Source organism: Triticum aestivum, chromosome 7A (genome assembly GCF_018294505.1).
Source record: "Triticum aestivum cultivar Chinese Spring chromosome 7A, IWGSC CS RefSeq v2.1, whole genome shotgun sequence".
Taxonomy (NCBI): Eukaryota; Viridiplantae; Streptophyta; class Magnoliopsida; order Poales; family Poaceae; genus Triticum; species Triticum aestivum.
The window spans coordinates 275262278-275334129 of record NC_057812.1 but is presented as its reverse complement, the minus strand read 5'-3'; the positions used below and the strand labels follow the sequence as shown (position 1 = coordinate 275334129).

The 71852-nt window shown below is 47.0% G+C and overlaps 2 protein-coding genes and 1 pseudogene across 2 annotated transcripts; all 3 read left to right on the top strand.

Moving 5' to 3' along the window:
* Positions 1 to 22541: 22541 nt before the first annotated feature.
* Positions 22542 to 27135, top strand: LOC123152227 (deoxyribodipyrimidine photo-lyase-like; annotated as a pseudogene).
* A 3758-nt stretch (positions 27136 to 30893) lies between these two features.
* Positions 30894 to 43025, top strand: LOC123152225 (PTI1-like tyrosine-protein kinase 3). The gene is made up of 9 exons (XM_044571827.1): positions 30894 to 31188; positions 31275 to 31405; positions 40286 to 40521; positions 40623 to 40749; positions 40890 to 41163; positions 41416 to 41548; positions 41992 to 42078; positions 42523 to 42711; positions 42814 to 43025. The coding sequence occupies exons 2-8, from the start codon at positions 31318 to 31320 to the stop codon at positions 42661 to 42663; spliced, it is 1086 nt and encodes a 361-aa protein (XP_044427762.1). The 5' UTR covers positions 30894 to 31188; positions 31275 to 31317; the 3' UTR covers positions 42664 to 42711; positions 42814 to 43025.
* Positions 43026 to 48278: 5253 nt separating this feature from the next.
* On the top strand, positions 48279 to 51790 carry LOC123152220 (biotin synthase, mitochondrial). The gene is made up of 6 exons (XM_044571824.1): positions 48279 to 48633; positions 50172 to 50351; positions 50450 to 50556; positions 50712 to 50917; positions 51029 to 51168; positions 51347 to 51790. The coding sequence occupies exons 1-6, from the start codon at positions 48430 to 48432 to the stop codon at positions 51650 to 51652; spliced, it is 1143 nt and encodes a 380-aa protein (XP_044427759.1). The 5' UTR covers positions 48279 to 48429; the 3' UTR covers positions 51653 to 51790.
* Positions 51791 to 71852: the final 20062 nt, after the last annotated feature.

The window sequence follows — 71852 nt, the reverse complement described above, 5'->3', positions numbered from 1 at the left end:
AGTCATACTCATCTCCAAAAGCTACTTCCAGCTCGATCTTACCAACTGGGTATGCCGACTTACCAGGCACCACACCATGAAAAATAGTGTTGGATTGTTTAAGATTTTTATCCGTCAATCCCATCCAGCGAAACGTCTCATAGTAAAGAATGTTGATGATGCTGCCTCCATCCATGAGTACCTTAGTAAATTTGTATCCACCAACCTGAGATGCCACTACTAACGCCAAGTGACCCAGATTATCAACTCGGGGCGGGTGGTCCTATCTACTCCATACAATGGGCTGCTCCGACCAACGTAAGTAACGTGGAACTGCTGGCTCAACAGCATTAACGGCCCTCTTGTGGAGCTTCTGGACTCTCTTACATAAACTGGTAGTAAAGACATGATATTGTCCGCTACTCAACTGCTTCGGGTTGCTCTGATAGCCGGATTGTTGCTGCTATTGATTCCCTTGGCCGTGTTGCTGATTATATCCCCCCTGGTGACCAGGATGACCATGAAAACCTCCTTCGCTTGAACAGGCACCCGGGCCCTGAAAGCCGCCTGAACCACCACCCGGACCGTGACCCCCATCAAACGCGTTTGAATTTTTAAATGCCTTCATGATCGTACAATCCTTCCACAAGTGGGTAGCTGGATTCTCCCTGGTGCCGTGTTTGGGACAAGGTTCATTCAACAGCTGTTCAAGGGTGGGGCCTGACCCGCCCGATCGAGGGGGCTGTCTGCCCTTGCGCCGTTGATTACCACCCTGTGCATTAGTATTAGTAACAAACTCATCAGCCTTACGCTTATTACCTCCTTGATTTGCCGGGTTATGCTGGTGACCCTTGCCATTGTCGTTCTTCTTTCCCTTTGTTGCCTTTTCTTCATCAGACACCGGGTCTTTGGTGGTATCAGAATCGGCACACTTGACAAGAGCCGCCATCAACGTTCCCATGTCATTACAGTCTCGTTTAAGCCGCCCCAACTTCTGCTTCAGAGGTTCAAAACGGCAATTCTTCTCCAACATCAAAACTGTTGAGTCGGCATCCATCTTATCAGATGAATGTATTATTTCCTTGACCCGGCGCACCCAATGGGTTGTAGATTCTCCATCCTCTTGCTTGCAATTGGTCAGATCCACAATCGACATTGGCTGCTTACACGTGTCTTTAAAGTTCTGGATGAACCGTGCCTTCAACTCTGCCCATGAGCCGATGGAATTGGGTGGTAATCCTTTCAACCAGGTCTGAGCCGTTCCATCCAACATCATGGTAAAATATTTGGCCATTGTAGCATCACTAACCTCCAACAGCTCCATAGCCATCTCATAACTCTCAATCCAAGCCCCTGCTGTAAGTCAGCCGTGTAGTTAGGCACCTTACGAGGTCCCTTGAAATCCTTGGGAAACCGATCATTGCGTATGGCTGGGACCAGGCAAGGTACGCCTCCGGTTCTTGTAACCACTCCTGCCTCAACCGAGGTTGCTGGATAAGCCGGAAAGGCTTGGTGAGTCGCCTGCTCTGCTGCTATCTGAGCCGCCCGTTCCGCCTCTTGACGAATCCTCTCCTGATCCGCCAAGTTAAGAGCTCCAGCCCGCACTGGCTCATACCTATATGGCCGATTGTGACGTTGAGCATTACTTGACATTTCTGCAGATTCCATGTGCCTACTATCACTCGGGCTCCGGCTTGGGCGAGGAGTTGAGTGAATCCTATCTCGACTGTAGGAGTATGCATCCTGCTGGGCCAGAGCTGTCTGAAGTAGTTCTCTTACCCTTCGGGTTTCAATTGCTGCTGGCGAGTCGCCTTCCATCGGGAGAGCTGCCAATCGAGCCGACGCCGCAATGAGGTTCTCCATGGGGTTGGAAAAGTGACCCGGGGGTGTTGATATATAACGAGGAGGAGCTGTATTCATGCGCGGCGGCTCCATGGTGCGTGGCTGAACTGGTGCACCGGGCGTCTCGACACGGTTTGCCTCCGGCGGGTTGCCCCCTCCAACTCCGGGTGTATGGAACAGATTCCTCGGATCCAGTGTTAGAGCCAGACGCGACTGAGTTTTCTGACGCCTCCTCCTCATGACTTCGTTTGATGCATTAAGATCCACGGAGAGCCGGAAGGTTTCTGCTTGAAGCTGCTGAGCACGAGCATCCAAAGCTGCTCGTTCTGCTGCCATCCGGGTTTCCTCCGCGGCCAAATTTTCCTTAGCTTGCACCATCTCCTCCCGCACGCGTGCCACTTCCGTGTCATGATGGGCTTTATCCGCCGGCTCTACCGCAGCGGTTAATAGAGTCGTCAGTTTATCCATGAGGTCCATGAGAACCTGAGTCGGGGGGCGCGCGGGGTCTCCTGACCCGGCAGCTGCCGACCCGGTAGCTGCTGCTGTCGCTGCGGTGGAGTTCTTCTCGGGCTGCGTCCCTGCCATGAAGACTCCGGCCCAATTTGGCGGCTCAAGGGGGTCCGGAATACTACTGCCATCGGAACAGCCCCCAAGCAAGCCGTCTTGCAGTTGGTACAATGAGTCCGTCTCCCCTGTTGATGATGCCGTATCAGAACAGATGGCCGTCTCCCCGCCTTCCATTGATCCTTCGGAGTATTCACCGCCATGGATGCAGCCTACGAAGGCATGCTTCACGACAGATTGAACACGGGTGGACCCGGCGCGCTGAGCCGTTTCGATGAGGTCGGTGTGGACATCCGGCTCAGGCTCTGACCCGTCGATCTGGCCAATGAAGACGTGAATTCCGCCGAAGGGGACCCGGTACCCGTACTCGATTGAGCCGGCCTCGGGGCCCCAGCCTTCGTCGTTGATGTAGATCTTGCCGCGATGACTCTTGGTCATCCGGCCCACAGCGTATCCCTTGAGCCCTTCGAAGTTGCCCTTCAAGAACTCAAACCCACCGTGCGCTGGCCCCACGGTGGGCGCCAACTGTCGTGGAGTTGACACGGCAGATGTCCTAGAGCAAGGACTTAGTCGTAGGGCCATCGCACTAGGAAGCTTAAAGGGGTTAATCGGGACAAAGGACACGAGAGAGTTTTATACTAGTTCGGCCCCTTACGATGAAGGTAAAAGCCTACGTCTAGTTGGGATTGGTATTTCTGAGGTTTAGACTTCCAAGAGGCTCAATTCGCCGGCTTGGTTATCGACTTGGTTGTTTCTTGCCCTAAACCGCCATCGGGTCGTCCCCTTATATACACGGGTTGACGCCAGGTGGCCTACAGAGTCCCGGCCGGCTCATAATCGTGTCCGGATCGGTGACTTTCTTTACATGTCTTTCTGTACAAGTATTTCCTTACATGTGGCGGTTTACAATATTGGGCCTCAAACTGGCCCCAGGCCTTTGGGCCTTCTATGAGACTTAATAAATTACAAACTTGGATGTTTACTGAACTTCTTGTGTAACCCGCCATTGAAGCTGACCCGGCCCCTCCTGGGCGGGTCTCAACTGGTAGTAATATCTCCAACAGATGAGTTTCTTAGTGATGAGGGGATCAAGCATCAATATTCCGTACCTTAAACCCCTCAACAAAATGGTGTAGCGGAAAGGAAGAATCAGACGTTGATGGATGCGGCAAGAACCATGATGGCGGAGTTCAAGTATCCATACAACTTTTGGGCCGAAGCCATCAACACCGCGTGTCATGCATCCAATTGGCTCTATCTTCGCAAAGGCTTGAACAAGACTCCATATGAGATACTCACCGGTAACAAGCCCAACCTCAAGTACTTTCGGGTGTTCGGGTGTAAGTGTTTCATTCTCAAGAAAGGTGCCCGTTTGTCTAAATTTGAGGCTAGAGCTCAAGAGGGCATATTTGTTGGTTATGCTACAAACTCTCATGCTTACCATGTCCTCGATAAGTCCACATGACTTATTGAGGAGACGTGTAACGTGGAGTTTGATGAGAATAACGGCTCCCAAGTGGAGCAAAGTGGCACTTGTGATGTAGGTGATGAAATTCCTCCCCAAGCCATAAGAAGAATGGGTGTTGGTTTTATCCTACCCATTGAGGAACCCCTTGTGGCCGAAGGAGAAGGACAATGTTCCACTCAAGTGGAACCATCACCAACCCAAGGCCCACACACTTCCTAAGAACAAAGTGAAGGCCCTCAACCTCATGAACAAGACCAAGGGCAAGATCAATGTCAAGATGGTGTTGAACCACCAAGTGATTCCCAAGGTCAAGTTCCCTCCTCCGAGCAAGTTCAAGATCAAAAGCAAGCTCAAGATCAAGAACAAGCTCAAGACGACGCTCAACATGATCAAGTAACCGCTCCTCAACTCACTCCTGAGGAGGAATTGGAGCGTCGTGCCGCCAAGATTGCATCCAAGCTCTCTACCAAGGGTCATCTCATGACAAATGTGCTTGGAAGCATAAGAAAGGGGGTAAGCACTCATAGACAATTTGCAAACTATTGTGAACATCACGCATTTTTCTCTTGTGTTGAACCCCAAAAGGTCTATGAGGCGCTCAAAGATCCGGATTGGCTTAATGCCATGCATGAAGAACTTAACAACTTCGAGCACAACAAGGTGTGCAGATTGGTGCCAAGGCCAACGGGGAATCATAATGTCATTGGAACCAAGTGAATATTCAAGAACAAGCAAGCTCCTCATGGGATTATTGTCCGCAACAAGGCTCGCTTGGTAGCACAAGGCTACTCCCAAGTCGAGGGTATCGACTACGGTGAAACCTTTGCTCCCGTTGCTCGTTTATTTTTTTGTTGATTGCTTATGCTTCTCATCATAACTTCAAGTTGCAACAAATGGATGTGAAGAGTGCTTTTCTTAATGGCCCTATTAATGAGTTGGTGTACGTCAAACAACCCCCCGGGTTCGAGGATCCCTATTTTCCCGATCATGTGTACCAACTTGATAAGGCACTGTATGGCCTTAAACAAGCCCCACGTGCGTGGTATGACCACCTTACCGAGTTGTTGCAACATCGTGGGTTTGAAATTGGGAAAATTGACCCCACTCTTTTTACTAAGAAGGTCAAAGGGGAGTTATTTGTGTGCCAACTATATGTTGATGATATTATCTTTGGTTCTCCTAAAAAAGCTTTCAATGAGGAATTTGCCGCTCTCATGGCCTCAAAGTTCAAGATGTCCAAGATGGGAGAGTTGAAGTTCTTTCTCGGGTTTGAAGTCAAGTAACAAAGAGAAGGGACCTTCATTAACCAAGCCAAATACACTCAAGACACGCTCAAGAGATTCAAGCTAAGTGATGTCAAGCCAGCTTCCACTCCAATGCCCGTCAAATGCCAACTTGACATAGATCCCAATGGTAAAGCAGTGGATCAAAAGGTATATCGCTCCATGATTGGCTCCTTGCTTTACCTTTGTGCATCTAGACTGGATATCATGTTGAGTGTGGGAATTTGTGCATGGTTTCAAGCCGCACCTAAGGAAAGCCACTTTGTGGCGGTCAAGCGAATTTTTTGATATTTCGCTCATACCCCAAACTTTGGCTTATGGTACCCAAGAGGAGCAAACTTCAACCTTGTAGGCTATTCGGACTCGATTGGGCGGGAGACAAAGTGGATAGGAAGTCAACTTCCATAGGATGCCAATTCTTTAGTTGCTCTTTGGTAAGTTGGTCCTCTAAGAAGCAAAGTTGTGTGTCTCTCTCGTCCACCGAAGCAGAGTATGTGGCCGCCGGTAGTTGTTGTGCACAACTTCTATGGATGAGGCAAACTTTAAAGGATTATGGTGTCATTTGTGACAAAGTGCCTCTTTGGTGTGACAATGAAAGTGCCATCAAGATTTCTCTCAACCCGGTGCAACACTTCAAGATGAAGCACATTGAGATTCGGTATCACTTCATCCGGGGATCACATTAGGCGAGGGGAGATCGAGCTCAACTATGTCAACACTCATGATAACCTTGCAGATATATTCACAAAGACCTTGGATGAAGCAAGATTTTGCGAGTTAAGGCATGAGCTAAATATCATTGATTCGAGCAATGTGGCCTGAACCCTTGCACACCCCACCATACTCAACTTGTTATCTTGTTTAGGTGTAGGCATGGGCATAGGGGGAGTGTTGTTCTCTCAATGAACTCTCCCTCCCCCCATTATGCATAAATTGATCAACTCTTGCACATTAGCCATTTTTGATGGTACTTGTGCTTCAAAGACAAGTTTTGGTCATGGGTCCAAGGATAATTCTTCGCGGTGCCATACCAATTAACTCAAACATAGGTGGCTCCAGCCACCGCCCTCTCTCTGGAGAGGTTGTGTCGCGTGTTTGGTCCTTGTTGTCTTTTGCCTTTCTTTCTTCGTGCTGAGCTTGTGTTTGAGTTGCCTCATGTGTTAGCTCTTTGGTGTGTCCGTTCTCGTGAAGGTTGCATTGCAAATGTTGTTTTCCTCTCTTGTTTGCAAAACTTCCATTTTCTTGGGTCTACGGTACTACCGTGGCTTGCCACGATACTACCGCAGGAGCTGAGCATGGTACTACCGCAACCAGCATGACAGTAATTTTTTACTGCCACTGGAAGAGCGGTACTACCGCCCCGTGTGCGGTACTTCCGCCCGGGCGGTACAACCGCGATGACCCGCGGTACTACTGTGCAGTCGTGAGCACGTGGGGTTAAGAGCGGGCAGGGGGAGTTCCAACTCCCCCATACCCATTCAACTCCTTTTCCCCGTGTCGTCTCTCTCTCTCTCCTACCTAAGAACCGCACCGAAGGACCTCGCCGGATCTCCATCTCTAGCCGCTCTCCTCGCATTCCGACCAGTGGGATCGTTCCCCACCTCGCCCTCTTTCCATGGAACAAGGTTTCTCCCCAAATCCCTCTCTCTTTGCCTCGTTGTTTTGTCTCTAGGTTTTCGGGGAGATGCGTGTTGTTCTTAAGATTTTAGGCCAAATCTTTGCAAGAGTAGGATGTAGGAGAGTAGTAGTGCAGTAGAGATGCTATTTGCTATGTTGCCACACAATTTTTTTATCAATCGTAGTACCGCTCCACTGTTGCGGCTGTGCCCATATCTAATTCACCACGGATCTGACCCCGAGCGGTACTACTGCACCTCCCGTGCGGTACTACCGCTCTGGCCGTTTTCACCTCATACGGTACTACCGCTCCTCGTGAGCGGTACTACCGCGCGAGGCGCGGAAGTAAAATTTTACTTCCGCTCCCATCCTGGCGCGGTACTACCGTGGCTGGAGCAGCAGTAAAATTTAAGTTCCGCGCAATGGTACGGTACTACCGTTGAAGTCGAACCTTCCCTGTGGCAACTACCCAATGTTATTTCTACTTGTTTCATTTGTTTTGTTGTGGTCTTTGCATTGATCCTTCTCGCTTCTCTTGCGTGCTCTTGTGTTGTGTGTCATAGGTGGTGGTTGCGGTTCCAATGTCCGTTGTTCGAATCCCGTCCGCAACACGGGCTCGAAGCGCCTGCGCAACCAAGATGAGGCTCTAGAGGGCTCCAATGCCCCCCCAACGCAGAACCAAGACCACCGCCACCAAGACCAGGGAGCCATCAATGGGCATGGATGAGATGCCACTAGCTGAGTTTGTCACTCGAAGGAAGATCAACCCCTATGTGAATCCCCGTGCAAACTTCAGAGGGAATGAGTTGCTCTAGACTAAGCAGTAGAATCTTATCTATCTGGATGTGATCAAGGCCAAGCAAAACATATCTACCTGGACATGCACTGGGTTGACATGAATCATATGAGGCAGGATAAGCACCGGGCATATTTTGGTGAGGCTTTGGACCTGGTGGAGCAGTTTGGCATTAAGGACTTGATCACTTTCCACTTGGACTTTGACCCTGAGATTGTGGCTCAGTTCTTTGCCTCGGTCCACTTCCATACTGATGAGGCACGGACCATGACGTGGATGACCAATGGACAATGTATGACCGCTAAGTGGAGGGAGTTCATGGATCTGCTACAGGTTCGTGATGAGGGGCTCAACTCGCCCATTCGTGTTCGCCCTCATGCCAACCCCGAGTCCTCTAACAAGAACAAGCTTCGGCAATACTATGTTGAGAAGCAGCTTCCCAGTGGCAAGAAGGCGTGGGTGCTGAACCCATTCCTTGACATCATGCATCGGATCTTCCGCAACTCCCTCTTTCCACGCATTGGTGACAAGGATAAGGTACATGCCTATCTCGTGGATATGGTGCTCATCTGTGAGGAGGCGCATCATGCTCAGACGCAACCACTTGATGTCTCACATATCATGTGGTGTGAGCTACGGTTTGCGGTGTTCAACCGTAAGGTACCCATCTATGGTCCTTACCTGTTTCACTTGATCTCGAAGACTTGGGAGAAGCCCTATCCCAATGATGAGTTTAATGCCCTCGACTGGATCCATCACGAGCCCATCAAGCTCCGCATCAAGCCTCAGTGGGATAACACCACTACCCGTGCTGAGGCAGAGGCTGCTCAGATGGACGTGGATGAGGATGAGATTGAGGAGGAGGAAGCGGATGAGGACAACTCTGCTGGGTATGCTCCTCCCACTACTGAGCCTTCATGGGCTAAGAAGCTGAAGGCCAAGATGAAGGCCTTGTTCTGTATGCAAGCCAAGGGGCAGTACATGACCCATGTTGCTTCCAAGGAGAGTCGCCGCCGTGACAAGAGGATCTTGAGGACGTTTGGCGAGGAGATATCCAGCGGGTCCGAGAAGCACATCACGCCAGAGGCAGAATAGATGGCGAAGCAGGGCTACCAGTGGACTGAGTCTGAGGAGGAGACCATCCCCGCTGCCGAGACCGACGAGGAGCGTGACGAGTGATTACTCCAGCTTGAGCTACCACCTGTGTCGTAGGGGTCCTCTTTGCCTTTTTGGTGTCTCGATGCCAAAGGGGGTGAGAATGTAGGATTTGCAAGTCTCATGTCGTGTCGTGTGTTGTCTCGCTCTGTCGCCTTGCTTTCGTTCTGTTGAACCTCGTTGCTTTGGTTTGCTCGTGAGTCGTATTTCCTCTTCATATGGTGTAAGACATATGCACTCTAGCGTATCTTATTGTCTTTCATGCTTAGTAGCCCGTGAGCTTATGCTATCTTGCTAGTTACTTTATGCTCATGTCTATTATCTTGCCTCCTTGCTTAATATTAGTTATTTTATTGCAAGATATGCCTCGTCTATAAAATATACGGGGAGTGTTGATCCTAGTATGTGTGTCGTGCAGTCCAAAGCACTTCTCTAGTGTGCACACATCTAGGGGGAGCCCGTCGATATTTTATAGATGTTGAGTTTGTCTATGCTTCATTTTATATCCCTATGTGCAAATCTCGTATTGTCATCAATCCACTAAAAGGGGGGAGATTGTAAGGGCATATTTACCCCTTAGTAGCTTTGGTGATTGATGATAATGTTTTTGCGGACTAATTGTGTGCATTGAGCATTTCAGATATATCATGCCTAAGCACAAGACGATTTGGTGCCCCTCGAAGATTATTGAAGACGGTGTTTCTCTACATTTTTCGGTGGATTTGAGTCGTAGGAAAGCCATACTATTAAGAGGGGGTCCGCGTTGGAAAGGTTTGGGTGGAATCATCACGTACACATTTGTTCCTTTCTGCACCACCTTTCCTTTGGCTCTTTGGAGCATCCTTCGTTTCTCCGTATCTCTGCAAAAGGAAGGACTCCTAGTGTTGCTGAACTCGGGCATGCGGTAGTACTGCTCCTCAGAGCGGTAGTACCGCAGGCCCCTGCGGTAGTACCAGCCATGGGCACGGTAGTACCGCAGGTGCTCACGATAGTACCGCTTCTTGGACGCGGTAGTACCGTGGCCTCAAGCCTGCACAACAGCACGAGCGGAAGTAGGGGCGGATGTAATTTTTTACATCCGTGCCCTATGCAGTAGTACCGCTCCTGGCTTGCAGTAGTACCGTGTCGGATTTTTGCATAGATCGAAACTCAGGAGAAGTTGCCACGGATGTATTTTTATATGTCTGTGCCTTCCCAGCCTAGACTAATCCTGCCTTGCGGTAGTACCGCAAGGGGGCATGGTAGTTCCGCGCCAACGGTTCTACCGCTCTCTGCCTTAATGCTTTAGGACTGGTTTTAGCCCCTGTCGTGCCAGCGGTAGTACCGAAGTGCTTCACGGTAGTACCGCGGGCCCTTGCGGTAGTACCGCTTGTCTAGTGCAGTAGTACCGCTCGTCGCATGCTGAGTTAGTGGATAACTGTTGGATTTGTTCTTTCACTATAAAAGGGGGGTCTTCTTCTCCGTGTTAACCATCTCTTCCACCCCCAAGCTCCCATTGTTGCTCTAAGCTTCATTTTCGCCCGATCTCTCTCCCTAGCCAATCAAACTTGTTGATTTTTTAGGGATTGGTTGAGGAGGCCACAATCTACACTTCCACCAAGAGAAAATTGATTCCCCCACTAATCCCTTGCGAATTTTGTTACTCTTGGGTGTTTGAGCATGTAGAAGACTATAGGATGCAACTCAATTGTATTCCATCGGAGTCAGTTACATTATATACAAGAGGTGTCTTGCGTGACAAGCCAACTAACTCTACAATATCTCTAGAGATCAATCTATACAAGGCTAGAGATAAGAGGAGAATCAGTCGGAAATAAATACAAGGATATCACGTTTCAACACCCCCCCGCAGTCGAAGCGTCGGCGTCGGCGTCGGCGTCGGCGATGCAAAGACTGGAACGGAACTCCTGGAATGCAGCGGTAGGCAATCCCTTGGTCATGATATCGGCAAACTGGTGGGTGGTCGGTACATGAAGTACACGGAGCTGACCCAACTGAACCTTCTCGCGGACAAAGTGAACATCAAGCTCGATGTGTTTAGTGCGCTTGTGCTGCACCGGATTAGCCGCGAGATTGGTGGCCGATACGTTATCACAGAAGACCACAGTAGCCTTCGGAAGAGAAATCCGAAGCTCACCAAGAAGATGATGAAGCCAACAAGTCTCCGCAACAACATTGGCGACAGCACGGTACTCGGCCTCAGCACTCGAACGGGAAACAGTGGGCTGCCGTTTAGAGGACCAAGAGACCAAGGAGTCACCGAAGAAGACACAATATCCAGACGTGGAGCGACGAGTGTCTGGACAGCCAGCCCAATCCGTGTCAGTATAAGCGAGGAGCTCAGTCGAGGCGGATGCACGGAGACGAAGACCGTAGGTCGGAGTGCCACGAATATACCGAAGAATGCGCTTGACCAAAGACCAGTGGACATCACGAGGCGAGTGCATATGCAAGCAAACTTGCTGGACTACGAACTGAATGTCTGGTCTGGTGAGCGTGAGGTACTGAAGGGCGCCCACAATACTGCGATAAAGAGCAGCGTCGGTGGCAGGTTGGCCGGCGGAGGCTGAGAGCTTCGGCTTGGCCTCAGCAGGTGTGGCGGCTGGTTTGCAGTCAGTCATGCCAGCACGGTCCAGAAGATCAAGAGCATACTGTCCCTGATGCAGAAAGAACACAGTGTCATCACGTCGCACATTAATGCCGAGGAAGAAGTGCAATGCACCGAGATCCTTCAGGCGAAACTCAGAACCGAGGCGACCAATGATGTCGCGAAGAAGATCCGTGCGGGAGGCAGTGATGACAATATCATCAACATAGAGCAGAAGTATAGCCACATGATCAGCCCGATGCAGCACGAACAGGGACGTGTCAGATGTAGTGCTGCGAAATCCAAGAAGACCAAGGAATCCGGCGATGCGCTGGTACCAAGCGCGCGGAGCCTGTTTGAGGCCATATAAGGACCGGGACAACAGACAAACATCATCCGGCCACTGAGGGTCAACGAACCCAGTCGGCTGCTGACAGAGGACTCGCTCCTGAAGATGGCCATACAGAAAAGCATTGTTGATGTCGAGCTGATGGACAGGCCAGTGACGAGAAGCAGCCAGCTGAAGCACCACACGAATCGTGGCGGGTTTGACGACCGGAGAAAAAGTCTCAGAGAAGTCAATGCCAGCACGTTGTGCAAATCCTCGGACAACCCAGCGAGCCTTGTACCGATCCAGTGAGCCATCCGGATGGAGTTTGTGACGAAAAACCCACTTGCCCGAGATGATGTTGGCTCCAGGAGGACGAGGAACAAGGGTCCAGGTCCGGTTGGCGACGAGAGCATCGTACTCAGCTCGCATAGCGGCGGTCCAATGCGGATCACTCAACGCAGAACGCACCGATCGCGGAACCGGAGAGAGGGTCGTGACGCTGAGGTTGTGGTAGCGCGGGTTCGGCTGGTGCACACCGGCCTTGGCACGCGTCACCATATGATGGTGAGGTGGCGGAGGAGGTGGGCGTGGACCGCGACGCCGAGGCACCACAGCGACCGGCTCAGATGACGAAGAAGAAGCCGGCGCTGTGACGGGTGTCAAGGGCCCGGCCGACGGGGCCGAGAGGGTCGGCTCCTCCAGAGCCGACAGGGAGCCGGAGTGCGCACGCTCGGTCGGCGATGTGGGCGTAGAGGAGCCCGAAGAGCCCGGCTCCGCCTGAGCCGACGAGGCCCCTGATGGTCCGGCTGGGGTGGCGCCCGACTCCACCAGAGTCGGGGGGCGACGACCCAACGAGGCCGGGGGGACGGGCTCCTCCAGAGCCAAGAGGCGGGGGCCCGGCGTGGCCGGGGAGGCCGACTCCTCCCGAGTCGGCAGAGGGAACGCCGAGGGCGGCGAGGCAGCACGCGACGAAGGCGCAGCCGCGCCCGAACGGCGAGGCGGTGGGAGCGCAAGGGCTCCACGAGGCCTGCGAGGAGAGGCGTCCAGAGGTGGCGAGGGACGCGATGCAGCCTGCTGAAACGGAAAAACAACCTCATCAAAATACACGTGCCGAGACACGATCACACGATGGGACTCCGGGTCGTAGCAACGGAAACCTTTGGTGTTTGGTTGGTAGCCAAGAAAAACACAAGCGATAGAGCGAGGCGCAAGCTTGTGCGGTGTCGTGGCGGTGATATTGGGATAACAAAGGCAACCGAAAACATGAAGATCATCGTATGACGGAGGTGACCCAAATAAGAGGTGATGAGGGGTGTAGTTCCACCGAGGTTTGCAAGGCCGGATGTTAAGGAGAAGGGTAGCTGTGGCGAGGGCATCGGGCCAAAACCTCGCCGGCATGTGTGCGTGGAAGAGCAAGGCGCGAACACTCTCGTTAAGAGTGCGGAGAACACGTTCGGCACGACCATTTTGCTGAGATGTGTATGGACATGTGAGACGAAAAATTGTGCCATGAGAGGATAAAAGAGTGCGAATGGCGAGGTTATCAAATTCCTTTCCGTTGTCGGTTTGGAGGTGAGCAATGGTGCGGTGAAAGTGGGTGGCAACATAGGCGTAAAAGGCATGAAGAGAGGAAGCGACGTCGGATTTGCGGCGCAACGGAAAGGTCCAAGTAAAGTGAGAAAAATCATCCAAAATGACAAGGTAATATGATAAACCCGAGTTGCTAGGCACGGGAGATGTCCACACATCACAATGAATAACATCAAAAGGGAAAGTAGCAATGGATGATGAAGTTGAAAACGGCAAACGAACGTGTTTTCCTACGCGACAGGCATGACAAGTGTGTGCTGCCGATTTATTACATGAAAAGGGAAAAGTCTGCAAAATTTTATGAAGAGCGTCGGCGCCGGGATGGCCAAGGCGAGCATGCCAGAGAGACACATCAGCGTGGAGGGCGACGGGACCACTGCTTGTCGTTTGGCCACACGGGTAAAGATCGCCGGGGGAGTCACATCGGTGCAGAACCTTCCGGGAGTGGGCATCCTTGACAGAAAAACCATGTTTGTCAAACTCAACAGTAACAGGATGTTCACGAGTAAGAGTGCGGACAGAACATAAATTTTTGATTAAGGATGGAGACACAAGTACGTTATGGAGAGGGAGGGAAGATGATGAGAGAGGGAGGGAGGATGCACCGTGGTGGGTGATGGGAAGAGTGGATCCATCACCGACGACGATGCGAGAAGACAGAGGGTACGGGGAGACATGAGAGAGGATACCGGGGTTGGACGCCATATGAGCAGCGGCGCCTGTGTCCATGTACCAGTCCCCGCCGCCAGAGTAGTTGCTTGGGGAAGGGGCGGCGTGGAGGGCGGCTAGGAGCGCCGGGTCGTAGGTGTAGCCGGTCGGTGCAGCGCCGTAGGAGGATGATGAAGCAGCACCGGGAGCCATGGCCCCGGTGTACGCCGAAGAACCGCCGAGTCCGGGACCTCCGGGCGCGGCCAGGAGAGCCTGATGAAGACCCGGGCGAGGGCCAAGTATGCCCGGAGCGGGTGCCCGCGGAAGGGGCATCGAGTAGGCGTGCACCACCCCCGTCCAGGGGTTGTACCCCGTGAGCCAGGGCGGGGGCGCCGCGGCCTGAGCAGGAGCGGGCGGGGCCGTCTGGCGGGGCTGGGTGCCGCCGTTGCGGCCGCGGCCGTCGCGACCTCCCCGCCTCTTCTGGCGGCCCTGGTCAGGGGCGGCGGGCGGTGGTGGAGCCGCGGCGCGAGGAGGCTGCGGGAGGGCGGGGATGCCCTTGGTGGTGCCGGCGTGGAGGGCGGCGAGAGGAGCTTGCCGCGCCGCGTGACGAAGGCGCTTTTCCTCCATGCGAAGGTACGTGACCGCCTTGGCGTACGTCGGCGTGAGGAGGGAGAGGTTGGCGGCGGACTGGCCGAGGTCGGGGTGGAGGCCGCGAAGGAGGTTGGTGAGGAGGACGGAGTCGTCGATGTTCATGCCGACATCGCGGAGTTCGTCTGCAAGAACCTTCATCCGCGTGCAGTACTCGTCGATCGAAAGATCGTTTTGCTGCATGGTGAAAAAATCACCTTGGAGGAAGACACGGCGTTGGAGTTGATTGTCGAGGAAGAGATCGCACAGCCGTGTCCACATGGTGTACGCCGACGGATCGCGGGAGTTCACCATGTTGAAGAGGCCGGGAGAGATGGTGAGGAAGAGCCACTTGACGATGCAGGCGTCCACAGCGAGCCACTCGTCGTCGTCCTTCATGTCGGTGTAGTCGACGCTCCCGTCAACGTGCTCGATGAGACGGTAGGAGCGGAACAATAGCGCAAAGTACGTGCGCCATGCGTTGTAGGACGGCGAGTCGAGGTTGAGGATGACCGGAACATGGTCCTTGATGTGGATCTCGTTGAGGCGATCGGAGGCGAACGTGGTGCCGGAGAAGGAGCCGGCGTCGGAGGCAGAGGGTTTGGCCATGGAGATGGTTGGGGTTTTTGGGTGAGAGGGGTAGAGCGGCGGCGGCTACAGGAGGTACAAGGAGCGGTGGCGGCGATTAGGGTTTTGGGAGGGAGAGGTGGCGGCAGGAGGAGAGGGTGCGGCGGGATTAGAGGCTGCGGCGGCGGCGAGTGCTAGGCGCGGCGGCGGCGGCAGGAGGAGTTGGCGCGGCGGCGGCTAGGGCTAGGCGCGGCGGCGACGGGTTGCGGAAGCGATAGGATCACGGTAAAACTGATACCATGTAGAAGACTATAGGATGCAACTCAATTGTATTCCATCGGAGTCAGTTACATTATATACAAGAGGTGTCTTGCGTGACAAGCCAACTAACTCTACAATATCTCTAGAGATCAATCTATACAAGGCTAGAGATAAGAGGAGAATCAGTCGGAAATAAATACAAGGATATCACGTTTCAACAGAGCACTCTAGACGGTTGAGGTCACCGCGGAGCCATATTCCATTGTGGTGAAGCTTCGTGGTGTTGTTGGGAGCCTCCAATTAAGTTGTGGAGATTGCCCCAACCTTGTTTGTAAAGGTTCGGTCGCTGCCTCCAAGGGCACCAATAGTGGAATCACGACATCTCGCATTGTGTGAGGACATGAGGAGAATACAGTGGCCCTAGTGGCTTCTTGAGGAGCATTGTGCCTCTACACCGCTCCAACGGAGACATACTTCCCTTCAAAGGGAAGGAACTTCAGTAACACATCCTCGTCTTCCCGGCTCCACTCTTGGTTATCTCGTACCTCTACTTGTGCAAGCTTATATTGTGTTGCTTCTTGTGCTTGCTTGTTTACTTGTTGTTGTTGCATCATATAGGTTGCTCACCTAGTTGTATATCTAGACAACCTACTTTGATGTAAAGTTTAAATTGGTAAAGAAAAACTAAAAATTATTAGTTGCCTATTCACCCCCCTCTAGTCAACTATATCGATCCTTTCAGAGGGCACCCAAGGATTTGGCTAGACATGACTTGTGTTTGTATGGTGGAGCGGGGAGGGGGGTAAACTTTACCTTTCAGTTTGGGGACCGCCGCTAATGTGTTTAGCATGGAAGATATTGAAAACGCTCGGTCGTGACGTTGATAGGAAAGGCATACCTCTCAAAATTATATTCATCTCTGTTTCAAGCTTCGAGCGCTGGCACCTCTGCAATTTAATGCTTCCCTCTGTGATGGGTCTATCCATTTACTTTTATATCATTTTACTTTTATTGTTGAGTCATCACCTTTTTATTTAAGCACCAGTTGGGGAGCACTATTGTCATTCTTATGCATTGAGTATAGTTAATGTTTGGTGTGACTTGACTGAATCTCTCCTACTATGAATTACAATATTTAGTCGCTACTTGAACTTTAGAGGTGCTCTGCATTTATGTTTTGCGATCTCAAAAAGGAATAGTGAGATACCATGTTATTATATTATATCCTGATTGTTTTGACAAATTGTTTGTATCTGAGATATCTTATTATTGCTCGCTAGTTGGTTATGTCATTGGTATGAGTAAATGTGAGATCTAAATGTTATCATGTACATGATTGATTCATAATCTTTGTTGAAAACTTGAAAAAAAATTGGCGAAGCTTTTCCGCGCCCTCGCTTCACCCGCGCATCGGCAAGATTAACACGGAGGAGCGCCCCGAGCAGCTGGGCAGGCCAATTTTTAGGTGCATATCCAAACGACCACTAAAAAATGTGGGCAGGCTAATTTTTTGGCAAGGCTAGCTTTGGTAGTAATCCAAACAGCCCGACAGTACGACAAGGTCGACCTGTAGCCAATCAGCAGCGCTTTTGACTCAATGAAATGTGGGGCACCGGAGCCTGTGCATGATTAGCAGTTGCATGCAATAATAATCTTTAAAAAAACTGCATGTAGCATGGTGCTGCGGACAATTTCTGGCAACATTTTTTTGCATGGACAATTACTAGCGACTTTTTTAGGGGACAATTAATAGTGACTTACAAGTGCATCAATGATGTAACTATATTATTTTGGTGACTTTATTGCACATTTGCTGCATCTAAATCTTTTTAAGAAAAACTAAATCTAAGTTTTGCTCTGTATATCTTCTTAATTTTAGACAATAGATGCATTTAAATATTGTTACAACTAGTATAATCATCATGTGATCAAATGATCGCAAACAAAACAAAACAAATATCTTATTTGCAAAAAAATGGTAGATATGATGGTCACAAACTAAACAACGACAACTTACCAAATTTTTAGTCATGCCCTTGTTTTGGTCATGCCAAAATTTTGATGGAGCTAGTTGGGGCTCAAACCAAACATACCCTGAATCCCGGTTGATTTGGCAGTTAACACATCATTCCTAGTCGTTCTTTTGGCATCGATGGACAAGTTTTTTTTTCTTTTGAGAAACACATCGATGGATAAGTAGGAGCCGAGCACTTAGAAAACTCGTACAAATGAGAGCTCCTAGCGCCCAGGCGCTTCAGGCCGTATTAAAATACATTTTTCATTTAGATCATAAAGATCATAGTACAAGTCATGTAAACATCAACTTGACAAATATGAAGAGACAACAAAACGCTAGTCTGTGCATAATGGAACATTAGCCAAGAAAGAAAAATACAACCAAGATCAACGATTCCTCTCAGCTTGACATCAACGTCTGGACTCCCCGGTGATTTGATGGGCGCTGCCCCATTTCATGCAGTATGATAAGGTTGATCTGTAGCCAATCAGCGGCACTTTTTCACTCAATAAAAATGTGAGACACTGGGGCATGTGCATGATTAGCAGCTGCATGAGGTAATCATCTTTACAAAAAACTGCATGCAACATTGTGTTGCGAACAATTACTAGCGACATTTTTTTGCAGGGACAGTTACTAGCAACGTTTTTAGCGGATAATTACTAGCGACTTACAAGTGCATCAATGATGTAACTATGTTATTTTGGTGACTTTATTGCACATTTGCTGCATCTACATCTTTTTTAAGAAAAATTGCATCTAAGTTTTGGTCTGTATGCCTTCTTCATTTTAGACAATAGATGCATTTAAATATTGTTAGAACTAGTATAATCATCATGTGGTCAGATGGTGGTAAACAAAACACAACAAAAATTCCATTTGCCAAAATTTGGTTAGATATGATGGCCACAAACCAAACAACGACAATTTGCCATTTTTTGTTGTACCCTTGCTTTGGTTATGCGGAAATTTTGATGGGGTTAGTTGGGCTCAAACCAAACATACCATGTATGAACTAGGCAACATCCACCAAATCACAAGGGAGTCCGGCGCTAATCTTTTGGCGGCGCTTTTCCTCGCCCTCGCTTCATCCGCGCATCTGCGAGATTAACACGGAGGACCGCCTGAAAGTGATGTGACACCATCTGTCATTGCTAAAAATATTGTTGATAAGACCAACCAGAAAAGGTATGTAATTCTGCGAGACGCAAAGAGAAAAAGAAACATAAAGAATGCGTGGCATTGGGGGCAATTCTTTTACATAATGACATGATGCCAACACATATTTCTACTGGACATTGTTCACCTTGGCGCACCAAAGGACGTCGAGCTACTATTTAAAACGCCATGCATTCAACTCAATTACTTGAGCACACAAGGAAAGATCTAATGAGCATACAAGGAAAGCTAGCTTTGTTTTGGACGTTTGTGATCAGCTTGCCGGATTTTTAAATTAGCTAAATCTTGTTTAATTAGATTGTTTTATTTCTTTCTTATTATGATTTGGTCAAAGTACGAGAGTTGGATAGTTTGTTACGTGGCGTTAGAATCAAGATCGGTTTCAAAGTCAGGAAACAAACCATGCTTAGCCCATGTGCCTGCAAGCACTATTAAACGCCATATCGGCCGTTTACGAGGGGTAGCTTTTGTTTTAAGTTATTTTCAGAGATGAACAGATTGGTAACTTGGGATATCTTCGAGACGCCGTTTGATATTTGTTGAATAGCTCTAGAGGCTATGTGATTTTGGTGTGAGATTGATTTTAGTATTTCAATTGCCGTTGGTCTGCTGAAGATCGTTCACGTACTTTAATTGTTGGGTGTGCGTGTTATTTCTGTGGTGATTGCATCTACAAGATCGCGAGCGCCACATCGTTTCAGAAGACACCGTACCGTGAAAGATTGGAAAAATTATTCGTGCCATTGTTTTTCTGTCGCCGGTTGCATCAGGTGGTATCAGAGCAAGGTTGATCACGGTACAATTTTTTTCTTGCTATTTGATTCAACTGTTTGAAAGATGGTGAACTCGCAGCATGACAAATCTGATCATGAGGAGGTCGATGAGCTTCCAGAGGGTTTGGAGATAAGTGATAATTTGCGTATCCATCTGATAGCGATCAAGGGACCCAACAAGAAGCTTGGGACAAGGGTTGAGGAATTGTCTGCAAATATTGTAGGCGTCGAGGACAGGTTGAACTAGCGTTTGACTGCCAGCGACCGACAGCGCACTGATAGTCTACAGGTGGTGACTGAGAGTCTTAATCGGCTCACCGCAACAGTTCAGTGCCTTCAAGCGAGAGATGTGGCACCCCGACAGTCCCGCTCACCACGACAATGCGTGACCGCGACAACGAGATGATGGCGATTTTTCTGAGGACTCCGATGCTTGTGGAGGCTTACCTCACATACCACGACATGATGCTGGGGATCGCCGCCATGCTGGGCAGCGCCGTGACTATGGCGGCAATGTTGCCCACGAGGATGATGGTTTGGGTCAAATCAAGATAATCATACCTGAATTCTCGGGATGTTGTGTTGATCCGTAGAAATATTTGGAGTGGAAGATGCGTGTAAATCAGATTTTTTGATGGTTACAACTACTCCGAAAAAAAGAAGGTTCGTGTTGCATCGATGGAATTTACAGAGTATGCTCTTGTACGGTGGGATAATAAGAACTGTATTCACGAGCGACCAACGACATGGGCTGACATGAAGCGAATCATGAGGGAACGTTTTGTCCCTGCTTATTACACTCGCCAGCTTCACAATAGACTGCGTCGCCTAGTGCATGGTACAAAATTAGTTGATGAGTACTATAAAGAGATGCAAGTTTTGATGATCTGTACAGCTGTGCGTGAGTCCGCGGAGGCGGCCATGGTACGTTTCTTTGAGGGGTTAGAAGAAAAGATTCGTGACCATATTGATTTAATGCAATATAATGATATTCATGAGTTGCTTCATCAAGCGGAGCGTGCTGAACGTTGGGTATTGGAGAAGCAAGCTTCAGAGACTCGTCCAACTTACAACAGTGAGCGACATGGTTCTTCTCCCATTGATGGTGGGTTTAGTGCTAAATCGACTCCTTCTTATAAGTCGGGAAGCATTGAACAAAGCAAAGTGGCGGCTGCATCAAAGGAGGTTTCTCAGGTTTCATCTAATGTGACTTCATCTCATCATCGTAATATTATTTGCCACGAGTGTGGAGGACGTGGACACGTGAAGCATGAATGTTCCAATCAACGAAGGATTCTACTTGTTGATGCGGAATATATTTCAGAATCTGAAGATGAGACGCCAAAGTTAGAGGATGGAATCGAATGAGGTCATGATGATACCATACTATGTTATCCTCAAGATGATCCTGATATGGAGAGTTTGCTAGCACATAAGGTCCAGCAAGATGAAAAGACCATTGTTGAACAAGGACAACAATTAAGTATTTTTTTTAACTGCATGTAACATCAAGGGAGAAGTTTGCAAACTGATAATTGATGGTGGTAGTGCTAGCAACATGATTAATAAGGATGTGGTGAAATCTCTTTTGTTGCCAACATGGGAGCACCCAAGACCGTACTATATGAAGTGAATAAATGATGTTGGCAAAGTGAAGGTAACTCACAGGGTGAAGGTTTCTTTTTCTGTGGATGGCTATGTTAATAAGGTGGAATGCGACGTTATGCCACTACATGTTTGTCACCTTATTTTGGGGCGTTCGTGGCAGCATGATGTTAACGCTCTTCATCACGGGCGAACAAACAAATACACTTTTATGCATAAAGGTAAGTTCTATGCTATTCTTTCCAAGGATGCACAGAATATATAATGTATTATAGAAATGTTCAAGAAGAAATCTGCAAGGCCTAAGTCGAAACCAAGGACGGTTTCCTTTCAAAGGGAGAGAGGATGATGTGACACCATCTGTCATTGCTAAAAATATTCTTGATAAGGCCAACCAGAGAAGGTATGTAATTCCTGCGAGACGCAACAAGAAAAAGAAATAGAAAAAATGTATGGTATTGGGGGACAATTTTGTACATAATGACATGATGCCAACACATATTTCTACTCGACATTGTTCACCTGGGCGCACCAGAGGACATCGAGCTACTATTCAAAACCCATGCATGCAAACTTAATTATGTGAGCACACAAGGAAAGATCTAATGAGCATACAAGGAAAGCTAGCTTTGCTTTGGACGTTTGTGATCAGTTTGCCGGAATTTTAAATTAGCTAAATCTTGTTTAGTTAGATTGTTTCTTTAATTTCTTATTATGATTTGGTCAAAGTACGAGAGTTGGATAGTTTGTTAAGTTTTTTTTGAGACAAAGGATAGTTTGTTAAGTGGTGTTAGAGTCCAGATCGGTTTCAAAGTTAGGAAACAAACCGGGCTTAGCCCATGTGCCTGTGAGCACTATTAAAAGCCATATGGGCCGTGTACGAGGGGCAGCTTTTGTTTTATGTTATTTTTAGAGATGAACAGATCGATAACTCGGGGGTATCTTCGAGATGTCGTTTGATATTTGTTGAATAGCTCTAGAGGTTGTGTGATTTTGGTGTGAGATTGATTCCAGTATTTCAATTTTCGCTGGTCTGCTGAAGATCGTTCACGTACTTCCATTATTGAGTGTGCGTGTTGTTTCTGTGGTGACTGTATTTACAAGATTGCGAGCGTCACATCGTTTCAGAAGACACCTTATCGTGAAAGATTGAGAAAATTATTCGCGTTATTGTTTTTCTGTCGATGGTTGCATCAGAAAGGCTGGGCGAGGCAATTCTTAGGCGCCTATCCAAACAGCCACCAGAAATGTGGGCTAGCTAATTTTTTGGCGGGGCTAACTCTGATAGTAATCCAGACAACCCCTTAATCTCTAACGTCTCTTTCCAAGCTGCGGCGTTGGACTTGCCTTCGACCTTATAAATATTTAGGTAGGTGCTTAGATAAATAAATCGATTTTTTTAAGCACAGATGCCTATTTCTAGAGAAGAGATATCTAATTAAGCGTTTATCCTGTATAAATAAACACCATTGTTTAAAAAAAACTGATTTATTTATGTAAGCACCTCCTTACATTAAAGTACAATGCCTTTATACGCGGGGCAGCATTTAGTGTGGACCCATGGCGGGTGACGTGGCCGTTGTCTGGCCATAACTCACACCACTTTATGTAGTGCCTGCCAAGAGCTAGTCCATACACCATCAACCATTCAACCCCGAGACCCAATCACCCAAACCGCCAAGTAGCCAAAAACTCCAGCCTTCCTACACCGAGAAGCACCCAAAGCGCAGCCGCACGTTTGATCAACCCCTGTATTCCCTCGCTCTTCTTTTCGTCCCCGTCGCACCGTCTCCCACCGCGCGATGGCGCCGAGCGCAAGCCCTAGCCCAGGCCTGGCGGTCACGGCGCCGGTCCACCAAGCCCGCGTGCGGGTGCTCCACACGGGGCAGGGCCTGCCCCCTGCTGGCGCGAAGCCCGGCCCGGTGGTCTACTGGATGCTGCGGGACCAGCGGCTAGCCGACAACTGGGCGCTCCTCCACGCGGCGAGCCTCGCCGCTGCTTCCGCGGCGCCGCTCGCCGTCGCATTCTCCCTGTTCCCGAAGCCGTTCCTCCTCTCCGCGCGCCGCCGCCAACTCGGATTCCTCCTCCGTGGCCTCCGCCGGCTCGCCGCCGACGCCGCCACCCGCCGCATCCCCTTCTTCCTCCTTACCGGTACACCCTTCGCATTTATCCCCTTCTGGTGTCTGACTTGTCGGCCCCGCGTTTTCGAAAGAGGGAACCGATTTCCCGGTACGAGAAATGTATTGTAACCGTTTACTATATTTCGCTGACAGGTGGGCCCATGGAGATACCAGCGCTGATGCAGCGGCTAGGGGCGTCGGCGCTGGTCGCCGACTTCTCACCGCTCCGGCCGGTTCGCGAGGCACTGGACGCGGTAGTGGGCGCGCTGTGCCGCGATGCTGCCAGTGTGGCCGTTCACCAGGTAGAATTCGAACCGGAATCACAAGGGAAATTGCAGTCGTTTTCAGGGGAATTCGACTGAGAAACATGCGGGCTTTGTGGCATTGGCACACAGGTGGACGCCCACAACGTGGTGCCGGTATGGACGGCATCGGGGAAGCTGGAGTACTCTGCCAAGACTTTCAGAAGCAAGATGAACAAGGTGTTGGATGAGTACCTGGTTGAGTTCCCCGAGTTGGGAGAGGTGGTGCCATGGGACAGGGAGCAGCCAAAGGACATTGATTGGGATACGCTAATTGACACGGTTTGAAGGTCCGGATGTGTTGCGACAAATTCACTGCATATGTGATGTGGAATGAAGAACTTGTTATGAGTGGTGTTGGATTCTTTGCTGATGTTGCAGCCAGGCAGAGGACGTGCCAGAGATTGACTGGTGCGAGCCAGGCAAGGCGGCGGCAATGGAGGCACTTCTGGGTACCAAGGATGGGTTCCTAACGAAGAGGATCAAGAGCTATGATTCGGACCGGAATTATCCCACAAAGCCAATGGCATTGTCCGGCCTCTCTCCCTACCTGCATTTTGGGCATATTTCAGCACAAAGATGTGCTCTCGAGGCAAAAAAACGTCGCCATCTTAGTCCCAAGGTGCCATTGTTTGCTTTGTGAATCTTGTGATTTGAGACCTTATGCAATAAAATAATACTCCTATATCATTAGACGTCAGACTATATTTCTTCTTAACAGCACCAAACTGCAAATCTGAATTTCAGTGCTGAAGTTAGTATGTTATCAAACAGTGAAAGGCCAATGACTAATAGCTATGTGAAATATCAATTGCTTGGGAACAGTCAGTGGATGCTTTCTTGGAGGAGCTGATAATAAGGAGGGAGCTAGCCGACAACTTCTGCTACTATCAGCCTCACTATGATTCGGTAGCCGGGGCTTGGGAGTGGGCGAGAAAGACACTAAAGGATCATGCTGCCGACAAAAGAGAGCACATTTACACGTGAGATACTCTATATTTTGTATTTGGGCTATATATGTATATCTGCTTGTCAGCAGTGAGGCAAAAGGCTCCTTAACTAGAATTTACTTTGCCTTGCAGGAGGGAGCAGCTTGAGAATGCAAAAACAGTTGATCCTGTATGTTTTAAATAACACCGTTCTACTCCTGGAGATACTAACGTCATTCTTACCTCATTTACTAATCGAGTTAGGTGTTTTCTTCTTGGATTCTTTATCAGCTCTGGAATGCATCACAGTTGGAGATGGTCCACCATGGAAAAATGCACGGATTCATGCGGTAAAGTAAATTATGCCTAGTTACCTACTTTAGATATCATATTTTTAATGCATTTTATTTGATCTTTCATTATTTTGATGTCATTTGGGTTGGTACGAATTGCCTGAGAAGATTATTCTTGTTGCTAAAAAGATGAAAAACTAAACTAATTATGTCTATAATCCATTAACCCATGAAGATCTTACAGGTCCAAGTAGGTGGCAAATCTGTGCGATTTAGAAAAAGAACATTTGAGCATCTATGCTCCACTTTCATCTTGGGGTCACAAGACGTGTTCTAAATTATTGTTTACTTCTGCAGTTATGTTCTTTGTAAAGCATATTGCTCTGCCCTGACATGGTAGTTTTCTGCAGAATGTATTGGGCCAAAAAAATTCTAGAATGGACCAGTGGACCTGAAGAAGCACTTTCAATAGCAATATATTTGAATGACAAGGTAATTTTGAGATGTTTGGCAACATTGTAGAGTTTTATTAGGTTGCATTTCTTGGTGCTGGCAAATAGCTTCAATTGATAAAACACATGAAGCACATTATACAGTCATAATGAGTGAGAAACTAAACTTGCCAAATTTTAGTGTAAGATCCTATGCAATTACAGATCTCCTGAAAACACCGAACCATCAGTTGCAAGAGCCTACATTTGATTAAGTTTGTTTATAGTACTAATTATGGGACAACAGAAATTATGTTGATATGGTGGTGTAACAAGTGAAGTTGATGCCGGGCTGAAGTCAGCCAATCACTGCAAACTCTGGCGAAACAAGTCCAGCAGCCATGGGTATCACCTGGACAATCCAAATGGATCACATAGCAATTAGAAGCATCACAGCCTGAATCCAACGCACTTTAATTAGTTATCAACTAGTGCGCAGCAGATATTGTCTGCCTCCACCCTCCAGTCATGCCATTTTTCTGGTTTTCTAGTCTCTGAAAAATAACCCGTCCCCTTGTATGGCCGGCTAGGCCTTTATTTATAGTGCACCCAGGCACAATGCTATACTGTCTAGGACTCTGTTTCCATGCCCAACGGGAGCATCAGGCTAGGACTAATATTTTTACAACAGACATGAGGACAAAACCGCTTCAGCCACCATTTTGGTAATGTAGGATGCAACTAGATTGCCAACTAATACTCGTATTTTACGAAAACCTATGAACCGACTAACTCAACAGCCGGCCTTAGAGAAACTGCCCTGATTCCATGCCATCGCGAGCATCCTGAGAGGCTTCAGCTACCATTTTGAGCAAAAGGCTGAAGTTTTGAAACGGTGTGTGCTATTTTCAGAAGGTTTTCTTGCCTGACTTTCTTCAGCTTAGAATTGTACTGGGCCTAATTTGTTCGATGGCATTTAGCTTGTCGATACCACCAAAGACTTATGTTGTCCTGCACATAGTTATGACCTACAAGTATTTCTGTCGCCTATGCTGGAGAGAAGAACACCGTTTAGTGTTCTTTGTGAATGCTGATTGTTCTGAAGATGTTTTTGTAACTCTTCAGTGATTTCCTTTTAGTCGCAAGTGGCAAATAGATGTCTAAGTTACGTCTAATAATCAAGAGAAATTTTGCTTGGTTGGTTCTTTTACAACAAGTTGGATGTAAGATGTCCATTATAAGTTGGGAAAAAGATCCCCAGGGAATAGCTCGAAACTGTACCTAAATTGCCGTAACCACCATTTTATCTTTCCTAGTTCATGTTATTGGCTGTTCACTTTTAAGTACTTGGAACGATTGGTAAGTCTTTCTAGAAAGCTAAAAAGTTCTGCTTCGCATTGCATTGATAGAAATAAAATGGTTACACGTCTAAGGCTAGGCATAGCAACCAAACACAACCACGGAGGACCACAACTAACAACCATTAGACAGTCGTTAGTTGCTACAATAGACAAACCATCAAACCTGCACCGGCTGTAATCTGTTGCAGTATGTTTTTGAACTAAATCTTTGGAATTAATCTGTTGCAGTATCACATAGACGGCAGGGACCCCAATGGCTATGTTGGTTGCATGTGGTCTATATGTGGCCTCCATGATCAGGTTTGTGAGATCCCCTTATTTTGCATTTAAACCCTTGAAAATCCTTTTTGGAAACACATTTATTAATCACAGTTTGGAGGCTTGCGAGTAGTTTTTACAACCGTACTATTTTCTTAGGGTTGGAAGGAGCGTCCGGTATTTGGAAAGATACGTTACATGAATTATGCTGGTTGCAAGAGAAAATTCGACGTTGATGCCTACATTTCTTACGTCAAAAGATTGGTTGCTCAACTCAAGAAAAGGAAATCGGAGGAATCTCTGAATTCAGCAGCCAAGTACTCGAAGTCTGAGAAGGACTAGTCCAGCTACTAACTCTAGTTCCGCATTGATTTTGATTCTGGTCTATAGTGGTAATTGGCAGTTAAAGACAACTTAAATATTGTAATTAGTTGTTTGTTCGTTTTAACTCGTGGGTTACATAGGCTTTTTTTTTTGCGGGGACGTTTACATAGGCATTTGATCACATAATATTCCAACAGTAAGAATGTAGAGGCAAGCTCTTTCGCTCCATGATGCACCATTGAGAAATCTTCGCTAAGGCACATATACCTCTATACGCACGTCGTCACATCCTCTTGCCCTGCTTCTCCATGGGAAACTAGACCACCACCTCCATCTCGCTCCCTCAATGACAACGGCATCTCAAAACTGTGAGGCGCAATGAGATCCGACTGGGTAGCACTCCGGCTCGATCTCATTTGTTACTTTGTCAGACCTTATCCTTACCACCAACAAGATGTTTACATTGACACACAACACATCTACATGGCATGGAGGGACCCCATGGAGCATCGATGCCATACAACTGCTAGGACAACCTCCTCCAATTTCCATCCCCATATGTGGGTGACGACACTGGTCAGCCTCTTCGCGGGCCTCTTTCATTCGTACTCATTGCTCAGTGGCCATACCCTCCTCAGGGTGTCTTGGAGACTTCACGAGTATACTAAGTTATAAGGTGACGAAAAACCGCGAGGAAAAATAATCTAGCCAAGACTTGCAGCTACCTTATCAACTGGATCTCCAAACCGGTGCAAGCAAAGTTCTAGATCATTACGAATGTTTCTAATTGTAAGAAGATAGTTGTGACCTTTATTCTTGAAAATATCCGCATTGCTAGTGTCCCAAATCTTCCACAAGATAATGAGGAGCAGTTCTGGCCAGACACGGGGATCAAGTCTGGCAGGAGGAGTGAGCCGAAGGTCTTGAAACATGTCCTGTGTGGTGAGGCCATGTTGTAACCAAATCTGAGCAGTAGATGGACAGGAGGTGAAGAGGTGTAGGTTGTATTATGACGTTCTTGGACAATGCAGGTAGTGAGCATCTGGGCTAAGTTCATGTGGAAGAAATTAGCTCGTGTGTTAAGTCTACCTTTGAATAATAGCCAAGCAAAGATCTTAGTTTTGTTGGGGCTTCTGGAACGCCAAATGAGTTCAACGTGATCATCCTCATCTTGGTGCATTGTAATATATATCACAGGTTGCTTTGGAGGGGAAGTTGGATCCATGCACAAGGTAGCACTTGTCTACACCATCTGAGAGCTGGACATCATGTAACAACAAAGAAAGAGCCACAAACTCGTTTGGGGCAACAGTGGTCAGTAGGTTCACGAGGTTCGCAAGTAGCCCATAAAGCATGATGTGTGAGTGGGGAGTAGAGGCTTCGGAAGAGGTTTTTTTTGCAGGGCGGGCTTGGGAAGACTTTGGCTCGAGGTGTGCAGTGGAGCCAGGTGTCATACCAGAAAAAGTTTTTTGGCCATTGTTTGTGTGCACAAAGGTTATGTCTAGTAGTGTGGGTAGCTGGGATTGGATGGCATTTGTGAGGAAGGAAGGTTTAGGGCAGGAGGCAATGTGTGGGAGGTTGCAAAGGTGTTGTTGATCTAACCAAGAAACCCAAGAAAGTTAGGGTGTGGAGCTATCAATAAGGTATTTGTGGCCAATTTCATTAGAAGGCAATTGTTTTGTGTAGCTAAATCTTCCAAGACCAACAAGTTTCTTAGGTTTGCAAAAGTTTCCCCAAACAATCAAGCATTTATGGCAGGAGAGAAGGCAGAAATTAAACAACGAATTAGTTTGGTCAAAGGAACGGTCCGCCCTATCCACTGAAAGTCTTGCATTGAATTACAGCCGTGCGTGATGCACTTTAGCCCATCCGACAAAACACTACTTTTGGAAACGACCTTCTCCTAGAACATTGAAGCTAAATGATTGATGCCTCCTCATAAGTTTATGGGTCTGAATTTTCATGAGCGATTATCGTGATGATTCTGACGACATGGTTGGGGGGGGGGGGTTATTTCATCGGGCCTGCAGCAGATGTCTATACTGTCGAGGCCATGCGTTGAAACAAGGCTTGGCTCTAGCTGGAAGCATGAGAATTTAGAACTTGATGATCCACTCCGACTATCTCTAATCGACGGAATGTATGAAAATAGTGCAAGATCCCCGTTGGTGGCGGCACCATCACATATGATTGTTTCAACACTATAGTTGATTATTCACAATGTTGTTTTTATAGCACTATGCTCGAGAAACCAATCGTGTACCTCATGAATTAGCAGTATAGCTCGGGTTCATTCACCGGAAATGTGGACGGAGAACCCCCCTGATTCTATTTTGATTTTTGACGATCTATCCCTATTTGAGATGAGCTCGCCATGGAGGCTTTCCTAAAAACATGTTGTATTCAACCTCTAGCTAAGTTAAAATCTAGGTTCAGTATATAAATGGGCTAGACCTTAGTTTTAATACTCTATCCATCACTCTCTGCTTGACTCCCATCAATTCATCTGGGCTATGGGTTGCCAGCCGCGCCAGACTCCCCTGTCACGACGACAAGGTAAGCCACTGCCTACGACACTAATCCCAAGCGGTTTACGTCGGTCAGGGCCGCATCGCGACTCCATGGAAGGGAACTCACCCTGCCAACATCATATGTCGAAACGGGTGTTGTCCATCGGTCTCATCAGACAACAGTGAGGAGACTGGAGATGGTGGAGGAGAGGGACAGGGTGGCGGCTAGGTCGCCTGTGTCGTGCTCCTCTAGAGCGACGCAGGCGATGTTACGTGATGAGATGGACGATCATGTCTCGATATCTTCTACTATATACCCAAATCAAAGCAGAGAACCAAATTCACCCTACCCATACATATCTCCGATCCTACTGTCCATGCCGCTCCCGTGTTTAGCATCAAACGTGTTTATAGCACTAAAACACCTGACTGATCTCAGCCATCATATATACCCCTATAAAAGCACGAATAGTGAAGAACCAAGTCCATCCTCCACTCATGTGTTTAGCACCAAAGATGTTGATCTCGGCCGTCAAAATATGTCAATCTGAAGACCTGACGTTTAAATGGCAAGTAATTATCTCTTAATAGTTGTTCATATTTAGATCCCATGGTTATCTTTCTCAATCTGCTCTCTACGCAAAACAGGACTGCACTTAAATAAATTAAAAAGAACATAGGAGAATACTCGTATGGATCAAGCATATATTTTTATAGGATATAAGAATTGAATTCTTGAAAATCATATTGTTATCCATCCAATGTTAAGATGGTCTAAATCTTGTGATCATAAACTGTGGTTACTGGTTTAGTAAATACTCACTCCGTCCTAAAAAAATTGTCTGAAATTTGTCTAGATATGGATGTACCTAACATTAGTATCTAGATAAATTTAAGACAAGTAATTTGGGGCGTTGATATTTTTTATGATCAGGTGGGTGGTGACTAAGGCTGGTCGTAATGGTAGTATCATAACTAGTATCATGCATGCCAACTAGACTATTTTGCTGAGGTGGCATAGAATTAAATGAAGAAAGAGAGTGTTGAGTATCATATCATGATACTGTATCATATTAAATGCTATGCTACCATATGTCATGCATGGCAATAAATAAGATTAGCTATGATACTAGTATATGGTACTATGCATTACGGAGGTAGTATCATAGCTTAGTATCATGTGCATGATATTAAGGCATGATACTACCCATTACAAGCAGCCTAATTCAGTTAGATGATTGTGTTGCCAAAGGACGGCGATCCCATTATTTGATTCCTACCCCCAACAAGAACACCGAAATTTTGTCCGGGAGCTGACTGTACACTAGTGGTATCTGGCCAAGTGCAGAATCACCGCCAACCGCCACGCGACCAAATCCAAAGCCGAGACAATCAGTCGACAGCAATGATGAGCCAGTTAAATCAAATAAATGATCATCACCAAACACGTTAGGCAAAATCAATCCGGGCGGCGGCGAGCTGGAAAGCAGGAGGAGCCGAGCTGGAATAAAATCGGCGGCGACCGACGACAGGAGGATTACAGACGGAAAACTCGTTTTGGCTTTAAAGAAATCCAAGCCTTGTCATCATCATCGCCACCACCTCCCCCGTCCCGCTTCTCTTCCCTTCCCCGTCCCATTCCCTTTCCCTCTTCGCCGCCGTCCCAGACAGGCAGATAGCTCAGCTCAGGGGCTCTTCCTCTCCCCAAGACCATCCGCGCCCCCATCCTCCGTCTGGTTCTTGCTTCGCTGCGCCGCCGCCGGCAGCTGAGGTGAGGCTTCCTTGACCCCGTCATTCGTGTATGCCTCCGCCGTGTATTGGCCTGACCGTTTGTGCTGATGTCAAATCTGGTTCCAGGGACAAGAAGTGAGCAAAAGGAAAAGTCGATCGATTGGTCATTATGCGGCGGTGGTTTTGCTGCGCACATGTTGACACACCGTATCAGGAAAACGGGGATGAGTTTCCCAACAGTCCTGAACGGGCAAATGGTACGTTTGAGCATTGCCTGCTTCTAGAATCTGAACATATAAATGAGTTTCCGACAGACTGATACATCATGTTTCTACCCTTGTCCATGTTGAGTTGGCATTTTTTACATGACTAGTGCAAATGGCAGTTTGTACTATTAGGAATTGATAACAAGGGACTGCCCGTAATTCACCCCTGCTGGTTGATAGAGCTTTGTATTAGATGAGAGTACCATTTCCAGTGCAATGGGCATACTTGTCTCACTTGCAATCGGTTTTGGGGTTATTGACCAATTGGAACTTTATTTCCCTCCTACCATTATGATGGAAAAACCAGTTTTATTCAGGAACTCCCTCCGCCCCGAATTACTTGTTGCACAAATGGATAGAAATGGATGAATCTAGAACTAAAAATACATTTAGACATTCATTTCTGCGACAAGTAATTCCGGACGGAGGGAGTATAATATATATTTTTTTGAACGGTCACCGGGGGGGATAGCTTCCCCACCTGAATATATTACCACTCAAAAGAGATGTCTGAGAATTACAACAGCGGTTCGGTTACAACGTCAGCTTTAGAGGATAACTGAAGAGAGGAAGTTAAGCCATTGCCTAGCAAAGATATTGTCTTCTTTCTTTTTGAACCGGAAAACCCATAGAGAGAAATCTGCTACAATATTTCGTATCGTGGTTCTGTGGGAGTGATCCTCGTTTCTGAACACGAGAGCGTTTCTCGAGTCCCATAGTTTCCATGAGATAGGCAGAGCCACAGATGGCCAGATGTTGGGGTTGAGGCCCAGAAGCGTTGGGTGTTGGTGCAGAGCAGCAAGGGAGGTTGGAGCCGGCAGACCCAAGGAGGACCAGACCTGTGTCGCGTAAGAACAGTTGGAGATGAGGTGGAGGGCATCCTCATTCGGGTCTTGACAACGCGGGCATGCAGCTGATTGGGCAATGTGCTTGTGGAACATGTTGGCCTTCGTGTTGAGCCGATCGCGGAGGAGGAGCCATGCGAAGATCTTGACCTTGATCGGAACCTTGGAAGCCCAGACAAAGTCATGGTGAGGGTCGGTGTAATCTTCAGCAACAATGGAGGAGTAGGCGTTCTTGGCAGAGAACGGTAGTCCATGGGTGAGGGACCGTTCGTCGGATCGGTCCACCTGCTGGAAATCCTGCAACAGCAACAGCACACAATCCAACTCGCGAGCGGCAGCATTAGACAGACGGTTCCGCAGGTTCGCCAATAAGCTGGTTTGCCAAACAGTAGCCACTAAAACCTTGTCATCAATGGAGTGTGAGGAGAGGTTTGGGAAATTTTTTTGGAGAGGCGACTGTAAAAGCCATTTTTCAAGCCAGAAGAAGGTGGAGAGGCCATTGTAGGTGATCACAAATGAGTGCTCAATTAGCAGTGGCAAGTTTTTGTTGATAATTTTCCAAAGAAAGGAGGGTCTTGAAGTTTTTGCTGCGATGCCAAGAGGGTATTGGTGGTGATACCACTGTGTCCAAGGGACGTTCGGGTGCTGCAGAATTTTGGATGAGAATTTCATAAGCAAGCAGCGGTTCTGAATTTCTAGATTTTTAATGCCTAGACCACCAGTATCTTTAGGTTTGCAAACGTTTTTCCACGCGACTAAGCAGCTCGCCCCCGTGCAAGTTGCCTCGTTGGACCAGAAGAACGCCCTCCAAATGGCGTCAAGTTTGGCTATGATCGACTTAGGTAATCGAAAGACGGACATGAAATAAACTGATCAAGAGTCTAGGACCGCAGTCAGCAGGGTCAGGCGAGCACCACATGAGAGCAGGCGGGCAACCCAACCGAAGAGGAATTTCCGAAAGCTGTCTATGATCGGGTCAAAAGCTGTGAGTGGCAGTTTGGTGGGGGAGAGGGGTAGACCTAGATAAATTAACGGAAAGGAGGATAAAGAACATCCAATAGGTGCAGCAATGTTGTTTTGAGTGGATGAGTCGGTGGCGATGGTGAGAAGAGCCGTTTTTTGGAAGTTGATGACCAACCCCGTTGCAAGGGCGAAATCGTGTAGGGTTTTTTTGAGAGTTATGGTGGCGGCGGCGCTAGCAGCAGCGATTATCAGGGTATCATCAGCGTACTGAAGTGTCACGGGTGGTTCGTTTGGTCGTAGCGGGTGGCAAAGTACGTTCGTTTGGAAAGCGTTGGTGATCAGTCTTTGAAGAGCGTCTGCAACGATGATGAACAAGTATGGCGAGAATGGGTCACCTTGGCGGAGGCCACATCTACATTGGATCCAGGACCCCGGAATGCCATTTAAGAGTATAGCCGTTTTCCCAGTGAGCAGGATGTTTTGGACCCATGAACAGAAAATGGGAGGAAACCCTCGAGCTTGCAGGATTTCAATGAGGGAGGACCAGCATATTGAGTCAAAAGCTTTCCTGAAATCGAGCTTGAAGACCATGGTCGGGGCTTTACGTGTGTGGCAAGCGCTTAGGATATTAGCAGCATAGATGAAATTTTCCGCAATGTTGCGTCCATGTAGAAAGCCCGTTTGATCATAATGAATGAGCAGCGGGATGAGTGGTTTAACTCTATTTGTGAGAACTTTGGCAACTGCTTTTGGAGTGCAGTTTTGTAGAGAGATGGGTCTAAAAGCGTCCGGAGATGTTGGCGCCTGGGTTTTTGGAAGGAGTACCATGAAGGCACGGTTGAAGCGGTCGAGCGAAGCGGTCTGATCGTGGAAGGCAAAGAAGAATGGTAGGATGGATTGTTTGATATCATTCCAGAATTTTCTAAAGAAGATGGGTCCAAAGCTGTCCGGTCCAGGGCTGGCGTTGGCGTTCATGGTGAGAAAGGCTTGGTGGATTTCGTCGTGGGAGAAAGGTTGTGCAAGATCACGGAGCTGGGGGAGGGGAGAGGGGTATCTGTAGCAGACTGAAGTTCCATGTAGCATTTTTTGTGGTCCCGATTAGTTGTTGGAAATAAGCTTTTAAGATGTCAGTTTTTTGTTCGTGCAGGAAAACTTCGGAAGTGTTGTGTATAAGCATGGGAATTTTGTTTGTTCGAGATCGCTGTGTGGCAGAGGCGTGGAAGAATCTAGTGTTCTCGTCGCCGTCAACGGCGACCCTGATCTCACCCCTCTGTTTTCAGAAGGCAATTTTTTGTTTGATGGCACGTTGTAGCAGGTTGGAAAGCGTAAGCCTAAGTTTCTGTTCGAGTGGGTAGAGAGGAGCGAATTCCTCGTTTAGGTCAAGAGCCTGGATTGCCAGTTTGCAATTTGTTTCCCGTTGGTAGATGGGCTGCAGCGTCTTGGCCCAAGATTTTAGGGCCGATTGTGTTCCTTTAATGTTTTGAGCGAGAGAAGCAGCTGGATCTGCGGGAAGCCCGTTGTGGCGCTGTGAATTGGGCTGCCAGCAGCCGCGCACTATGTTTCTACAGGCTGGGAATGAAGCCCAGAAGCGTTCAAATCGAAAAAGGCGGGAAGAAGGGACGGACGTGGATATAGTGACCAGGAGTGGAACGTGATCAGAAATGAATCTAGTAAGAGAGGTGAGGTGCGAGTTGGGGAAAAGAGCATCCCAAGATAGGTTGATAAGTACCCTATCTAGACGTATTAGTGTAGGCGACAGTCTTTTATTTGACCAAGTAAATTGTCTATCAAGAAGTGGAAGCTCTAAGAGAGCAAGTTGATCAATGGTGTCATTCATGGCGTCGGCCTCCGATCGTCGGAAGTTGTTGTTGTTTCGTTCATTAGGGAATCGAGTAAGGTTAAAATCTCCGATTAGGAGCCAGGGGGATTGAGATGGTGGTTCGATCTGTTTGAGCTCGTCAAGGAATACTAGCTTTAGATCTCTTTGCGAGGGGGCGTAGACGTTTGTGATGAAGATGTTGTGTGGCGAGGCAAGACATTTGAGAGTTAAGGTAGATGTGAAACGCCTATGTTGACAATTGAGAAGCGAAAAGCAGCGTGAGTTAGTAGCCGAAAGAATTCCGCCCGCAGATCCGATTGCGTCGAGGTGGTTGTTAGAGTCTAGGAAGCATGGTAAGATCGATCGTAGTTTGACTGTATCTGGTTTTTGTAGTTTGGTTTCTTGGAGAAGGGCTATTGATGGGCGCAAGAGATTGATTTCAGAGAACACATTGGCACACTTGTCATTATCTCCTAACCCGCGAACATTCCAGGACACGATAGAGTAGGTTGCGTTTTTCATAATGGAAACTTAAACTGGCACCTTACATAGGGGTAGTGACCCGACATACAACCATTTCGGGTGAGGATACAGTGAGACAAACTGACAGAAGTAGGCGTGAGCACCATTACAACTAGTTTCACCTTAATATAGCAACTACGGGGCGGTGCGAGGCACCGGATACATGGCCAGCAATGGCCGCCACACGAGTGGCCGATGAGGAGAGAGCACATCATGGCGATCCCAGGCCACCGGAGCCCGATGCGATGTCCGCCACCATCTCCGGCATGGCGCCGCAGGCAGCAGCAACGGCAGCAAGGTCGTCAGGCGAGGCAGAACCGCGAGCAGAGCCGTCGATGAGCCCAGTGTCATCGCAGAGACGAGCGTGGATCAGAGCGTCAGAGAGATCCTTCGAAGCAGCGGATAGATCGAGCTTCTTTGCCTTAGAGCGCATGGCCTTAGTGGTCATGGAAGAGTAGACAGGCGGCTCGATTTCAGCCAGCCGAGCGATGCGCCTGGCCTTGATGCCGGAGTCGGCAGCCATCTTGGCACGCCTGCTAATGCGCCTGGCAAGGCACTCATGTGTAGGCTCAGGAGGCAGGTCCATAGGCTGGACGGCAGGAACCACAGGCAAGGGAAGCGCCGGAGGGGCAGGTGGGGAGGGTGGAGGAGACGGTGTAGGTGGCAGAGGAGGTGGAGAGGGGGAGCTGGCAGGACGAGCAGGGGGCGTGCAAGGCGCGATCGAGCAAGCTTCAGGGCTGGAGAGGGAGAGCGTGCGGGAGGAGTCCATGGAGCATGGACAAGCATGGCGACAGGCATGCCGTCAACCATGACAACAAGGATCGGGATGCTGTCTAGAGGCATAGCCGCGGTAGGAGATGGAGGAGGGCCCGAGGGCGACTCCGGCTTGCATGCAAATGGGGACATGGCCGTGGCAATGTTTCGGATCTGTGTAATGGTGGTGGGTGAGAGACGTGGGTTTGATATCTGGGAGGAGAGGGAGTCGTTGTCCCCGTCCTCAGAGGAGAAGGGCGATGCCCCGGAGCCATGATGGAAGAGCGCGCGGCTCTCCAGTTTGACAACGACGACGTCATTGTCTGGCAGGCGCACCATGAGGCAGGGGGGAAGGACGAAATTGCAGGCAACCATAACGAGAGCGCGAACGCTAGTGGTCGCCCTGGAAGCAGTGCTGGTCGGCGGAGACAAAATCTCCAAGATGAGAGAAGAAGTACTCTGCCCCCTCAGGGTGCCAGAGCTCGTCGGGGTAATCGAACGCCTCGATCTCGGCCATGTGGATGAAGATGGCCGTGGATCTTTTGTCAGCGTGTTCAGGCCGTTCGAAGAAGAGGGTATTGCCCTGGTGGTGGATCGGCCCATGGCCAGTGGCCGCGAGGCGCTCCTCTGCGTTGGCAAAGGAGAGACGCCCGGCGCCACGTGCGGAGGAAGTGAGGCCGAAAGTGGGGTTGTTGCGGTGGTGTGCGATGGCCTGACGTATGAACCGGAAGGGGTTGTGCATGGGAGTGGCTAGGTGTACGTAGGCTAGGTTGTTAACTTGGCGAACGAGGCAGCTTGGAGGGACGAGGAGAGGGATGTGCGGTTCCGAGGGAGAGAAGCATGAGGCTGAGGTGGGTATGGTGGCGGGGGAAGGGGGAGGAGGCGGAGGCGGAGCGAAGGACGGCACCGGAGGCGAGGAGGAGGATGTGCGCGGCCCGAAGATGAGCGGGAGACGGAAGGGAGGCAGATCGTTGGTGAGGACGCAGTGGGAGCCGAATCAGATTGGCGCGCCGTCGGAACGCGTGGAGCCAGCCGACGAGCCGGAGGCGGTGTGGGTGCCCATCGTGTGCGCCATTGAGCTGCATGGCGGACGCACAAAAGCAGGGTTAATACACGGGGAAGGGGGCATAGAAGGGAAGAAAGGAAGGTAGCGGATGGCCTTGCACCTGAAGCTCCGGTGGCCGGAGGACCAGCAGCGAGAGCACCGGACGGGGTCGCGGCAGTCAGCGATAGTGTGGTCACTAGCAAGGCACCGAAAGCATCTAGTCTTCTTCTTGCGGCTGTAGTGGTGGTGGATGTGTTTGAGGCTGGCCATCTGGGGAGGAGAGGATTTATAGGCCGGAGAGGCCGATGGATGGGGAAGGGAGGATGCAGAGACCCGAGGCGGGGAGCTTAGCAAAACCTCCCGGTAGCTGCGCGGGTCTTGCAGCGGTGTGGAGACCGAAGAGCGCGCAGGGCTGGCAGCAGTGGCAGAGGCGTGGCACTGGTTAATGGCGATCTCGGGATGGAGCTGAGGGGACTGGGCGGAGAGTAGGCTGACGGAGGTAGGGGAGGCAGGTGGTGGAGTAGACGTGATGATGGGCGCATGCGTGTGCATGCAAGCGTTGGTTTTATCACGCGGTGAGAACGAACGGGAGGGGGCTTGTGGGTCCCGCGATTCAGTGATTGTAGGGTATGATATATAGTGCGAATTGGCGTCTGGGGGAGCGAGCAGGCCCAGCAGCCGATCGGAGGGCGGCTGTGGCGACTCAGGTGGGCCCGAGCCATCAGTGGCATGTGATGGATGGCGTGTGAGCGGGTCGTCCATGGCCGTACCGTTTAAAAAACTAGGTTGGTCGATGGAGGGTACAGCGTAGCCGTCTACACTGTCTTGTTTTCTTTCTGGAGAAAGGATGCGGGGAGACGTGACGGGGGTGGCCGAGCTGGATGAGAGGCACACGTGTCCATGGCCATTGAGTGCATTGCAGTCAACCGAGGCAACGGCAGGGGAATCCACACATGAAACAGTGTGGTGAATCTCAGTGGACAGGTGAGAGAGATCTTGCGGTAGTAGTTTAGTTGACGGTGCGGTCCAAGCAAGGACGTGTAGTGGGTAGGCAGGACGGGTACGGACAGGTCAATGGCGTCCGGTTCAAACACGACTGGCTGCGGTACCGATCGCACTATTTGAGATGCTTGGTCAAACGAGTCAAATAGCTGAAGTTCAAAATTTAAAAACAGTATGGGCGCGCAACGGAGGACTTCAGATCTAACCTTGACCGAGAACACATGCACTAAAAACAAGTTCGGAGCGAGCGTGACTGCGTGGAAGACCCGTTGGAAAGAAAACTGGTGGTCTAAAGCATTATTAATCAGAGTTTCATTAGCGCAAACTGACTTAGAGCAGAAAACGATCCATATTGGAATGGTGGGTTTATGAGTTAGACATGTGGTGGGTGTGGTGACAAGGCAGTGGTACTTAGAGAAAATCAGCTTATTGAACGAAATGCCAGGCCGGAACGGTCGTACCTTTGCATGCGATCGCTGTGGGGTGAGCGTTGTGGAAGTCGCAGGAGGCCCAGATGGCAGCCGACCGTTGACGATTGTGGGTCCCACCTGCATGAAGGACATGCACGGGGGGGGAGCGTGGGGGCTCGTCGACGACGATGCGAGGTGGCACCGCCGATGCACGGAGCGGCGAAGGCGCCTGCTCAGCCGGCATTGCCGGCGTCACATGTGGCGCCACGGTGATGGTGGCGAACATGCGAGGAGCCACAATTGGGGAGCAGGCCGCCATGAGTGGCGACGTGGCAGGAGGAGACTGGCGCAGCGAATGCTGCGTTTGAGAGGCGCTCAACGGAGATAGAACGCGCAGCTCCACCAAAGCGGAACGAGAGTAGTGTGGCCACGAGAGTTTCGTCGACCATGAAGTCAGCTTTGTGGACGAAGAAGATGATTGTGGTTGGCGAGGCCGAGGCAGGTGGCGTTATGAAAACTTTGGATGAGAACAGGTCGAGGATGTTGCGTGCGAAGTCGACGCCGGGCGAGGGAGAGCGCAGGAATGCATCCGCATGGCCGAAGCGGTCACCGATGTCGAAGTTCTTTTTTTGGTGGATGGATGGCTGGTGTGCGAGGGTGGGCGGCGGTGGAAAAGGAAGAAGCTGGGATGGAGTGTGTTGTGGCAACGAGTATGGGCTCGGCGATGAGGGCTCGAACGATGCGCATGTTAGAGACAGTGATGCGAAAGAGCTAATCGTGGAGGCGAGTCACCTGGAAGGCGGGAGCGTTGCCACCCAGGCAGGCTTGCATGAGGACGGCCACAAGTTCTTCGTCGAGGTCGAGCGATGAATGGTGGACATGCACGGAGAGGAAGCATGGAGGCTCGTGGCGGCGCGGGTTGATATGCTTGAAGAGGCACCGCTATACCTGCGCCTGGAAGTCGTCACCCATGGCGTCGCCAACTCCGAGCGCGGCCCACAGGGCCTTGGCGAGGGAGTATAATATAGCGATGCACAACTTTGTTGGGTACATGCATTGCTAGCTGTATATAGCAGATAGTTGACTGAAACAGCCAAACTGTACTGTCACATAGTCTAGACTAGTCTAACTAATACAATTATTCATTCATCAACGACAAGTTTGAAGTTCATTCCTCCGGGGCTATCTGTAACTACCAATTAGACCGTCATTTTTGGTGACCAACATGACAGTCTATTTATTCGAGGTCTTCGAGGAAACTTGTCTGGTACAGTTGAACGGCATTGATCAGCTGATGGTTTTTGCTGATTCAGTTATTCAGTTGAACTATTGCAAAGTTCAGTTATCCTGTAGTTCATGATAGTTATGGAAGGAAGGAGTAGGTGATATCATATATCTTTTTGTCAAGCGTAGGTGATACTCCGTATCATATATCAACGCATTCTGCATAATATCTCTGCGTTCTATGTCTCTGCTGCTGACACCATATCCGTTTTAACATATGGGCTTCAGGTAATGGTTTTACTCAAGTTGGTGATCAGGGAAAAGCACCTCCCTCCATTGAAGTACCTGAATTGTCATTTGATGAACTGAAAGAAAAGACGGATGATTTTGGGTCAAAAGCTTTGGTTGGTGAGGGTTCATATGGAAGGGTGTATTATGCTGTTCTAGAGAACGGGACACATGTGGCTGTGAAAAAGCTTGATACTTCAGCTGACCCTGAGCCTGACAATGAATTTATCGCACAGGTATGGTTGCCAGGTATATAGCTATCTGCATATGTATTCTATAAGTTATCTACAAACTTTATTGACCAATTGTTATGGGCCTTTTCCTTCTTTGGATATAGGTCTCCGTTATTTCTAGATTAAAACATGAACATTTTGTTGATATGCTTGGGTACTGTCTGGAAGGAGATCAACGCTTACTGGCCTACGAATTTGCTACTATGGGTTCTCTGCATGATATTTTGCATGGTATTTATCTAGCATACACATAAGAGTTACCATTAAGCAAATTCAAGGTTTTATATATGTCCATTCCATGCATCCTGCCATCAAAGCTACACATATATAACATTTTGCGTATTCTTTTTGAAATTTTGCTCTTTCAACAGGGAGAAAGGGTGTTGCTGGTGCACAGCCTGGCCCAGCACTTGACTGGATGCAAAGGATCAACATTGCTGTTGATGCTGCAAAAGGGCTTGAGCATCTTCACGAGAAGGTCCAGCCTTCTGTAGTCCATCGGGACATACGGTCGAGCAATGTACTTTTATTTGAGGACTACAAAGCTAAAATTGCAGATTTCAACCTTTCAAATCAATCGCCAGATATGGCTGCTCGTCTACATTCTACTCGTGTGCTTGGAACCTTTGGATATCATGCTCCCGAGTAATTATTTCAACTCATATATCTGAAATATTTTCCATAGTTCTGTATAATATATTTTTGATTGTGGTCCTGAGTAATAATCTGCTGGGGGTTTCACCAAATCATTGCAGTAAGAAAGGATTCTAGTGAACTTCAGTTTTGTGTTTTGCAACTGAAGTTTCTTTAACACTTAATATTTAGGCACTGAATAGATATGGCAAACTATAATATTCACCTGATTCCAACATATAAGAGGTGTCCTATGCCATGCAGGTATGCCATGACTGGCCAACTGACGCAAAAAAGTGATGTGTATAGCTTTGGCGTTGTTCTTTTGGAGCTCCTAACTGGAAGGAAACCAGTAGATCACACGATGCCAAGGGGACAGCAGAGTCTTGTTACATGGGTATGTATGCATTCACTTCTTTTGTTCACCCTATTATTCAACAAGATTCTGCCTTCAAAGGGGAAGAGATGTCATGTCTTTGTCTGTGGTGTTGTCCTGATGGGGGTCGATTTATAGAGGCTATAATAGACTTAATAAGGCTGAGGCTAACAGCCCCATTTTCACAGTACGTAAGATGTAACATATTTATGTTCAACTTCAAACCCCTTGTGTTTTCTGGCTGTAGATGCAATAATGCATGCTTCTATAATTCCATATAACATATTTGTTCTGGATTATGCGTAAGCAGTTCTGTACATATCTGGATAACTTTGTTGTTTGGCACGTCAGTAAAGATTTTTGCAATGTTTCGTGTAATTTATTACTCTACCAGAAAAGGTAGCCGGATGTAGTAATTTCTAGGTTTAATTTATAGACTGATTTGTTATTCATCTTCAAACCAGGCAACACCAAGGCTTGGTGAGGACAAGGTAAAACAATGTATTGATCCAAGATTAAATGGAGAGTACCCTCCAAAAGGAGTTGCCAAGGTATATCTTCCTCCCTCCTCCCTAATGCATATGCCGATATGCGCTTGTGAAGCACTGTTTTTAGTACACATCTATATGTGTATCATTTTGTGCTAAAAAGGAAAGTTATAGATGGCCAACAATTACAAAGCCACTCAAAATGGCTGCGACCTGATGAGAACAACACTATGTACATGCTTAATACATCCAAAGATGGTTTTACTTAGGAAGTGGATGGACGGGCATTTCTCAGCTTTACTCAAATATTCTTCAAGTTACTTTGTGTTGCTAGGGAAAAACTGCATTGCTAGCTCTAGTTTTTCTTTCTTTTAGGAATGGATGGACATTTCTCAGCTTTTAACAATCTTCAAGTTGCTATGAATTGCTAGGGAAAATCTGCATTGCTTGAACTAGATTTGTGAAATTCTAGCATATCAACCGTTGTTTTATTTGCTATCTGTGCAGCTCGCGGCAGTGGCAGCTCTCTGTGTGCAATACGAGTCTGAGTTCAGACCCAGCATGAGCATTGTAGTCAAAGCATTGTCTCCCCTTATAAATAAACCACAGCAGCCACCGGGAGCTCCAGACACACCTTCAGATACTTGACAACATGTGCAATTCGAGATTCATGTAAAGTAATACCAATTTTCCTCGGTACGTCATTTTGATGCAACTTTTCCACCTGTTTATATGTTGTCTTGATCAGGTTGTATATCAGAGAAATATAATAACACAATCTTATGGATCACCCTGTAGGTTGCCCTGGCAGGTACTGCTTGCCCATATTTCTTGTGGTCGTCGAGGACTACTGCAGCTAATTGGTTTTTTTGTGTCCTTTTCACTCCTATACTTGTTTTTGTTTGTTCTGTGTTCTGTGTTCTTCAGGCAGTACTTGATGCTTCCTTTCACCTTGTAATTGGGTTGCTCATACTTCGATCTCAGTGGTTAATAATGCCTTAATTCTTTGAGTTTGTATTCTACTCCCTCCGTTCCCAAATATTTGTCTTCCTAGACATTTTAAATGGTTGCAACATACGAATGTATGTAGACATATTTTAGAGTGTAGATTCACTTATTTTGCTCCGTATGTAGTCATTTGTTGAAATTTCTAGAAAGACAAATATTTGGGAACGGAGGGAGTAGTGTTTTAAAATGCCACAGGTGCTAATGCATGTTTGTTGAGTTTTTTTTAATAGAGTTTAGATTCTCTGCCCATGGAATGTTCACTTCAGTAAGCTTTTGTTGCCTATGTTAACTTATAATAACTAGTCTTAGTAGTCAGAATCCCGAAAAAAATAAGTCTTAGTAGTCAGAAATTTTTCTTGGTGAGAATTTGGTAAATTATTAGCAGGTTGTTTTGGTCTGGTAATTTGTAGTTGCCTGCCATACACAGTTCTTTTTGCATGTTCTTTTTACCTGATGGATTGTAAACATAGACGATCTGTCGCCAACATGTACTTCAGACACGGTGAAAGTGAAAAACATGTACTCTGGTGCAATTTGTACTCCTCGTGAAGTGCAACATGTACTTCACGCACATGTAACATATGATCCATGTTGCTAACATATACTCTGCCTGGCGCATCAATCGCGCACTAGTGTACGTGTTGAGTGTGCATGGAAATAAAAACGCGAGGGTGGGATGGGGGCAGGCACCGGGCTAGCACGAGCGAACCAACCCGGCAGAGGGAGCCAGGCGCAACGCATGCCCCTCCTGTCGCAGCCGAACTAGCCCGGCGTGGGGCGAGGATGCCGACAGGCGGGTCCCGCCTCTCCTTCGTGCACGGGACAACACGCAAGATGCCGCACGTGAGGCGGCCAAAATCACCCATGATGGTGGCTCTGGCTGAGCACACGGTCCACATGTCATGGACCCTTCAGATGGGCACCCGGGTGCGTACTGTCCGACAGATCACACGACATGAAGAGCCCCCGAGAGGGCCCCCGCGGCACGCCACCGGACAATGGACGGGGCAAAGGATAGTCTCGCTCGTGGAGGCACCCAGGAGGCGGGCACTCCAGCCTCTTTTACAAGAGTAATGATACCCCAGCATCTCCACTAGGTACCCAATAATAAGGCACAAGCACTTTTTGCGACAAAAAAGTGCTTTGCCCTGTATGAAAAAGATTACTTTAATTTGCAGCACCACCAAAATAGGGCACCAGGTGTTACAAATATGCAACATCTGGGCGGCTGGAGTAAAACAAATTTGCAGCCGCACCACCACCGTGTCAACACCACCCAATCGGCTAAATCTACACCCCGCCGCATGCCGCATCCGCAGCGGGATCTGTTCAGCATCTTCGTTGCCGCCCGCTGCGCCAATGAAATCCGCCACCATGAAACCTTCATTTCACCACACCACCTCCGCAGCGGCACGCTCGATTCGGTCGCCATCGGCCACCGCCTGCCGCCGCCCGTCCCCACTCGATGCCGCCCCACCTCCACGCCGATGTCGTTTTGTCCTCGCCCTCATTGCCGCGGCGTCACCATACTCGCGACGCCGCAATGCCGTCGAAGCTCAAGTCAAGAGCAATACCAACTTCAAGAGGGTGGGGGCGCATGGCTCTGGCCACTTCGGCGTCGAGTTCCAATGCGACGACCGTCGCTACTGGCTCGACACGTTCAAGACGGCGGGCATCACGACGTGAGCCTATGAGATCGTCGCTTGGCGGCTCGGCCGGCCGCGAGAGGAGCTCAACTTCTCGGGGATCACAACCCGAGAGGATGCAGAGTTCATCGGTCTGCCAGTGAACATTATGCCGGTTAATGAGGAGGAGGAGGAGAAGAGCAATGCGGAGTTCATCTACATTGTTCCCGGCGAGAGCGATGCAGAAGCCATGGCGAGGTTCGCGAGGGAGAACTCACAGTACATCCAATACATGACGGAGTTCTTTTGGAAGCGAGACCACGAGACGAAGAAGGCGGTGAAGAAGGAGGACGAGGCTGGACCATCGACGGTGATCAACCTTTCATCGAAGGAGGAGTTCACATCCGATCAAGAGGAGACCCTGGCATATTGGAATTCGGTCGACATCCACTGTGTGTCAGACAAGTAGAGTAGTAGTGATCGTTTATGTTAGATCAAGTAGTATGGTGAACTTTTATGTTTCGGGTTTAAATCTATGCAATGTTTGGGTGTTTGTTTGAATTGATCTATGCAATATGCTTTCAAAAAAAATTAGGCCATCTATTGTAGTGGGAGGTCTTTAGTGTTGTGAAATGTTTCGGGTGTTGCAAATGCTTCAACCAACTTTTTCTTGGCCCTATTACAGGGGTCACCTATTGGAGATGCTTTTCTTCGAAAATGATCAAATCTATTATAAAAGTTCAGCGGAAGTACATCGAATTTCAAACATAATAGAAAATAGAGCGAAGTGCATAGTAGGTCCTTGAACTATTTTAAAGATATCATGTAAGTTCTCAAACTATGAAACTTTTCATCCAGGTCCTCGAACTATAGTAAGTGTGGCATGCTAGGTAAAATATGGTTCTCATACTACTTTAGTGTTTAGCTGATTTTGGACCTGAACGACACACTTATTGCACTTTAAGGACCTGAATAATGGTTTTCATAGTTCGAGGACCTACGTGACACCCCTCAAATAGTTTGGGGACCTATAGTCCACTTTACTCTAGAAAATACATCAAGATTTCGAGACCACCGAACGAACACTAATGCCACTAGAATGAGCCGCCTCCGCGGCGTTGTCAATACTGTCACCGCTTTCCTACCGAAGCCGGATTGATCTTGGTGATGACAGCCGGGATGTCTTCATGCACATGCCCCTAAGGATCAGTGCCCTAGAGCCGCAGTCGTCGCCATTGAGCTCTTGCATAGATCTGATCATCTGAAGCACCTGATACCAAATCTCGCCACATGATGAGAAACTCTTAACTTCACCGCTCTAAGAAGATGGCAGGAATCTACGCCAGAGCTCCTTCGACTATGTCCAGACCGACAAACTCGAGGTGAATCGAAGCTTGTAAGACAAATTTGAAGAAGAAGTGTCGCCATTCGCCCAAGCGCGGCACCTACAACAGCTTAAAACTGTAACTTGATCTTGCTTTCCTCCCTCCTCCCGGGTCGCCCCGCTCGCGTCCGGGAGGAAACCCTGGCCGCCGCCGGCGGGGGTCCCCCGCCTTCTCCTCCTCAACCTCGTCGCCGCCAAAGGGTGCGGCCAGGCGAAGTCTGGTTGGCGTCGACGGCGGTGGGGAGATCTCACCCCTTCGCTCAGCGGGCTCAGTATGGGCCGAGGTGGCTGGGCCGGGGTGTCGCGCTAGCGGCGGGCGCGACAGCGCGGTGGCGCGCTAGAACCGACCGACGATGGCGTGGCGGGTGGCGTGCTGGAGGTGCGCGCTTGGGGGCCGGTTTTGGTCGCGGCTCCGACAAATCTGGCCATCCGGGTGGCGTGGCCCGGGGCGGTGCTGGTCACGGGCGGCGATCCATGCCTCGTCTTTCGGCTGGTGGGGGTGGCACCGTGACGATGGTGGTCGACCCTCTCTCGCATGCTGCTCGGCTGGTGGTTGTGGCGGACGTCGACGACTTGGCGGGTGCCGTTGGCCGGCCGGTGGTGGTGGGGTGCACTCGGGAGGGAGGCAGAGGCCTCCTGGTCCCTATCCCCGGTGGCGCAATGCGGTGGCTGTGGCGAGGACGAGGCCAGCGGCTACGACAAGGACGAGGCCGACACCTGCGGAGAGGTCGAGGTCGGCGGCTGCGGCGAGGTTGAGGACCGCGGCTGCTAGCAACCCTCTCCCCTACCTGGATCTGGCCGGCTGGGCCTTCTTCCTGCCAAGGGTTCGTTTTGGGGTGAAGGGAGTCCATTTTACCTCTCATCGCTCGGTTACGTCCATTAGGCGTCGTTGTGGTTGCAGAGGCGTCATGGATGGCGGGGCGGCGACCTCGATGGTGGTAGTCGCTATGCTTGTGGGCGAGGTGCGCGACTCAGGTATGGCCTGGTTGCGATGGCCTCTCGGGCGGCGTGGCGGCCGGTGCTTCGGTGAGCGGTGGTGTTTCAAAGGTGGAGCGTGCGTGCCAGGGGGCGATCCCCTGCTTGGCTTCGGTCGGGCCGGTGGCGGCGGCGTCCGTGGGCGTCGTCTCCTTCCTGAAGGTGTCGTCGTGGCTACCCCCCCCCCTTCGATCCAGGTGAAAGCCATGATCCTTTGGATCCGACGACGACGGTGCTCTCCTGGTCCCTATCCCCAGTGGCGCAATGCGGTGGCTGCGACGAGGACGAGGCCAGCGGCTACGGCAAGGACGAGGCTGGCACCTGCGGAGAGGTCAAGGCCGGCGGCTATGGCGAGGTTGAGGCCCGCGGCTGCTAGCAACCCTCTCCCCTACCTGGATCTGGCCGGCTGGGCCTTCTTCCTGCCAAGGGTTTGTTTTGGGGTGAAGGGAGTCCATTTTACCTCTCATCGGTCAGTACGTCCATTAGCCGTCGTTATGGCTGCGGAGGGGTCATGGATGGCGGGGCGGCGGCCTCGATGGTGGTAGTCGCGCTGCTTGTGGGCGAGGTGCGTGACTCAGGTGTGGGCTGGTTGCGATGGCCGCTCGGGCGGCGTGGCGGCCGGTGCTTCGGTGAGCGGTGGCGTTTCAAAGGTGCCAACGGCGATCCCCTGCTCGGCTTCGGTCGGGCCGGTGGCGGCGGCGTCCGTGGACGTCGTCTCCTTCCTGAAGGCGTCGTCGTGGCTACTCTCCTCCTTCGAATGATCTAGGTGAAAGCCATGATCCTTTGGATCCGATGGCGACGGTGCTCCGGTGCCGTTTCCTTTCTTGAAGGCGCTGTCTTGGAGGGCTACATTCGCCGAGCTCAGGCTCATCTCTCCCTGACAGTCTGTCATGGTGGACTACTCTGACTACTTCAAGCTCCGTCCTTATTGCTCATTTGTTGTATGTTTGGAGTGTTGGAGTGTTATGGCTGTTCCTGTACCTGCTATCCGGTCTTGGGTGTGTTGTGTGATGGTGTGGTGTGGTGTTGTGTGGTTTTCATTGACTGTATCGGTGATCATTGCTTTATAATATAAAATGGGGGAAAACCCTTTTTCAGTAAGTGCGACACTTGCGAGGACTAAAAACCTTAAATTTTTCTTCTCATCACCGGCGGCCAGAGCGGCGTGCAAAGACAAAGCGAATCCATAGGCTCGCTGATGAAATTTGGAGAGGAGAGTTTGCTCTAGCTGTCTAGAGTTAGGGGAGGAGGTCTCAGACATGCTCTTGAGCTAGTCATAGCTAAATGCGCTATGCTCGCGGGAACACGGTAAACAGCTAAAGGAGCAAAATCGCACTCTCGCTTTCCAACACAACTTCCTCGGCAGTATCGCCTAGTGTAGCAGCGGCTCCGTTCCGGCCAGCTTTGCTCGCCGAGCCGGCCATGATGCTGCTGCTCGCGCGCAGCCTCCGCTCCCGCCTCTGCCCTCCCCTCGCCTCCGCCGTTAGCGCCGCGCCTTTCTCATCGGTATCGGCGGCCGCGGCGGAGGCGGAGCGGGCGGTGCGGGACGGGCCCAGGAACGACTGGACCCGCCCCGAGATCCAGGCCATCTACGACTCCCCGCTCCTCGACCTCCTCTTCCACGGGGTACATACTCTCTCACTCCCCCTTTTCCGTCTGCTTTCCGTTCCAAGTTGGTAGTGCCCCCAATTTCCCAGTGGTCTCGTGCTCCCGGCTCTAGATTTGCTGCCAAGGTCGCTCCTCTGCGCCCTCTGGACTGTGGCGGGTAGACGAGCAGCTCCAGTTGGGCTACTTTTCCTTTAGACGTTCGTGTTGCGAGTGACATTGAGTGTGGCTCATTTTGGGATTAGTTTGCTTGGAGGAGCTTGGGGAGTGCACGGAGAGGTATTGCCTTTGGGGGAGTGACACTTTCTGATTGGTAAACCAGGATTATGAAATATTTGTGCACAAGTTACCTTTAATCTTATCAAATAATATAGGTACTATGCTAGAGGCTGCTAGCACCCGCTGGCCCATGTATTTAACATCCACACCCATTCCAGCTAACACCACTTGGAATTATTAGTTAAATAGTGTTAATCTGCCACCGAACATTGCAGTCGGCATGGTGGAAATTAGCTTCAACCTTTTCACTTCGGAGCCTTTTAGTAATGGAGAGTCCCCATCATTGACAGTGGTGTCAAGTCGAGTGGGATTTCGTTCTTGACGTCCGATTTAGCACAAGAGATATTCTCGGTCATGATTGCTGAACAGTTAAAAGTGGCGATTGACACAAAGAACATTACTAAGTAGCATCGATAAAGTTTTTTTGGGGCCTTGTTAATGGTTTGGTGTTGCCAGTGGTAGGTGGCAACTTTCTTTCTCGTTATCTACCAGTTTCAGAATTCTACAGCTTAATTCCCAGAGAAGAATTCAAATCGAATAGTGCATAACGTCTTCCTGGGAAATTTTGCCGTAAGAATAGTTCTGGCTTCCAGGAAATTATCTTCTCATTGGCGTGTTCATATGGATTGTAGATGTAAGGATAATTTTGTCATAAGGATAATCTATTTAGTTACTTTGTAAGGTGTATACTGTACTCAAGGACATTTAGGGAGTATAATCTGGAAATTTGCATCAAGGATTTTATGTACAGAGTGTTTGGATGCTTGGGATTCAAGACTACCGAAAGTATCATCTTTAGGAGGATTTATGTGGTGGGAATGGGTTTATGAGGTACCGAAGGTCATATGCTATGTACTTGGAAATCTTTTTCATAAATCCTCAATTGTCCACTATTTGATTGTAGATGGAAATCAGTAACAAATTTAGCATGACTAATGCACAAGTCAAGGTGTTAGGTAATAACTACATTATTTATTTGATGTAAAACTGTAACGGTTCTGATCAACTTGGTGCATCACAGCTTGTAAGCATTGTTTGCACCATATGAATTTGTAAGCTTGGTGCCTCTGTGTTGATTATATGTAGTTATGTACAAAAGAGACATGCAGGATGATCATTCCACTCATTCATTGTTCTGTTCAGCACATTCACCACATTTTCCTGTAATGTCATTTCATCCCAAGGAAGATTTATTAACTTTGTTTCTCGTAAAAGGGGGAAACAAAATCTTAGTTACCTTGTCTTCAAATTTAATCAGATAATACTGTCATCTTTTGTAGGCTCAGGTCCATAGGAATGTCCATAAATTTAGAGAAGTGCAGGAATGCACACTTCTTTCAATAAAAACTGGTGGGTGCAGTGAAGATTGTTCATACTGTCCACAGTCTTCAAGATACAGCACTGGATTGAAGGCCGAAAAATTAATGAAGAAAGATGCCGTCCTAGAAGCAGCAAAAAAGGTACTGTTTGTGTCCAAGTTTATGGTTCATGGAAACATTGGCTGGCCCACATAGATACTTAATCGTCGTGTTCCTTCTTCTGTCCTATTACCTCTTAGGCAAAGGAGGCTGGGAGCACCCGATTTTGCATGGGAGCCGCATGGAGAGAGACAATTGGCAGGAAAACAAATTTCAACCAGATTCTTGAATATGTCAAGGACATAAGGTATTTATCGAAAAAGCTAACATGGTAGAATTAGTGTGTATAACATATTTTGATCACAATGCATAGCGTTTGAGGAAATATTAGGAAAAATGCAAATTTTCTTAATCATATTCTATTTTTAAAATGCAATATATATTGGATAAATATCTGTGCAGAGGTATGGGCATGGAGGTCTGTTGCACCCTGGGCATGCTAGAGAAACAACAAGCTGAAGAACTCAAGAAGGCTGGACTTACAGCTTATAATCATAACCTAGATACATCAAGAGAATATTACCCCAACATTATTTCTACAAGATCGTACGATGATAGATTACAGACTCTTCAGCATGTCCGTGAAGCTGGAATAAGCGTCTGCTCAGGTTATTGTGCTTAAATCACTGATAATTATAACTTCCATCGTGTGATTCCTATATATGTGTCTTTGCCTCTTTATTAATGAAATAACTTGATGTACTGTTTCCTGTTTGCAGGTGGAATTATTGGTCTTGGAGAGGCGGAGGAAGACCGTGTAGGGCTGTTGCATACACTGGCCACTTTGCCGACACACCCAGAGAGCGTTCCTATCAATGCATTGATTGCTGTCAAAGGCACGCCTCTTCAGGATCAGAAGGTATGTTACTGTTGATTATTTTCTTGTAGGTTAAGATGTCGAAAGTTATCGTAAAACAGGCTTGGATAACCTCAGTTGTCAATTGGGTATGATATACAGAATATAACCAGCTTCACGCTAAGATTATATGCTGATTTATTTGTAATAATTGCTTTTGCTAACTAATGCGCATTACCAGCCTGTAGAGATATGGGAAATGATCCGCATGATTGCCAGCGCACGGATTGTGATGCCAAAGGCAATGGTGAGACTTTCGGCAGGGAGAGTACGGTTCTCCATGCCAGAACAAGCTCTCTGCTTTCTCGCTGGGGCCAACTCGATCTTCGCCGGTGAAAAGCTCCTGACAACTGCGAACAATGACTTTGATGCGGACCAGGCAATGTTCAAGATCCTTGGCCTGATTCCCAAGGCTCCAAACTTTGGCGATGAAGAGGTCATGGTAGCAGCACCCACGGAGAGATGTGAGCAAGCCGCTTTGATGTAAAATGTCGGTATAGATTCTCGAGACCACATCCGGTGCAAAACTGGCACCATTATCTCCACCTAGCGTGTTGTACTGTAGAGATCATGACATTTTATAGTAACTTCAGATTCATCGAAATAAAATAGGGGGTTCTCTGCATCGCATTCCTGGGAAGCGGTCGTGCGATGTTATTTTCAGCCAGGTTGCTGCATATATAATCTTGACGGTGCGGCACACGTAGAAGAGGGTAATTGTTCAGGTTACAGAGCTTGTAGCACAAGAAAAAGAGAAGGAAAGAAGAATACAGAGAGACAACCATAGGGGTGGATATCAGTCATGATCTGTGTCTGGCTCATTTTCTCCATGCATTTCAACCATTGAGAGCTACAGGCAGGAAGCTGGCGGTCTTGCTTGACCATCGACAAAATCGGATCTTTGTGTTAAGTGGCGTCCTGAAAAACTCTATATCTTTCCGGTGTTCCAGCGTGCATAGATAGCTCGAGCCGTGGAAATTGTCGATTCCACCATTGCTCCGGCGACGCAGCTAGGAGGGCCGCAGCAGTGAACACATTCGAGTCTAGCCAGTCATTCATGAGGTGCCGGAAGCCACGGGCATAGGGACAGTTGAGCAAGAGGAGGCAGTTTCATGCTCCTGGTCGCATAAACGGCAAAGGGGCTCATGGGGAATACTACCTCGCTTGGCAAGATTATCACTTGCGAAGATCCTTTCATGAATCCAAAGCCGAAGAAAGAGCTTGCATTTGGGCTGCACCTTTTTTTGAACTCCAAAGGATTGGGAAGTTTGCCCTGGAATAAGAACCAAAGAATTGTTGGAGATAGGCGGATTTATTAGTAGAGTAAATCATTGTTTCTCGAGAATTTGTTTCAGTGCCCAGGATCAGATGCACTCGAACTCCACGCCGTCAAGGTTTCTCGAGATATGTGATGTAATTCTCCATTTGTATCTGCTCCGTATGTTTACTACAAATGAATTTGGCCCACAATATTCATTGGAGGTTGGTGCCATTCAAACTCTCACGGCACACCCAAGAGACCGACGGCAATTTCCTGAGCCGGGATGGCCGCTCACGCCGTAACTCGCCCTCAAACGGCCACGTATCCCCTAGCCCTTGGGAAGAATATCACATGCAAACCAACATTCAAAGAAAACTTTATGAAAAGAATAAGAAAATGCTACTGTTCACCGGCGGATGAAGCTGCGCGCGTCAACCGCCTTGGTAGTCGTCAGATTTGATTTTGATCAAACGGTGTGCAACCATCTTCAACCTTTGCAACTTGGCTCCAGTTGCAAAGCAAGCAGTGCAACAACGTGCTTGTTGCAAACGTTGTTTGTCACGTCCATCATGCAACCAGTCTTGTACATGCGTCACATGTCCCTCATGGGTCCCGTCCTCTACCTTATCTCATACAGAACAAATGTGAGCCACTCATTTTCTTCTTCCTTCCCTTTTCAACGCATTCAACACACCACGAATCACGCTGGCCGTCGGCACCTACCTGCCGCACCTGCCACGAATCGAGGCCTCCACCTCAGCGCGACCTCGACCACCTTCATTCACACCGGATGACAGTCATGCCACCCCTGCTAGCCCCATGCCGGGGACCTACATGCTCCAGGCCGGCCACCAACAACGTCTGCATCCTCCAGTGCGCCTCCATGTCTCGGCCTCCAGCAACACCGTCACGTCCAGCAAGAGGTCATAGATGAGTTTCTGCTACAACGATATTGTTGCAAATTGCGACGGCCAACGACAAAAGGGATTTTGTTTTTTGCAACAAGACTCTTGTTGCACGAGTGCAACACTACGTATGTTGCAAAGGGGTCAACAATGAAGTTTTTCTTTCTGCGGCAAGGGCTTTGTTTCTGAAACATAGGCCTTGTTCCAAAGAAAAACCGTTCAACGTTTTGCAAAGTGACGAGTTCAACACGAGCCTTGTTGCAAAGGCTGCCGCACACTCACGGGGAGAAGATCAAATGGCTGCCGAGCTCATCATCCAATGACTACCGAGGTGGCGGATCTTTTCTAAACATCACCCGGTTGATGCGTAGCACGCCCCTTGTGAAAACCACGTTTGAAATGTTAAAAAAACTGGAAAAAATACAAGATGTTAAGAGGGTCATGCTCTATTGCTATGCAAAAATTAAAGTTTAGACACATTACGGGATGCAAACTATGAAAACAAAATACCAAATTCATCAATGGATAGTATGAAACACATTACCGGATGCGAGCTATGAAAAAAATCAACTTGGAATTTTGCATGGAATAGAACATCACCTTCTTAACATCCCTTTTTTAGATTTTTTTTTCAAAACTTCAAAACATCATTTCCGCGTGGTTTCCATGTGTTATTCTTTCTAGCCCATGACATCAACTAGCTCCTTCGTGATCTAAACAGAACGCAAAAGAACTGTCTCCTTCGTTTTAGGTCTTTCGATCGATCCTCTATCTCCCCCAGTCTCACTCCACACCACATCGACCCCACGATGTCAGCATCCGGGCCATCTTCTAATGCTTCCCAAAACCAGGAGCTCCCCTTCCTAATTACATTGCCTTTCTACGGTGACGACCTCATGACCTCCACCGCTCGCAAGGGATTGCAACCCGGCTATAGATTCTACAAGTGCACCCACTACGATGGACTGACCTACACAAAATTTTGCCCCATGCATTCCATTAACCATGTCTTCTAACTTGTGCCAATTCTATTTGTGTTTTTTGTTGCATGTGAATCCAGTCCCTGCATGTCCTTTCTTCGAGTTACATGATGTATATGTTGGAAGAATCAACCCACACCAGAAGGAGAACCAAGCTGCACAATAGCAAAGAAAATACAAAATGATAAACCAAAATGAATTAGCCAATTCCTTTTGCTTGGGAAACATGGCAAAATTAGAGTGTGTTTTCAATCCAGTGTTGAAGGGTTGAACTTTATTATCCTTGATCCTTAGGCTCACTATCCCGAGATCTTGTTTTAGAAGGACTTTCCACGCATTGGTACTTGGTGCAATGTTTCTAAGGATCTTACTATTTATTTGCATCCAAATGTTCCAACAACCCATGATCAAAATATCAAGAGCAATATCAGAAGATAGAGCTACGACGGACGGCTGGATGTCTAGGAGGACATAAGTGCTTCCTCTCCTATTATGAATTGAATCCCAACAACTCAGGCAAAAGGGTAGTTTCAAAATAAGTGCAAGGAAGTCTCCACACACTGAGTGCAAAGAACATAAAATTAGAGCTGGAAGTATTTCCTTTGAGGCAGATTCCTAGTGTTCAATCTATCATGCAACAACAATTAGAAGAAAACCTTATATCTTAGAATAACAACAATTTCTGAGACAAATTTGAGAATAGGATGAGCAAGGCACATATTCTCAAAGACGTATACATCTTGGTGGCAGAAAAGATTGGAGAATTCCAGGAGTATAGCCATTTGTCCTTATCCTTAGAGAGATGAATTTGATGCAACAAAGCCTACAATTGTTCAAACTGGTGGAAATCTTGCAAGGAAAGAGGTTCGCGAAAAAGCTCTTCCAAATTGGGGCAAATGACTGCTTGCTTGATTGAGATTGTATCATTCATAACAAATGAATAGAGATATGGAAATAATTGTAAACAACTCCTCTCTCCCTAGTCCCCATCTATCTCACTATTGAAGAATGGTGTGACCTTGACCAATCTGACAGGAAGCAGTAACTTTTAATTTAGGTAGCAGCTTGAGAATGCTCTTCCTCCAAAAGTATCCAATCAATATATCTTGAGTTGGTCAAGATGCATAATAGGATTCCTGAATGAGATTGACCTAAGTTAAATCATAGTGGTTGAAAATTTTGTGCAAATGCTTCATCAGCAAAGCCTTGTTATGAGTTTCAATGCCCAACACACCGAACCCACCATCCACTTTGGCAGGAAAACTTTGTCCCGAGCCTTCAAAGTAGTACCTTTATCTTCCATGCCATAGTTTCTCTAGAAACAATGCTTAAGATATTTGTTAATTTGGTCAAGCACAAATTTGGGCAACTCTAGAGCACATAAAGAGTGTGGGAAAACTAGTGAGACAATCTTTACCAACTGAAGCGTTTCCCCATATAAAAGGAATGATGATCATCTAGACATCCTTCTCTCACTTCTCTTCATAACAGGCAGAAATCATTTATCTTGGGTTTGGTGGTACAAAGGGGGAGGCCTAACACTAGTGCAAGTATGTAAAGGGAAAAGATCCTTGCACACACCCAACAATAGAAGCATGTTCAACTGTTGCCAGGCACATTGATGGGCAAAATCATAGATTTACTTTAATTAACTCCGAGTCCGGTATAGACTGTGCAACATAAGACTTTGAATGTGCTAAAGTTGAATAGGGCAGACATGCATAACAAAAAAATGGTATCATCAACATATTGGACAATAGGGAAATCATGGCATGCACCAGTAGGCAGGGAATGCCGGATAAGATTGTTGACCTCATCTTCATTAAAAATTGATTGTAGCAAATCTGTAGCCATGACAAATATAAGAGGGGAGAGTGGATCTCCTTGTCTGACACCTCCCTTGCAAGGGTATTGCATGCCTGGGATGCCATTCAGAAGTACAACTGAATAAACAAAGGAGTAAATCATGTCAATCCATCAAAGCCATCTCTTACCAAAAACTTTGGCTACCAACAACTGCTTTATAGTTTGATGTTCAATCATATCATAAGTATTCTCAAAATCTAATTTTAGAATGATCAAATGCTTGCCAGACTACTAGCATTGTTGAATTTATTCATATGCCCATGCCAGACAATCCAGGATAGATCTTGATTTTAGGAAGCCATATTGATTAGCATGAACCAAATTCAAGACAATTCTTTGGAGCCTATTGGCCAACAACTTCGTAATTATTTTGATGGAGAAATCCAACAAAGAGATGGCTAAAATCAATTACATTCACAAGTAGAACTTATTTAGGAATCAGAGTGATGAAACACGAGTTGTTGCTCTATAAATATGCTCTTCCATGATAGAAGTCATTAATAAGGCAATACAAATCATCAACAATAATATTCCAACAAGCGTTGATGAAGTCAATATTAAATCCATCAGAACCAAGTCCCTTATCAAGGGGCATTCTTCACTACCTCATCAATATCAGATTTAGAAAAAGGAGCTTCTAAGAAATCTAGACTAGTCCTTGTAGTAATTAAAGTTTCCAGGTTCAGCAGATTGTGACTTTGCACAGAAGTGCCCAATCTTTGTTTGAATGGTGTCCATAAATAGCAGCTTTAGCATGATGATCATGGTGTTCCAATCCCAAATCAACTTTCAGGGAAACAATATGATTTGTGTATGTATATGATTGTGGGTTTAGCATGAAAAACATTTAGAATTGGCTTCTCCCATCTTAGTCCATCTGACAATTGCCCTTTGTTTCTAGTAGATCCACTGGTAAGATAGCAACTTGATTAAGTGCTCCTTTAGAATATCTCTACCATTACATTCAATGATATTCAGGTTTCCAAATTCCTTGATAGTGTTAATGAAAAGGATGACCTCATTAGTGGAACTGATGGTGGAAGCAAGAATATAGATATAGCTAGCCCAAACTTTCAAACCCTTTCTTAATATCTTAAACTTTGTAGTGAGTCTTTACGCACTATCAATTTTAGGAACCCGTTGTTCCCAAAGCCTTTTATTAGCTTCCTTGAAATTAGGGTGTTGCAACCAACAATTGCAAAATCTAGATATTTTAGACTTGGGGATGGAGGTGCCGATTTTAATCATATAAGGAATATGATTAGAAATAGGCGTGTCAAGAGGAAGAACTAGGGTATTGGGGTAATGAAGGTTCCTCGCTTCAAAAGTAAAAAAACTAGCCGAATTTCTCTAGGATGGGAGAATTTTGCATGTTGCTCCAAAAGTAAAGCATGCATTTCAAAGGAATTTATACTAGCACGAGAGCACTGATAGATGCATTAAAATTATTATATCTGAAATGTAGACACCCTCTTTATTTTTGTTCCCAGAACACCCCACATAGTTAAAATCACCTAGAGCCAACCAATCTCTATCATCAGGCATATCAATAGTTTGGAACCAATTAAGGAATATAGCTCTAGCCTCAGACTAACAAGGACCATATATATTACTTAGGAGCCAAGAATCATTATTATGCACTGATGAAGACTTCATATATATGAAAATGATCATTCTTGAACTCAGTTTGGCGAGATAAGAAGTAATCATTCCAGGCAATCAAAATACCCCGAGAGGCCCGAGCTTACTTAGTCTCCTTGGGCAACAATTTCTGACATAATGCAAGTCAAAATGTTCTCTCTTAGTTTTCTAAAGGCATAGAATAACACAATTGAATTCTTCAATCTTATTTCTCAAAGCTAGTCATTTATATTTGTCATTTATCTCTCTAATATTACAATTAAGAACATTCCCATGTTTGGACACTTCAAATTGATATATACACTTAAATGGTCCAAATCCACATTAACATACATATCCACACTATGAAGCTGATTGGCATAGTGGCCCGAGTTGGTTTTCCATTTACAACCTTGTGTTTTCTTTGTCGGGGTTCCGGGCCCTATGGATCTTTCAAAATACAAGGACCGGTGGGGGCAGAATACTCCGTTGGTCCATAATTGCGGAATTGTGGATGGCTGCATGGGAACTTAGTAGTAGCCAATTTGTTGCTGGCGTGAGAGGGTAGTGTCTGATTCGGAGATATGGCTGAGGGAGTCTTGGATTAGGGGGTCCTCGGGTGTCTGGACTATTTGATATGGGCCGAACTGATGGGTTGTGAAGATAAAAGCAGAATACTTTCCCCCGTGTCTGGTTAGGACTCCCATATGCGTGGAAGGCAAGTTTGGTGTCCAGATATGTTATTTCCTTCCCTTACAAACCGACTCTGTACAACCCTAGACCCCTCCGGTGTGTATATAAACCGGATGGTTTAGTCCGTAGAGGCTATCAGAATTCTCATAGGCTAGACAACTAGGGTTTAGCCATTACGATCTCGAGGTAGATCAACTCTTGTAACCCCTATACTCATTGAATACAATCAAGCAGGACGTAGGGTTTTACTGTTGGGAAACGTAGCATGCAATTTCAAAAATAATCCTACGCTCACGCAAGATCTATCTAGGAGATGCATAGCAACGAGAGGGGAGAGTGTGTCCACATATCCTCGTAGACCGAAAGCGGAAGCGTTTGACAACGCGGTTGATGTAGTCGAACTTCTTCTCATTCCGATCGATCAAGTACCGAACGTACGGCACCTCCGAGTTCTGCACACGTTCAGCTCGATGACGTCCCCCGAACTCTTGATCCAGCAAAGTGTCGAGGGAGAGTTTCGTCAGCACGACGGCATGGTGACAGTGATGGTGAAGTGATCCGCGCAGGGCTTCGCCTAAGCACTACGACAATATGACCGGAGGCGTAAACTGTGGAGGGGGGCGCCGCACACGGCTAACAATCGTCGTTGTGTGTTCTAGCGGTGCCCCCTCATATATATAGGTTGGAGGGGAGGAGAGGCAGCCAAGGGGGCGCCCCAAGTAGGAGGAATCCTACTTGGGCGCCTCCCAATTCGGCCTCCCCCCTTCCATATTCATCCAGAGGGGGAAGGAAGGAGGAGGGAGGAGAGAAGGAAGGGGGAGGCCGAATTGCTCCCCTTCCTTTCTCTCTTCCCCTCTTTTCTTCCCCCCTTATTTGGCCTACATGGGGCGCACCAGCCCCATAGGGGCTGGTCTGTCCCCTTCTTGGCCCATTAGGCTCATGTAGTTGCCAGGGGATGCCCGGAACCCCTTCCGGTGACCTGATATGTACCCGGTACCCCTGTAACACTTCCGGTGTCCGAATATCATCGTCCAATATATGAATCTTACCTCTCGACCATTTCGAGACTCCTCGTCATGTCCGTGATCTCATCCGGGACTCCGAACAACATTCGGTCACCAAATCACATAACTCATATAATAAAAAATCGTCATCGAACGTTAAGCGTGCGGACCCTACGGGTTCGAGAACTATGTAGACATGACCGAGACACCTCTCCGGTCAATCACCAACAGCGGAACCTGGATGCTCATATTGGTTCCCACATATCCTACGAAGATCTTTATCGGTCGTACCGTAATGACAACATATGTTATTCACTTTGTTATCTGTATGTTACTTGCCCAAGATTTGACCGTCGGTATCTTCATACCTAGTTCAATCTCGTTACCGGCAAGTCTATTTGTTCGTTTCGTAACACATCATCTTGTAACTAACTCATTAGTCACATTGCTTACAAGGCTTATCATGATGTGTATTACCGGGAGGGCCCAGAGATACCTCTCCGATACTCGAAGTGTGATACAGACACGATATCGCCACACATACCAACAGATGATAGTGCTATGCAAGTTGAACCAGTAAAAGAGTTAAGTCATAGAAAAGTTGTTGAAAATACATCCATATTTCATCGAGGAAAGGATGATCGTGTGCGCCAGTTATGTGGACCTGGTGTGGCCGGCCTAGCTATTTGTACATCAAAATGTTATTGCTCGGGTGATACACGTGACAAGTGCACGAGGTTACGAACCAACAACAAAAAGATAAATCAAAGTGATAGTGGAGTATATTTGAATGAAGCATGCATGAGAAGCTATTCACATGGACTTGTGCGCATAGAAAGGCCTGATGGGTTACATGCCAATCATGAACCGGTACTGGAGGAGATTATTCCTACCTTCCGTACGACACCAGGGAAAATAAGATTAGGTTCTTTCCTAATCTCCATCAAATCAGGAGAGAGATTGTTATTTTAGGTAGTTTTTTTTTCGTGCTTGAATAGATATCCAAGTCGTTGGTGCGTGTGTTAGTTGGCATAAAATCAGGTGGAAATATTAGCGTGGCTTCCTAGGAGTCTTGTACGAGAGTCCAGCTAATTAGGTATTCTAGTGCATGCGTTATTTTTACGGCATATAAAAGCCAAGCTTCGGCCATGTACGAGGAGAGTTTTAGTTTATTCGTGAGATATGAACAACACAGTAAAACGTTCAGGTTTTGGGCGACCATATTTTGTGTATCATCTGTGATTTTCCCATCGTGGAAATTTGCTAGCGACGGAGGGTTGATTATCACATCGACGCCTACGTGCTGATCCAAGGGGATCATTATTTATATTTGTGTATTTTTGTGCACGGGTGAAAATTATTCTTGGAGGTTGCAAGGAGGAACAGGGGGACGGACTGTTAATCAAGCATCGCCGTGAAAGATTGGGCCGCCTACACGAATTAGCCTCTCACTAGTCCGTGCCTCGTCAAGTGGTATTCAGAGCAAAGGTTAGTCACGACGACTCAGTTTGTAATATCGTCTGCGGAGTCAAGCATCAACATGTTGAGCAAGAACATATTGATGGAGGAGGAAGGCATTGGCGAGGTCACTCTTTTTCACACTCGTTGCGTCGTGAACGAACGACGTGTCAATCTGACAATCAATGAGAGTACCACAGTCAATATGGTGAGCATCGAGGTGGTGGAAAAATTGGGGCTAAAGATGGCGCCTCTTGAAAGACCGTACACACTGAAGTGGTTCAAAGGTGGAATCAAAATTACGCATCAGATTTTGCTAATTTTTGATCTGGGAAAATATTGTTGTGCGGAATTTTTTCATGTTTGTCCTGTGTCCATGGTGTCGTGCCATCTGCTACTTGGGGACCCATGGTGCAAGCGTGTTGGGGCTGTTCGGGATGTCAAGAAAAATAGTTATTCTTTATCACAGAAGGGCAAACAAATTTGTTTTATTCCCATGCCAGCGGATGTGTTCGCTGCTGATTGGAAAGATCGTTTGCGAAAAAGAAGAGAAGAGCAAGAAGAAATAAATAAAGAAGTTGATGCACCGATGAAGGGGCTAAATCTCTTGGTGGAGAAGGTGCAAGGGGATCGTGATGCTAAAGGGCAGCGTTGGAGTGTTTTTAAAACGCAGTGCATGATCAAGGGTCGTGCATGTAAGATGATAATTGATGGTGGCAGTTTTACTAATGCCGTTAGCAAAGATCTCGTGCATGCCTTGGGTTTGTCCATGTGGCAGCACCCACAACCGCACCACGTGGAGTGGTTATACAACTCCGGAAAATTAAAAATTACACATAAGGTGTGTGTGCCATTTGTTGTTGGAGATTATATTGATAAGGTGGATTGTGATGTCTTGCCAGTGAATGCTTGTCAGTTGCTATTAGGGAGACCGTGGCAGTTTGATCGTGATGCGGCGCATGCCGGAAGATCGAACACACACACATTCATACATGGTGGAAGGAAGCATATGCTAAAACCGATGCTAGATAGTGCAATCATTAGAGAGCAACAAATTCCGGAGAAGGAGGTCGTGTTAAAAATTAACATGAAACCGCGGACGGTTTCACTTCAAGGGAGGGAGGATGATACGGACACAATATCGCCACACATACCAACAGATGATAGTGCTATGCAAGTTGAACCAGTAAAAGAGTCAAGTCATAGAAAAGTTGTTGAAAATACATCCATATTTCATCGAGGAAAGAATGATCGTGTGCGCCAGTTATGTGGACCTGGTGTGGCCGGCCTAGCTAGTTGTACATCAAAATGTTATTGCTCGGGTGATACACGTGACAAGTGTATGAGGTTACGAACCAACAACAAAAAGATAAATCAAAGTGATAGTGGAGTATATTTGAATGAAATATGCATGAGAAGCTATTCACATGGACTTGTGCGCATAGGAAGGCCTGATTGGTTACATGCCAATCATGAACCGGTACTGGAGGAGATTATTCCTACCTTCCGTACGCCACCAGGGAAAATAAGATTAGGTTCTTTCCTAATCTCCATCAAATCAGGAGAGAGATTGTTATTTTAGGTAGTTTTTTTTCGTGTTTGAATAGATATCCAAGTCGTTGGTGCGTGTGTTAGTTGGCATAAAATCAGGTGGAAATATTAGCATGGCTTCCTAGGAGTCTTGTACGAGAGTCTAGCTAGTTAGGTATTCTAGTGCATGCGTTATTTTTACGGCATATAAAAGCCAAGCTTCGGCCATGTACGAAGAGAGTTTTAGTTTATTCGTGAGATATGAACAACACAGTAAAACGTCCAGGTTTTGGGCGACCATATCTTGTGTATCATCTGTGATTTTCCCATCGTGGAAATTTGCTAGCGATGGAGGGTTGATTATCACATCGACGCCTACGTGCTGATCCAAGGGGATCATTATTTATATTCGTATATTTTTGTACGCGGGTGAAAATTATTCTTGGAGGTTGCGAGGAGGAACAGGGGGACGGACTGTTAATCAAGCATCGTCGTGAAAGATCGGGCCGCCTACACGAATTAGCCTCTCGCTAGTCCGTGCCTCGTCAAGTGGTATTCAGAGCAAAGGTTAGTCACGACGACTCAGTTTGTAATATCGTTTGCGGAGTCAAGCATCAACATGTTGAGCAGGAACATATTGATGGAGGAGGAAGGCATTGGCGAGGTCACTCTTTCTCACACTCGTTGCGTCGTGAACGAACGACGTGTCAATCTGACAATCGATGAGAGTACCACAGTCAATATGGTGAGCATCGAGGTGGTGGAAAAATTAGGGCTGAAGATGGCACCTCTTGAAAGACCGTACACGCTGAAGTGGTTCAAAGGTGGAATCAAAATTACACATCAGATTTTGCTAATTTTTGATCTAGGAAAATATTGTTGTGCGGAATTTTTTCATGTTTGTCCTGTGTCCATGGTGTCGTGCCATCTGCTACTTGGGGACCCATGGTGCAAGCGTGTTGGGGCTGTTCGGGATGTCAAGAAAAATAGTTATTCTTTATCACAGAAGGGCAAACAAATTTGTTTTATTCCCATGCCAGCGGATGTGTTCGCTGCTGATTGGAAAGATCGTTTGCGAAAAAGAAGAGAAGAGCAAGAAGAAATAAATAAAGAAGTTGATGCACCGATGAAGGGGCTAAATCTTTTGGTGGAGAAGGTGCAAGGGGATGGTGATGCTAAAGGGCAGCGTTGGAGTGTTTTTAAAACGCAGTGGATGATCAAGGGTCGTGCATGTAAGATGATAATTGATGGTGGCAGTTTTACTAATGCCGTTGGCAAAGATCTCGTGCATGCCTTGGGTTTGTCCATGTGGCGGCACCCACAACCGCACCACGTGGAGTGGTTATACAACTCCGGAAAATTAAAAATTACACATAAGGTGTGTGTGCCATTTGTTGTTGGAGATTATATTGATAAGGTGGATTGTGATGTCTTGCCAATAAATGCTTATCAGTTGCTATTAGGGAGACCGTGGCAGTTTGATCGTGACGCGGCGCATGCCGGAAGATCGAACACGTACACATTCATGCATGGTGGAAGGAAGCATATGCTAAAACCGATGCTAGATAGTGCAATCATTAGAGAGCAACAAATTCCAGAGAAGGAGGTCGTGTTAAAAATTAACATGAAACCGCTGACGGTTTCACTTCAAGGGAGGGAGGATGATACGGACACGATATCGCCACACATACCAACAAATGATAGTGCTATGCAAGTTGAACCGGTAAAAGAGTTAAGCCATAGAAAAGTTGTTGAAAATACATCCATATTTCATCGAGGAAAGGATGATCGTGTGTGCCAGTTATGTCGACCTGGTGTGGCCGGCCTAGCTAGTTGTATATCAAAACGTTATTGCTCGGGTGATACACGTGACAAGTCCATGAGGTTACGAACCAACAACAAAAAGATAAATCAAAATTATAGTGGAGTATATTTGAATGAAGCATGCATGAGAAGCTATTCACATGGACTTGTGCGCATAGGAAGGCCTGATGGGTTACATGCCAATCATGAACCAGTACTGGAGGAGATTATTCCTACCTTCGGTACGCCACCAGGGAAAATAAGATTAGGTTCTTTCCTAATCTCCATCAAATCAGGAGAGAGATTGTTATTTTAGGTAGTTTTTTTCTTGTTTGAATAGATATCCAAGTCGTTGGTGTGTGTGTTAGTTGGCATAAAATCAGGTGGAAATATTAGCATGGCTTCCTAGGAGTCTTGTACGAGAGTCTAGCTAGTTAGGTATTCTAGTGCATGCATTATTTTTACGGCATATAAAAGCCAAGCTTCGGCCATGTACGAGGAGAGTTTTAGTTTATTCGTGAGATATGAACAACACAGTAAATCATCCAGGTTTTGGGCGATCATATTTTGTGTATCATCTGTGATTTTTCCATCGTGGAAATTTGCTAGCGACGGAGGGTTGATTATCACATCGACGCCTACGTGCTGATCCAAGAGGATCATTATTTCTATTCGTGTATTTTTGTACGCGGGTGAAAATTATTCTTGGAGGTTGCGAGGAGGAACAGGGGGACGGACTGTTAATCAAGCATCATCGTGAAAGATCGGGCCGCCTACGCGAATTAGCCTCTCGCTAGTCCGTGCCTCGTCAGAGTGAAAAATCCTAATCTCGATCTATGCCAACCAAAAAAATACCTTCGGATATACCTGTAGAGCATCTTTATAATCACCTAGTTACGCTGTGACGTTTTATAGCACACAAGGTATTCCTCATGTGACCAACACCCAAAAGTTTTACTAGAGTCAATAATCTAGTTCACATCGCTATGTGATTAACACCCAAAGAGTACTAAGGTGTGATCATGTTTTTCTTGTGAGAGAAGTTTAGTCTACGGGTCTGCCACATTCAGATCCGTATGTTTTTTGCAAATTTCTATGTCTATAATGCTCTGCATGGAGCTACTCTAACTAATTGCTCCCACTTTCAATATATATATATACATATATATATCCAGATCAAGACTCAGAGTCATCCAGATCGGTGTCAAAGCTTGCATCGACGTAACTTTTTACGACGAACTCTTTATCACCTCCATAATCGAGAAACATTTCCTTAGTCCTCTTTAGGTACCTAAGGATAATTTTGACCATTGTACAGTGATATTCTCCAAGATCACTATTGTACCCTTTGCCAAACTCATGGCAAGGTATACATAGGTCTGGTACCCAACATGGCATACTTTATAGAACCTATGGATGAGGCATAGGGAATGACTTCATTCTCTCTCTATTTTCTACCGTGGTCGTGTTTTGAGTCTTACTCAACTTCACACCTTACAATACAGGCTAGAACTCCTTTGACTGATCCATTTTGAACTCCTTCAAAATCTTGTCAAGGTATGTACTCATCGAAAATATTATCAAGCGTCTTGATCTATCTCTATAGATCTTGATGCCCAATATGTAAGCAGCTTCACCGAGGTCTTTCATTGAAAAACTCTTATTCAAGTATCCTTTTATGCTATCCAGAAATTCTATATCATTTCCAATCAGCAATATGTCATCCACATATAATATCAGAAATGCTATAGAGCTCCAACTCACTTTCTTGTAAATACAGCTTCACCGTAAGTCTGTATAAAACCATATGCTTTGATCACTTCTTCAAAGCATATATTCCAACTCTGAGATGCTTGCACCAGTCCATAGATGGATCACTGGAGCTTGCACACTTTGTCAGCACCTTTAGAATCAAGAAAACCTTCCGGTTGCATCATATACAAATCTTTAAAAAATCCATTAAGGAATGCAGTTTTGACATCCATTTGCCAGATTTCATAAAATGCAGCAATTGCTAACATGATTCGGACAGACTTAAGCATTTCTACGAGTGAGAAAGTCTCATCGTAGTCAACTCCTTGAACTCGTCGAAAACCTTTCATGACAAGTCAAGCTTTGTAGATAGTAACACTACTATCAGTGTCCGTCTTCCTCTTAAAGATCCATTTATTCTCAATGGCTTGTCGATTATTGGGCAAGACCACCAAAGTCCCTACTTTGTTTCTCATACATGGATCCTATATCAGATTTCATGGCCTCAAGCCATCTGTCGGAATCTGGGCTCATCATCGCTTCCACATAGTTCGTAGGTTCGTCATGGTCTGGTAACATGACTTTCAGAACAGGATTACCGTACCACTCTGGTGCGGAACATGCTCTGTTTGACCTACGAGGCCCAGTAGTAACTTGATCTGAAGTTTCATGATCATCATCATTAGCTTCCTCTCTAGTTGGTGTAGGGATCATGGGAACGGATTTCACTGATGTGCTACTTTCCAATTTGAGAGAAGGTACAATTACCTCATCAAGTTCTACTTTCTTCCCACTCACTTCTTTCGAGAGAAACTCCTTATCTAGAAAGGATCCATTCTTAGCAACAAAAATCTTGCCTTTGGATCTGTGATACAAGGTGTACCCAACAATTTCTTTTGGGTATCTATGAAGACGCACTTCTCCGGTTTGGGCTCGAACTTATCAGGCTGAAGCTTTTTCACATAAGCATCACAACCCCAAACTTTAAGAAATGACAGCTTAGGTTACTTGCCAAAACACAGTTCATACGGTGTCATATCAACGGATTTAGACGGTGCCCTATTTAACGTGAATGCAGCTGTCTCTGGTGCATAACCCCAAAATGATAGTGGTAAATTGGTAAGAGACATCATAGATCACACCATATCTAACGAAGTACGGTTATGATGTTCGGACACACCATTACGCTGCGGTGTTCCAGATGGCGTGAGTTGTGAAACTATTCCACATTGTTTTAAATGAAGGCCAAACTCGTAACTCAAATATTTGCCTCCGCGATCAGATTGTATAAACTTTATTTTCTTGTTACGATGATTCTCCACTTCACTCTAAAATTCTTTGAACTTTTCAAATATTCCGACTTGTGTTTCATTAAGTAGATATACCATATCTTCTCAAATCATCTGTGAAGGCCAGAAAATAATGATACCCGCCACGTGCCTCAACACTCATCGGACCGCATACATCGGTATGTATTATTTCAAATAAGTCATTGGCTCACTCCATTGTTCCAAAGAACGGAGTTCTAGTCATCTTGCCCATGAGGCATGGTTCTTCATGCGCTTTACACCAATATGACCTAAATGGTAGTGCCACAAGTATGTTGCACTATCATTATCAACTTTGCATCTTTTGGCATCAATATTATGAATATGTGTATTACTACGATCAAGATTCAATAAACCATTTATATTGGGTGTATGACCATAGAAGGTTTTATTCATGCAAACAGAACAACAATTATTCTCTGACTTCAATGAATAACCTTATTGCCATAAACATGATCCAATCATATTCATGCTCAATGCAAACACCAAATAACATTTATTTAGGTTCAACACTAATCCTGAAGGTAGAGGGAGTGTGCGATGGTGATCTTATCAACCTTGGAATCACTTCCAACACACATCGTCACCTCGCCCTTAACTAGTATCTGTTCATTTTGCAATTCCTGTTTCGAGTTACAAATCTTAGCAATTGAACCTGTATCAAATACCCAGGGCTACTATAAGCACTAGTAAAGTACACACCAATAACATGTATATGAAATATACCTTTGTTTACTTTGTCATCCTTCTTATCCGCCAAGTATTTGGGGCAGTTCCGTTTCCAGTGACCATTTGTTTTGCAGTAGAAGCACTCAGTTTCAGGCTTGGGTCCAGCTTTGGGCTTCTTCCCTGAGAGTGACAACTTGCTTGCCATTCTTCTTGAAGTTCCCTTTCTTTCCCTTGCCCTTTTCTTGAAACTAGTGGTCTTGTTAATCATCTATACTTGATGCTCTTTCTTGATTTCTACCTTCGCCGATTTTAGCATCGCGAAGAGCTTGGGAATCGTTTTCGTCATCCCTTGCATATTGTAGTTCATCACAAAGTTCTATTAACTTGGTGATAGTAACTAGAGAACTCTATTAATCACTATCTTTATCTGGAAGATTAACTCCCACTTGATTTAAGCGATTGTAGTACCCAGACATTCTGAGCACACGCTCACTGGCTGAGCTATTCTCCTCCATGTTGTAGGCAAAGTACTTGTCAGAGGTCTCATACCTCTCGACACGGGCATGAGCCTGAAATACTAATTTCAACTCTTGGAACATCTCATATGCTCCATGGTGTTCAATTTTTTTTGAAGTCCCGGTTCTAAGCCGTAAAGCATGGCGCACTAAGCTATCAAGTAGTCATCATACCGAGCTTGTCAAACATTCATAACATCTGCATCTGCTCCTGCAATAGGCCTGGCACCTAGCGGTGCATCAAGGACATAATTCTGTTGTGCAGCAATGAGGATAATCCTCAGATCACAGACCCAGTCTGCATCATTGCTACTATCATATTTCAACTTTTCTCTAGGAACATATTAAAATTATATAGGAGCTATATCGTGAGCTATTGATCTACAACATAGATATGCAAATACTATCAGGACTAAGTTCATGATAAATTAAGTTCAATTAATCATATTACTTAAGAACTCCCACTTAGATAGACATCCCTCGAGTCATCTAAATGATCACGTGATCCATATCAACTAAACCATGTCCGATCATCACGTGAGATGGAGTAGTTTTCAATGGTGAACATCTCTATGTTGATCATATCTACTATATGATTCATGTTCGGCCTTTCGGTCTCCAGTGTTCCAAGGCCATGTATGTACATGCTAGGCTCGTAAAGTTTAACCCGACTATTCTGCATGTGCAAAACTGTCTTGCACACGTTGTATGTGAACGTAGAGATTATCACACGTGATCATCACGTGGTGTCTCAGCACGACGAACTGTCGCAACGGTGCATACTCAGAGAGAACACTTATACCTTGAAATTTTAGTAAGGGATCATCTTATAATGCTACCGCCGTACTAAGCAAAATAAGATGCATAAAATATAAACATCACATGCAATCATAATATGTGACATGATATGGCCATCATCATCTTGTGCTTTTGATATCCATCTCCAAAGCACTGTTATGATCTCCATCGTCACCAGCTTGACACCTTGATCTCCATTGTAGCGTCGTGGTCGTCTCGCCAACTATTGATTCTACAACTATCACTAACACATAGTGATAAAGTAAAGCAATTACATGGCATTTGCATTTCATACAATAAAGCGACAACCATAAGGCTCCTGCCAGTTGCCGATAACTTTTTACAAAACATGATCATCTCATACAATAATGTATATCACATCATGTATTGACCATATCACATCACAACATGCCCTGCAAAAATAAGTTAGACGTCCTCTACTTTGTTGTTGCAAGTTTTACATGCCTGCTACGGGCTTCTAGCAAGAACTGTTCTTACCTACGCATCAAAACCACAACTGTGATTTATCAAGTTTTTTGTTTTAACCTTGAACAAGGACCGGCCGCAGTCAAATTCGATTCAACTAAAGTTGGAGAAACAGACACCCGCCAGCCACCTTTATGCAAAACTAGTTGCATGTCTGTCAGTGGAACCGGTCTCATGAACGTGTTCATGTAAGGTTGGTCCGGGCCACTTCATCCAACAATACCACTGAATCAAAATAAGACATTGGTGGTAAGTAGTATGACGATCAGCGCCCACAACTCTTTGTGTTCTACTCATGCATATCATCTACGCACAGACCTGGCTCGGATGCCACTTTTGGGAAACGTAGCATGCAATTTCAAAAAAGTTCCTACGCTCATGCAAGATCTATCTAGGAGATGCATAGCAACGAGAGGGGGAGAGTGTGTCCACGTACCCTCGTAGACCGAAAGCGGAAGCGTTTGACAACACGGTTGATGTAGTCGAACTTCTTCTCGTTCCGACTGATCAAGTACCGAACGTACGACACCTCCGAGTTCTGCACACGTTCAGCTCAACGACATCCCTCGAACTCTTGATCTAGAAAAGTGTCGAGGGAGAGTTTCGTCAGCATGATGTGATGGGGAAATGATTTGCACAGGGCTTCGCCTAAGCACTACGACAATATGACCGGTGGCGTAAACTGTGGAGGGGGGCGCCGCACACGGCTAACAATCCTTGTTGTGTGTTCTAGCGGTGCCCCCCTCATATAGGTTGGAGGGGAGGAGAGGCAGCCAAGGGGGTGCCCCAAGTAGGAGGAATCCTACTTGGGTGCCTCCCAATTCGGCCCCCCCTTCCATATTCATCTGGAGGGGGAAGGAAGGAGGAGGGAGGAGAGTAGGAAGGGGGAGGCCGAATTGCTCCCCTTCCTTTCTCTCTTCCCCTCTTTCCTTCCCCCCTTATTTGGCCTACATGGGGCGCACCAGCCCCCTAGGGGCTGGTCTACCCCCTTCTTGGCCCATTAGGCCCATGTAGTTGCCGGGGGATGCCCGGAACCCCTTCCGGTGACCCGATATGTACCCGGTACCCCCGGAACACTTCCGGTGTTCGAATATCATCGTCCAGTATATGAATCTTTACCTCTAGACCATTTCGAGACTCCTCGTCATGTCCGTGATCTCATCCGGGACTCTGAACAACATTTGGTCACCAAATCACATAACTCATATAATACAAAATCGTCATCGAACGTTATGCATGCGGACCCTATGGGTTCGAGAACTATGTAGACATGGCCGAGACACCTCTTCGGTCAATCACCAACAGCGGAACCTGGATGCTCATATTGGTTCCCACATATTCTATGAAGATCTTTATCGGTCGTACCGTAATGACAACATACGTTATTCCCTTTGTCATCGGTATGTTACTTGCCCGAGATTCGACCGTCGGTATCTTTATACCTGGTTCAATCTCGTTACCAGCAAGTCTCTTTACTCATTCCGTAATACAACATCTCGTAACTAACTCATTAGTCACATTGCTTGCAAGGCTTATCATGATGTGTATTACCGAGAGGGCCCAGAGATACGTCTCCGATACTCGGAGTGACAAGTCCTAATCTCGATCTATGCCAACCCAACAAACACCTTTGGATATACCTGTAGAGCATATTTATAATCACCCAGTTACGTTGTGACGTTTGATAGCACACAAGGTATTCCTCCGGTATCCGGGATTTGCATAATCTCATAGTCGAAGGAATATGTATTTGACATGAAGAAAGCAATAGCAATAAAACTGAACGATCAACATGCTAAGCTAACGGATGGGTCTTGTCCATCACATCATTCTCCTAATGATGTGATCCTGTTCATCAAATGACAACACATGTCTATGGTTAGGAAACTTAACCATCTTTGATTAACTAGCTAGTCTAGTAGAGGCTTACTAGGGACACAATGTTTCGTCTATGTATCCACACATGTATCAAGTTTTCGGTTAATACAATTCTAGCATGAATAATAAACATTTATCATG

What these genes read in the sequence shown, in the direction of transcription:
- LOC123152225 (XM_044571827.1), top strand. Translation starts at nt 31,318, where the DNA reads ATGCGGCGGTGGTTTTGCTGCGCACATGTTGACACACCGTATCAGGAA. An exon ending in CAGTCCTGAACGGGCAAATG is followed by an intron (nt 31,406 to 40,285) that starts GTACGTTTGAGC and finishes TATGGGCTTCAG; the next exon opens with GTAATGGTTTTACTCAAGTT. An exon ending in CTCCAAAAGGAGTTGCCAAG is followed by an intron (nt 42,079 to 42,522) that starts GTATATCTTCCT and finishes CTATCTGTGCAG; the next exon opens with CTCGCGGCAGTGGCAGCTCT.
- LOC123152220 (XM_044571824.1), top strand. Translation starts at nt 48,430, where the DNA reads ATGATGCTGCTGCTCGCGCGCAGCCTCCGCTCCCGCCTCTGCCCTCCC. An exon ending in TCGACCTCCTCTTCCACGGG is followed by an intron (nt 48,634 to 50,171) that starts GTACATACTCTC and finishes CATCTTTTGTAG; the next exon opens with GCTCAGGTCCATAGGAATGT. An exon ending in TGGAATAAGCGTCTGCTCAG is followed by an intron (nt 50,918 to 51,028) that starts GTTATTGTGCTT and finishes TCCTGTTTGCAG; the next exon opens with GTGGAATTATTGGTCTTGGA.